We start from the raw sequence: 72,089 nt of genomic DNA, 5'->3' as shown, positions 1-72,089 counted from the left end.
CGAATATGTTTTAGGTGAGTTAAAAACTAAAAGGTGAAGAAAGGAAAAATAAACTATGAGCTTTTACAAGATAAGATAGGATAATATTTTCTTAAGTTATGAACACATTGCTTAAGACACAAAAGGAACTAATATAAACTAAAATATTGGTAATTCAATTTACAAACAAACAATTTAAACACTTGGATAGGTCACAAACTAGCAGATGTGTAACAAAACTGAAAACAAAATATCGAGCACATGTATAAAAAAATTCTTATGTGTCTATAACAAAAGGCCAAAATTTGATAGCAAATGGGAAAAATACTCAAATAGATACAAATGTATATGTCTCAACTTATTGAAGATACCATTCAACAGAATTTCAAAGTTATTTTTGAAATTAAAAATTATTTTGAAATTCAAAAGAATTAAAATCATGAACTCAGAAAATTGGGCAACAGTGTTCATGGCTCCATTATTTACAATAGCCAAAAGGTTGCGTCCATCAATAGACAAATACAGAAGCAAAATGTGATCTATACAAACAATGTGATACTATTCCACCTTCAAAAGGAATGAAACTCTGGCATTTTCTGCCACATGAATGAACCTTGAAAATGTTATGTGAAGTGAAATGAGCATAAAGGCAAACATTGTATGATTCCATTCCTATGAGATACCCTGTTGGAGGCCGAAAGAGTGAGGATCATCATCGGCTCAGGATACCACCGGAGGCTGAGTAAGCCGCAAAACTGCTTCTCATAAATGCAGAATGTTGGCAAACAGACAAACTGCGTTTGCTGCACAGGTTATGCTGAGGGCAGTCACGCCCCAGGCACAAGTGTTTGTTATTAGGTACGTCGGAAAGTCTGATGGCAATAATGTGAACCTGTGATCCATCACGTGGCTGACCAGTCGTGACGTCCTCCTCCCTGCTCTTTCTACTCAATAAATGCGGAGGGTTGTAGACGCTCGGGTGGCTGCCCTTGCTCACTGGAAGCTGGAATCTCTCTTCTTCCCTTTAAGCTGAGCCTTTCCTTCAGACGGTTTTCTTTTTGTCTGTTACCATTTCTACGTTCATTTCTGCTTTCAGTCCTGTAATGACGGTCTCAAGCGGTAACAGTAACTGCTGTAGTGACGGTCTCAAGCAGTAATAGTACAAGTTTGTCACAAGTGGTGCCTGAGCAGGGACATCCAGGGACGAGCAGAGACCTGAAGGGACCTGAAGAGGCCTGGGGGACAAATAGAGATAAGTAGGGATAAAGAGATAAAGATAATGGGTAGGAAGAGACAGGAACTAGCAGGGACCATGGGGACAGATAAGGATAATGACTAGCAGAGACTAGCAGAAACTTGCAGGGACAGACAGGGTCCTATAGGGACTTGAACGAGGAAGGTCGGCTGGAACTTTTCTGTTTCTAAAACCCACCAGATGAATGAGAAACCCCATTACAAGTCTGCCAGCAGCAACATAAGGCCAGTGCTCTAACAAGGTACTGGTCAGTGCCCCAGAGGTATGAAGAACGGGAAGTTCTTGAATCGGGGCAACATGGGGAAGAATTTATTTTTTTCCTTTTGTTTGGAGTTTGGTGTATGCCATCTTATTTCAGGGCCTGAGAATTTTTTGCCCCACTTACAGCACCTATCAAAAGTGGTAGACGAGAGAGGGAGAATGAAAATTGGCTTGTGCCATCTTCTGTGGCTACAGAAAGGCCCACTTTGACTATGGCTTATGAGAATACAAATGTGGGTTGTGAACGTGCAGTGGCACCTGTGAGGTGTGTGGGAAGTTTAGGAGGTTTTCTTAGAACTTGTCAAGATGTGGGAACTGAGCCTCATTGCTTTATAATGTTGACTCGCAACGGCTAATTCTGGTAGTTGACGGATGTAAAAGGAGCCAAGGGTTGAGCCCTGGAGTGGGAAAGTGTTGTAAGTGTAGAAAAATCGGAAGTTTCAGAAGAGAATGCCGACTGACCTCTAGGCAGAAAGTCTCTCAACAGTTCTCACTACAGAAAAAGCACCAGGATGTTGCCCTCGTTGCCATTAGGGAAATCATTGGGCTAATCAGTCCCACTGAAGATTTCATCAAAACGGCACCCCCTGTTGGGAAACAAGCAGGCCTGGACCTGGGCACCTTGAACAAGGGGGCGTCCCCAGGCCAGGCCACGACTCCATTTCAGGGGGCGGTTCCCGAGGTGCCTTGACTCCCCCCTCAAACACCTTAGAAGCACAGGATTGATCACCCAAAGAATGAGTTAAGTTAGAGAAAACAAACTTGACACTGGCATTTGGGGACCTTTGCCGACAGGATAGATGGGATTAATTTTAGGCAAAAGTCATGTGAACTCCCAGGGCATTCCTGAAGTCCCAGGAGTTCTTGCTCCGGGTTATGGAGAAATTCGGGTAGTGGTAATGTCACAAGATCTCTGGGTTTTGAACCAGGAGAATATATTACACAACTGTTGCTTATTCCCTGTAAATCGTGCCCTTCTCTACGTAAGAAGTGAGGTGCTCAGGGATTTAGAAGCACACGTAGGAGAAAGATTTGTCTATCACAACCCACAGCGTCTAATAGACCCGCCTGTGTAAGTGCCAATTGAAGGTTTCAGGACGGCTTTTTTGCTGTACTGTTGCATGAGAAGGATGTCGCAATTTGTTTTCTGTGCCTTCTGTTAATCAGAAAAAGCTTGTCTTTCATTTATCAACATAGTTTTACCCCCCAGCAATTCTGCAAAGAGGCAGAAGCTGAGTTGCACCTCGTGGAGCGGATGCTTCAGCAACGGTGTTGCCTCCCAGCTGCAGCCACAGAAACCTTTGTTTCTGTAGATTTACTAACGTGGGGATGAGGGTGTGCCTGTGGCTTTACAGGAGATGAACAAACCGTGTGGGTGCCCTGGGGACTGAGGACTGACCGGAGTCACGCTGACATCAACTCCCATGATACAGGGGACAGATCTTATTCAATTGAAAAAACGGAAAAGGTTGGAGGCCAAAAGAGGGTCGTGATCAAGTCAGTAACTCGGTATACCCCGGAGGCTGAGTAAGCAGCAAAACTGCTTCTCATAAAGGCAGAATGTTGGCAAACTGACAAACCGCGATTGCCACACAGGTTATGCTGAGGGCAGTCACGCCTCAGGCCACAAGTGTTATTACTACATCTGAAAGTCTGACAGCAATAATGTGAAGCTGTGATCAATCACACAGCTGACCAGTGGTGACGGCATCCTCCCTGCTATTGCTACTCCATAGAGGCCTGAGAGGCTGGGGCGGCTGCCCTTGCTCACTCAAAGCTGGGATCTCTCTTCCCTCAAGCTAGCCTTTCCTTGGAAGTCTTTTTTTTTTTTCTCCTTTTACCATTTCTACATTCATTTCTTCAGTCCTGTAATGCTGGTCTCAAGCGGTAACAGTAACTGCTGTAGTGATGGTCTCAAGCAGTAATAGTACAAGTCTGTCACAAGTGGTGCCTGAGCAGGGACATCCAGGGAGAAGCAGAGGCCTGGAGGGAAAAAGATAAGTAGGGATAGAGACAGATAGAGTATGCATAGGGAAAGGCAGGAAACTAGCCAGGGACCATGGGGGACAGATAGGGGATAAGACCAGCAGAGACTAGTAGAAACTTGCAGGGACAGACAGGGTCCTACAGGGACTTGAACGAGGAAGGTCGGCTGGAACAGAAAACTAAAACCCACCAGACGAACGAGAAACCCCATTACAAGTCTGCCAGCAGCAACATAAGGCCAGTGCTCTAACAAGGTACTGGTCGGTGCCCCAACAAGGTACTGGTCAGTGCCCCAGAGGTATGAAGAATGTGGGAGGTTTTTGAATCAGGGTAACGTGGGGAATTTTTCCCCTTTTGTTTGGAATTTGGTGCATACCATCTCTTTATTTCAGGGCCTGAGAACTTTTTGCTCCAGTCACGGCACCTATCAAAAGTGGTAGACGAGAGAGGGAGAATGAAAATTGGCTTGTACCATCTTCTGTGGCTACAGAAAGGCTCACTTTGACTATGGCTTATGAGAATACAAATGTGGGTTGTGAACGTGCACTGGCACCTGTGAGGTGTGCGGGAAGTTTAAGAGGTTTTCTTAGAACTTGTCAAGATGTGGGAACTGAGCCTCATTGCTTTACAGTGTTGACTCGGGCAATGGCTAATTTTGGTAGTTGACGGATCTGAAAGGAGCCAAGGGTTGAGCCCTGGAGTGGGAAAATGTTAAGTGTAGAAAAATCGAACGTTTCAGAAGAGAATGCCGACAGACCTCTGGGCCGAAGGAATCTCACAACAGTTCTCGCTACAGAAAAAGCGCCAGGATGTTGCCCTTGTTGCCATGAGGGAAATCATTGGGCTAATCAGTCCCACTCAAAATTTCATCAAAATGGCACCCCCTGTTGGAAACAGGCCTGGACCTGGGCACCTGGAACAAGGGGGCGTCCCCAGGCCAGGCCATAGCTCCGTTTTGTTAGGGGGGGGGGTCTCTGGAGGTGCCTTGACTCCCCCTCAAACACCTGGAAGCACAGGATTAGGTCCCCCAAAGAACGGGTTATGTTTAGAGGAAACAAACTTGATTGACACGGGCATTTGGGGACCTTTTGCCAACAGGAACAGGGGATTAATTTTAGGCAAAAGTCATCTGAACTTGCGGGGGCATTCCTGAAGTCCCAGGAGTTCTTGCTCCGGGTTATGGAAAAATTCAGGTAGTGGTGGTAGGCCAGGGATTTAAAAGCACGACTAGGAGAAAGATTTATTACAACCCATAGCGTCTAATAGACCCGCCTGTGTAAGCGCGAATTGAAGGTTTCCAGGACGGCTTATCTGCTGTACTGTTGCGTGAGAAGAATAAGCCTCCATTTGTTTTGTTTTCTCTGCCTTCTGTTCATCAGAAAAAGCTTCTTTCATTATCAATAGAAAGTTTTACCCCCAGCAATTCTGCAGAGACAGAAGGCTGAGTTGCAGCTCGTGGAGCGGATGCTTCATCCAGGGTGTTGCCTCCCGGCTGCAGCCACAGAAACCTTTGGTTCTGTAGATTTACTACTAACATGGGGACAGGCTGCCTGTGTCTTTACAGGAGACGAACAAACCATGTGGGTGTCCTCGCGCCCGAGGACTGACCGGAGTCACGCTGACATCAACCCCCGTAACACAGGGACAGATGTTGTTCAATTCAAAAAAACGGAAAGTTTGGAGGCTGAAAAGAGGGTTGTGATCAACTCAGTTATACCCTTGGAGGCTGAGTAAGCAGCAAAACTGCTTCTCACAAATGCAGAATGTTGGCAAACGGACAAACTGCAGTTGCTGTGCAGAGGTTATGCTGAGGGCAGTCACGCCCCAGGCGCCAGTGTTTGTTATTAGGTACGTCTGAAAGTCTGATGGCAATGATGTGAACCTGTGATCAATCACGTGGCTGACCAGTCGTGACGGCCACCTCCCTGCTATTGCTACTCAATAAATAGAGGCCTGAGAACCTCAGGTGGCTGCCCTTGTCCACTCGAAGCTGGGAGCTCTCTTCTTCCCCAAGCTGACCTTGCCTTAGAAGTTCTATTTTTTTTTCTCACCATTTCTATGTTCATCCCTTGTTCAGTCCTATAATGACAGTCTGGAGCAGTAACAGTAACTGCTGTAGTGATAGTCTCGAGTAGTAGTTGGACAAGTTTGCTACAGTACCTAGAATAGGAAAATCCATAGAAACAAAATAGAATTAGATGTTGCCAGAGACTGAGAAAAGGAGAAAGTCAATGTTTAAATTGGGTACAGAGGATTTGTTTGGGATGAGGAGAAAGTTCTGGAGATGGATAGTGTGGTGATGGTTGTCAACCTAAAGGAAAAAACTGAGGCAAAAGCAACATAAGTAGGGTTTTTTGGGCCAAGATTGAGAAATGCAATCTGAGAGACAGATTCTAGTAGCCCTAAACAAATGCTCCAACTAATAGCAGTTATAATGGGGCATTTAAGGGAGGAAGGGAAGTTCTAAAGCTGACATGAGCTATTGATCAGCTAGACCTTGTTCTTTGTATCCTCAAATTCCAGGAACATGAAGATAACTGGTAAAGGTCATATTGTACAACTTGTAAATATTTTAGGCAATTTATCAGCTAGTCTGGAAACTTACAGGGGGGTAAAAGTATAAAATTCCTTTAAAAACAACCCCAGGCATGTGTGTTTGAGCCGGGCTGGGTAGGGAAGTTATTGAATTTTCATGCTCGTGTGTCTGAGCCTAAATCGTTTTGCAAACCTTATTCGTCAGACTGCTCAGAATCATTTTTCTTAGTTTCAAATATTTTCTAAGGTCAACTCTTTGCGGGGGGGAAGCTAAGGCAGGTCATGTAAACATTAATTTAACAGTGGTTTTCTCAGATTGGACCTCAATCGTAAAAGTGGAAGACAAAATTTTCTAAAGTATCAAATTTTAAAAATTTTCAACCGAACATACTAGGATTGAACCATCTCTTGCTATAGAAAATATTATCTTAGAGTATAGTATGTAGCCATTTGTTGGGGGGAAAAATGGTAAGTGGTAGGTCAACCAGTTAAATAGTATCCTTATGTATTTGTGGTATTCATCAGCTTTTTAAAGGTGTAATTTGTTTTTTCACTGAAAGTATTATACTCATGCAATCATGTGTGTAGCCTTTTAAGAAGCCCCAGATTGCATAAGCTTCAGTCTCAGAAAACCTGAATTCCAACTGCCACTAATTTTTAAACACCAGTGAGGTAAAAATGAATTACATGAAAGAGCCAAGATCATGCAGGTGTAGATCGCAGCACAGCAAGACTGCAGGGTCTAGGATTTTTCCCACCAGGAATCGGTGTGGGCCCTTCATTGAGAAGACTGGAATGAGAAAAGGTCTTGATACTCGGAAGTAACTCAGATCAGCTTCTCTTATTTTACTAATCTCAGTGTATATATTTTTAAATGCTTGCAATGCTGAAAGCTTTCTTACGTGTATTACAAGTCACAAGAAAGGATGATTACATATTACTTGAGAATGGGGAATGGCCCAAAATGCAAGACTACTAAATACTTTCTTAGAAATGTTGGATTTCCATTTCAAGAGAAATGCCTCAAAGTTGGAAGTGTTGAAAAAGAAACTTTCAAAACAATGTCATGAAGTAAAAGCAACTGCTTGCAACTTTTATTTGGGTGTTTAATTTGTAAATTGAGAGGTTATGTTTTTAAGGTTGAAGAAGTTTTGTCACATTTGCATGAACAGTGTAAATTGCAGGCTAGAGACAATTGCAGCTGCCTGCAACATAACTTTATCTGGGTGTTTAATTTGTAAATTGAGAGGTTACATTTTTCTTAAGGTGAAGGAGTTTGTCACATTTACATGAACTATGTAATTGTAGGCTAGAGACAAGGACCCCAGAGACATACTGATGTCAATTACCTCCTGAATGGGAGTACTAGCCATCACCATGATGCAAGCTCTCCTGTGTAAGGCACTGGATCTCTATCTTAGCAGCCTGCATATGTTAGCTGCTGTAAACTTTGCATTAGTATTAGGCATTTGCAGATTCAGGCTGGTCTGTTTCTAAATCTTCAAAGTATTCACCTATCACTGTATTCTAAAATCTTACAATAGTTAGGGACTGACCCTTATCTTTCTGCCAACAAGACATATAATTCCGTGCCTAATCCACTGTACCTTGTTTGAATTCAGACACTCCCTGCCTGCACTCTTCTGTTTCAGGTCAGAAAACAAGTTTGAAATGCAGAAGATAGAATACCTCCAGTTTAGAAAGTCTGATGTATGCCTCTTAGTTCCCCACACTTACTACATAAAAGGAAATAGTGAACAACTGTGTTTACTACCTTAGTTCTGTAAAGTTTTTCTCTAAATATTCAGATCATTGTGTTTGGAGAAGATACTGTGTAAGGTAAGTTTGCAGTCTTGATGCTGATCAATCGCAGGATGCTTTTTAAATAGATTCTGGACTTACTAGAAAGTTGGTTCAAACCAGAAATACTGGAGAATGCTGAAGCTGATAGGTCTGACTTTGAACTGTAGATATTTGTGGATGGTGTTACTCATATCTTAAATAATTCGATCTCGTTTCTTCTGTTACAGACTCAGTTACCTTTTGTGTGTACATCAGAACGTAGCAGGTTACTTGGGAATTTTATACAGATTTGTAATGATTCCAACAAAGTTTATTGCAACACATATTCACCTATACAATTTCAACAATCTCTATAAAGAGCTTATCTAATTTGTACTATGCCACCTTAGGTACCTCATAAATATCTCAAAATGGTTTAGGAAGACCCTCCCTATCCTGCTCCAAGAAACCATTGCACCATACTTTCTTAATATTTAGAAATTCCCAGAGGCTGATAGAACAGAGTGTGAGTGCTTGCCAGACATCCAGAAGCTTAATGATGAAGATAGGATTATAAACCCAGCTTTCTGATTAAAAACTGTGTTTAATGTTCACAGTGCTACATAACAAATGCCAAGAATAAAGTTCCAAGGGTAGGAATAGACAGAGGGAGAACTCGGTCCGACTTCTCTAGAGACCGAGAGTGATCATGCCCTTGGTCTGCTTCAAGACAATCTCTCGGCCTTAAAACTTCTCTGCCGTTCTAAAGATTCCCCAAATGATCCTAATTTAGAAATTTTTTTCCACAACTAGAAGTGACACTTCATGTGAAGATATTTCTGGGGAGGCAAACATAATGAATCTCATTATATAGAGAATTTAATGTCTTACAGTCAGGGTCACCATTAGCCCTGTTTTCTCAAGATGCTCTATTTTTATGCCTGTTCTAATCTCTTGTCTAGCTTAGCCTTTCAGCACTCAAACATTCTGAGTTAGATGGTCACCAAGAATTGTTGCCAATCTTTGATGCAGAGCAAGAGTCTGACAAGAGTGACAACATTAAAAATGAGAAGAAAATTAGCTACCTGCTCTTGGATCTGCTGTTGAAGAGAAACATATGGACAGCAGAAGGTGAGATTCCCAAAGTTGTCACTGCTATTACTATCTTAAGGCTCACCTGGCGCTCACTGGTTTAGTTCCCACTTCTACCAGAATTTACACATGCACCAGGGTGGGAACTAACTTGACCCATGACGGTGTTCCCACATCCACAAGGAGAATTGTTGGAACTTAGGTCATTCCTGCTCATCACACTTGGATTCGTGCTTATTTGAAGAACTACAATTAGATAAACTCACTGGCATGATCTTAAAGTACAAATTCATTATGGTTGACCTCATAAACCAATAGTTGCATAATTTGTAATGTCTCAACCAAAGATTTTAAATGCATAAATAGCATTTTAAACATTCAAGTAAAATTGTACACATCACATACCTGGATGGAAAATATTTTTCAAAAATTCGGCATACAGAATGATAAATGTCTTAAATATTTCAAAACTTTTTGGCCTAAACATCAAAGTTACAATTATAATTAACCTTGAGGGCAAAATAGCTGCACCTAAATAGTACATCAGTACACCAATACTACTAAATGTTAAAAAAAAAAAATCAATGTTCTTGTTCTGTAGAAGACACCAATTTTAACAAATCACCTACATTGATATTTTATGACCTTTTCTATGACAATATACATAATGTTCAATTTTATTACTAATCAAAGAAATCCATATTAACAAGTTTGGATACTAGTGCTAAACACTGGGGCAAGCACAATGCGGCCGTAAGTGTGCTCTGTTATTGTTAAGCATCTAACGATCTGGTGATGGGCTTAAGCATCGTACACCATTCTCCATGAACTATGCCATAATCAACTTCAATATTGTATATTATAAGCGAACTTGGTTTACATTCATGTTTGAGTGTCACATCAATCATGGCAATAGTCTGTAGAGAGACTACGTGGGAAAGGTGCTAAATATTAAGTATATATAACAGGAGTTCACTAAAGCTTGAAATTATGCATAGACATAAATATTACATGTGGGCATGGAGTAACCCAGCTGATTACTTCTTTTCCAAGTATTAAACGTTGCTATATTGGGTAGTTTTTAAAATACAGGGAATGAATCAACACTGACAGTGGAAGATGGTTTTAAAACCTGAGTGGTTACAGAGCCACTCGCATCTCCCCTTTCCCTTTGTGAGGAAAGCTGGGGACATCCCTGGGGTCTCATTAACAAGTTTCAGGGCCAGGAGTATTCATGGTCAGGATTTGGGACACAGCTGCCCTGATCAAGCATATTTTTGGACCCATTTTTCCTCTTGGGCTGTCATATTCCCAGTGGACCAATTTGTGGACAACCAGGTCTGGGTGAACATTTACCTCTCTCCATCATACGAGTTGCTGCTAAATATTTGCCTTTAATTTCCCCAATGGTTTAACATGGTTTAAAAAAATCATAAAACAGCTGGTGGGAAGCTCTGGCATAAAGCTGGTAACATTTCAAGAATGAGAACTGAAATGCATAAGAATATAATGTGGGTTTCATCAGTAAAAATCTGGCTGAGAATTTAATTTTCATCATTTTCCATCCGTCCATTGTGGCCTGGTTGTGGTGGAATGTACCCAGGGGCCCTGGTGTGAGTTTCCTGTCTACCAGCCAGTGGGCTGCAGCTTCCATCATTATTGTCCTTTCTTCACATACCAAAGAAGTCAAAACTGCAGAGGTCTTCAAACCATTCTGAAAGTGCACCTGTGGTCACACATACTACATACATTCATGTGCCTTGATTCTAGGCTCCCTGAAGACAGATGTCTTACATTCTTTCAGGTCCTTTTGGAATATCAAACTTTGGCTTACCCAGTGTGCCTCTCAGGAAACATTTGTGGGATGAATTGATATCTACTTTCTCCTGTTGGAGAACAGCATAGAACAATTATACTGTCACTGTTTGAAGAGAACCAGGTTCCTCTGGGGAAGTTTTCTTAAGCCTCGTTTTCAACTGTAGAATGGTCTAGTATCTTACAAGATTGTTCAGAAATGTAAAACTTATGAATCAGTTATTACTATTTGCAGGTGAATGCATATACAAGTAGACATTTTTCTAATTTGGTATCACACCTAAATTTCTTGGCTCAATTCTAATTTGGGTTAATTCTGGAGGACTTGTTTGGATGAAGGTATTTGGAGCTGTCATTCTCAGAAAGGGATACCTCTAGACCAGTGCTGTCTAATAGAAATCCTAGGGGAGCCACAGAGATAATTCTAAATTTTCTAGTAACCACATCAAAAATGTAAAATAAGTGAAACTAAATCTATATCATCCAAATGTATCTAAAATATTTACCATATAAGATAAAGTTTTAAGGAGCTGTGTTACATATATTTTAACAAGATTTGGAATTCTTAATGTAACTTGTACTGACGGCACATCTCGACTTAGAGCATCATGTCTCGGGCTCCACAGCTTCCTGAGACTCATGGCTGCCACACTGGACAGTGCAGCTCTGTATGATGTAAAGAAGCTATCCACATAAGTGATGTGTTCCTAAACGTGGTAAGATATTAACTGATATGGATATACATGCATAATCTAACTTCATTTGAGAGAGCCCTCTTGGGATAGTCTCGAATATTTAGTTTATTCATAAAATGTTATGCTCCCATTTAACTTAATTGTTAATGAGTCGTATGTTAACCAGTAGTTTTCTGCTGCAAGAAGGAGGAAAGCAAACACGGCTTGACCCTAAACATTTTCTCCCGTGATTTCCTATGGATTCTCGGATGACTTCTCAGAACTCAGCTCTTTTTATTCCACACAGGTTCATTTTCAAACATGCCACCTGATAGAAGTTGAGCACTCGCATTTGACAATGTACAAACGTGTTCAGAATGGTAGAAATTAGGTCAGATCAATGCAGTTATTCAATAGGCAACATATACACTGTTGGTGATATTCAAACGGCTGAGTGTGAGAACTTGAATCTAGTATAAGGAGAGTAGTCTAGGACGGGGCCAATCCTCCCTTCCTCCCACCACCCTCTCCTATTCGATCAGGCTGGTTCCTTATGTGCATCCTCCCCGATGTAAGGTGGTACTCGAAAGTCAGAAGTGAATGTGGTCATGAACAAAAATTGGTTTCATCATGAACTCTAAACAGTAGTCACCAAATCAAGAAAATCATCCTTAACTATGATATGGAAATGTAGCACAATCCTGCTCAGGCAGCTCTCAGGAAATTATGAGCGTCAAGAAGATGACTTTACCTTGGTTGGTTCATGACTGCTTCATAATGTTTTAGGTAAATCAGATACCTTTCCAACCTTACCGATATGTCTCTCTTGTGTACCCTACAGAGCTATGGAGCGGGGCAATTATTCCGTGTATGCCGACTTTATCCTCTTGGGTTTGTTCAGCAACGCCCGTTTCCCCTGGCTTCTCTTTGCCCTCATTCTCCTGGTCTTTGTGATCTCTGTAGCCAGCAACATGGCCATGATCATTCTCATCCACATAGACTCCCGCCTCCACACCCCCATGTACTTCCTGCTCAGCCAGCTCTCCCTCATGGACATCCTGTACATTTCCACCATTGTGCCCAAAATGCTGGTGGACCAGGTGATGAGCCAGAGAGCCATTTCCTTTGCAGGATGCACTGCCCAACACTTCCTCTACTTGACCTTAGCAGGGGCTGAGTTCTTCCTCCTAGGACTCATGTCCTATGATCGCTACATAGCCATCTGCAACCCTCTCCGCTACCCTGTCCTCATGAGCCACAGGATCTGCTGGTTGATTGTGGCGGCAGCCTGGCTGGTAGGCTCTATGGACGGTTTCCTGCTCACCCCCGTCACCATGCAGTTCCCCTTCTGTGCCTCTCGGGAGATCAACCACTTCTTCTGTGAGGTCCCTGCCCTTCTGAAGCTCTCCTGCACGGACACATCAGCCTACGAGACAGCCGTGTATGTCTGCTGTATTATGATGCTCCTCATCCCTTTCTCTGTCATCTCAGCCTCGTCCACAAGAATTCTCATTACTGTTTATAGGATGAGTGAGGCAGAGGGGAGGGGAAAGGCTGTGGCCACCTACTCCTCTCACATGGTGGTTGTCGGCCTCTTCTATGGGGCTGCCATGTACACATATGTGCTGCCTCACTCTTATCACACCCCTGAGCAGGACAAAGCTGTATCTGCCTTCTACACCATCCTCACTCCCATGCTCAACCCGCTCATTTATAGCCTTAGGAACAAGGATGTCACAGGGGCCCTACAGAAGGTGGTGGGGAGGTGTGTGTTCTCAGGAAAGGTAACCACTTTCTAAAGAAACTGCATATGCTGCTAGAAATTTGAAATGAAGGATACAAGACTTTGTCGTTGCCCTTGAATTTAAATATTCTCTGCCTGGAAACAAGTCACCCCCATGCCAGCAACTGTGGACCATGTGAGATTTGGAAAGCTGCCTGGAATTTTAAGGATTTCATTTTTGAAAGGAATGAAGGTTCTGAACAATGAACAGTCTGGGATGGCGTAGGCATAATGGGGTTTAGTAGTCACCCATCAGCTTTTAACAAGGTTGTGCACTCCACTAAAAATCCATGGAGTAGCCTGTTTGTGGTGCCACTCAGTTATGACAAAAGAAACGGTCATCTTCAGCTGCTTCCCTGACTTCTCCAGACTTCTCCCCTTTAGACACTGTCCATTGACCATTATAGAGAATCAACTCGTCAAATACCATATTTCAAACATAGCAGTCAGCATCTTATCCTCAGAGGCTGTGTTCTAAGACTCCCGGGGGAAGCCTGAAACTGTAGTATAGAACCTGATGTCAGTCACAACACACATTTGCGTGTCTTCTACCATAAATGTAATGCGTTTTTTTCTTACCTAAGCACTTACCGCACACAGTGGCTATAAGTTTTGCAGTTTGAGGTGCAACAGCAGAATTGCCACATGTTTTCCTTCTACAGAATTTCAAAGATAGAAGATTTATTCTTACTGTAGATCTTAACCTCAGCATATAACTTTTTCTTGCCAGAACTTCCAGTTAAGAACTTACTGGAATGTGTCTCTATGGGTTGGCTGTGTCCCTACCCAAATATCTTGAATTCTAGCTGCTATAAACCGCATATAGTGCGAGGAGCCTCATGGGAGGTAATTGAATCCTGGGGTTGGGGGAAGGGGGGCTCTTCCATGCTGTTCTCATGATGAATAAGTCTCATAAGATCTGATGGTTTTACTAAGGGTGGTTCCCCTGCACATGCCTCTTGCCTGCCACCATGTAAGACATGCCTTTGCTGCTGCTTCACCTTCCAGCATGGTTGTGAGGCCTCCACAGCCATGTGGAACTGAGCCCATTTAACCTTTTTCTTTATAAATGACCCAGTCTTGGGTATTTTATAGCAGTGTGAAAATGGATTAAGTCTGTTTTTCAGAGACATGAGCAGAGGGCCAATATCTTTAGAAATTTAGAAAGAACACTTAAAAATTCTTAAGGTAACTAGCAGGGTTTTTCCAAATAGATTCACCCTAAATGTCAAGTGGCACTTTGGAATGGAGTGAGAGTGAGCAGGCAGAATTATTTGCAATTAAAACCCTGAGAACCTAAACTCCAAACTTGTGGGAGTCATTCTCAGCTCGTAGCAATGAAATCTATACCTACTAATATAAAAGGATGACTTCTTAAAGGGAAGGAAGAGAAGTGAAAAATGAATAAGAACCTTGAAAAGGAACATTGAGATGCCACAAAATACCTTTTATAGAAATAATGTAGACTTCTATTTTCACAAGATAACTAAATTCAACACTAGACAAAATATTGTGACATGTGAGTTAGAAACTAGTACCAATGCATACATTGTTCACAGGTCTTATTTTTCCTTAGGAAAGTTAATACAAGCCCAACCTAATTGATACAGCAGCACTTCTCAAACACTTTCATGACAACTATAAAAATAGTTTTATGGCACATTGAGGAAAACTGGTTGTTGACAGCAAAATCAACTTCCCTGTGGCTGTAGCCAAATCAGGCACTGAGACCAATCCAGGGTTGTAGAGGATCAATATTGATTGTAACCCATTTGTGGCTCTGTAGAAAGACACATCACACCAAAGGCAAGAGTCTATCCAATCAATCCAATAGCTAGTTGGTGAACTTTATGGATGACATATAAAATTTTTTAGGAAGAATTATTGAATCACATTCTAAAGGCTGAAGAGGTAGTTTTCTGTTCATCTGTAATATTAGGAGGACATAAGGAACAAGATATGTGTCTAATGGATTTGTGATGACTAGAAATGATCATGTGCCCATTAGCTGACTTAAATCATGAAAAGCACTCAATGTTATTACTCCTATGGAAGTTGTTCTGCTCCCCAAAGACCACCTTTTCCCCATTAGAGAAATAAATGTGAGGAAGTTCAATTTTCCTAATGTTTAAATATCTTAACATACTCTTGTGAAAAATTTTTAGAAAACGTATAACTTGTGTTACCCTCATTTTTCTCTACCCATTGCATCCTTTCCCTCATTCTTCTAGTTTCTCATGTCTCCTTTATTCCTACTGAATTCAACATTCTTCTGTACTATGCATAAGACAAATAATTCTGAAGAACACTTAACCTGAGTGACAAATACCACTTTTGTGAAAAGAGAAGGTAGGAGAAAGTAGAAGGAAAATAACTCTTGGGATCCAAACTTGGCCAAAGGGAAAAGTCAAGCTTTGGGAATTGTCATGCAAAAAACTGTTTCATATTGTTCCTGACTGGATAGCTACAGATTCCATACTGTTCCCGAATGGATAGGTACACAGGTAGGTTACATCCCTCCCCAAGGGACCTCCCTCACAATTTGCTCCCAAGGAAGTTCCTTGCCGGCCCAAAGATCTTGACCCTAAAACCATTCTGTTGAATGTTGTGCTGACAATGTAAATGAGTGGCTTATCTTCAGAGGCAGTGGACAGACAGGCCTGGGGGTCATCCCTCCACTTCCCTGAAAGAAATGCGTATTTGATTTTTCCTCTGTGTACCTTTATATACAAATCCAGATTGAGCAGGAGATGAATGCCCAGTTGACTGTCCCTCTAAACCCTCTCCTTTCACATCTAAAGTGCAAATTCAGTGAACACGGATCAAAGCCTTGAATAGAAGGCAACCACTTACTCCACTTACCCACACTCACTTTTTCCTTTTTTTTTTTTTTCCCCTCAAATGCCCACTGTTTCCCTTTTAAATATTGAAGTCTCCCAACCCTCTTTGGAAGAAGCACAAATCTCGGATGCTCCTGTCATTTTGTGTTCCTTTTTCCCAGGTGCCTCCTCAACCTTGGCACCAGAAACCTCTACACTGAGACTTGGCTCCAGTGCTCTTTGGTTCACACTTATATTTACAACTTTAAATATTTCTCCCCAAACAAAATAGGCCAGTGACTTTTGAGAGTTTTTTTAGTTTGTCATAGCTTCTATATTTCTAAAGATTTAAAATATAATTTTCAATTTAGAGCAAGGCTCTTATCCCCATATTACTTCTCAATCTCTGGAGAGATGCCAAGATTCAGTAAGACATTTTCATGATGAAATAGCAAGAAACAATTCCAGTCCTTCACTTGGGAAAACAATGCACCCTCTGCAAGAAAGGATGGGCTGCTTCTAAAATCCATAGTGAACCCAGTCAACCTGGCTTAATTGCTAACCCAGGAATCCTTCCTGGGGGATGTGGGAAATCGATCAGTGAAAAGACTTTCTGACCTAGCCTCACCCCCACACACATGTATTTAAGAAGTCTGACTTTCCACTGCTGCTTTAGAAAGACTTGGACCCAGATTCTTTGAGGTAGGATCTTAGATTTCCCAAATATTGGGATGTTTTCTTTAGTTGTTACTCTGTAACTGTTAGAAGGCCACCTTACTGTGAACTTATCTGCTGATAGCTGAGGCACTGGTCCTTCTCAGGATTAAGAAGCAGAAATGCATGTATTCACTAATCGGCAAGCAGATGACTGAAATAAAGGCATTTAGCATGAAACGTGGGAAGCTAAGGGAAATCGAATAGTTTAGAAGAGTATGAAGAGTTACTGGAGGAAAATGGCGTGTAAGAGCTGACAGCTGGAAGAAAGTTTCAGACTTTCACTGGTAGCATGGGTGCATATTATTGGATAAGCATAGATTGCCCTCTGAATATTTTGTTAAAATTTTAATGTACATTTTAAGTTAAATGACAATTGCTCCCTTTCATATGCATTTAGGTGTGACTGAAGACTTTCTGCATGCTTGGAGGAAAATTTGATTTTTTTCCCTTTTTTTTTCCCCCTAACCTCCTTCCTCTTCTATTTATCCCATAAGGCATCCACATGTGCCTTAAGATAAAATCCTTAAAAATATGCAGGTAGAGTGGGGGATATCTAAAGGCAATATGTAACTAGAACTGGAGATGTAAGGTAAAGGAAAAGAAACTCACATCCTTGGCTACTAGGTTGCTGTGGAGAGACTAAAACTGCCAGATCTTTTGTACAAACCTATTTCAGCATGTAACTTTCTTACCGAAACAATTCACATTTACACCTTATTTCTCAACACTGAGTTCTGGTCTCTCCGCCTTCACTTTCCAGCCGCACTCCACCCCACACACCTCAGCTCTCCATGGGCTCTTCAGCTGTGGTTAGACTGGACTTTCCCCTTTATTTCACTCCAGGTGCCTAATTCCTGCTTTCGAGCCTTTTCTGACATTAATTACACTCTTTGATCATGTCCTTTCAGTCTCGAGTTTTGGAATCAGACCAGTTTCCCTCTCCGGTGTTGCACGGTTTAACTGGACTGACTCCTGTCTTCTGGTTCTTGCAATATACTGTCTTCAAAGCAGTGATCACTTAGATTCTCTTTAAAAGTTTCGTGCTTTAAGATCATTTCAGTCTCTCGAGCCCTTGGGCGAACCTTTTGACATAAGAGGAAAACTGTCAATTCTTTAACACTTTCATTTCCAGTTTTAGTTACCTGCAATCTGCCAGGTTCCTGTTATCTAGCATGTTTAAAGATTTAAAAATTTAAGCTGAGATTTTTCATTTAAATTGCACACCATCTTGAGTATGATCTCTTGTCCTGCAGAGGACATGGATCGTCCTTTTGTCTAGCTTATTCATGCTGTGTGTGCTACCCCGAGTCATTAAGTAGCTGTCTAGGTCATCGACTGTGGCGGGCTTGCAGTGCTTGCATTCAAGTAACTCAGTAATTTTTCTTAATGGCCCCGAAGAGATGGAGCAGTGAAGCTGGCAATTTAGATGTGCCAAAGAGAGGCTATAAGGTGCTTTAAGTAAAAAAGTGAAAGTTCTTGACTTAAACCTCATAAGCTGAGTTTGCCAAGATCTACATTAAGAAAAACTTTCTTTGAAATCACGAAGGAAGAAAACAAGTTTTGCTGTCACACATCAAACTAAGTTACAGCCACAGTATATTGTCTTCGGTGTTGTTTTATTGTCAATCCCTTCCTTACTGTGCCTAATCTATAAATTCAACTTGATCATAGGTATGTATGCATGGGATAGAATATAGTGTATGTATAGGTCTCAGTGCTGTCTGCAGTTCCAGACATCCACGGGGAGGGGGGCGGGTCTTAAACTGTCTCCCACAGATAAGGGGAATCTGTACCTCTGTCCACTACTCAAGCTGATGTGTAGCATCTTCTGGTTTGCTGTGACTTCATGTATGTAAAGCTTCTAAAGTACCCGGCACATGTAAAGCCCTGTTCTTTATGGTTGGGGGAATATCACAACTTCCTGTGTCTCTTCCTCTATCTCTTGGTGATTTTTCACACCATTATCTTCTCTTTACAAGCTTTAATCAAAGCAGAAAGACCCCACTATACTATCCTTGGCCCCCTTTTTCTCATCCAGTGACAAATGACTTAGAGCTATGTGGCACTTTGGCGTGTCACCAACATGTTACCAATCCATTCTGTTACTGAACACTGAGGTCTGGAGAAGTAACTATGCATGTCATCCCCAAAGCGATTTTGACAGCTGAGTTAAAGCACAACGGCATTAGCTGTTACTTGTGGTTAAACACCTCTTAAAATAGTCCCCAACATACTTTCATTTTTAGAAATCCCCACTTTAGACTTAAAATGATTTGCTTTTATGAAGATTTTTGATATGATACATTAATCGATCTTAGCTATATACCCCTTAAGAATATTGTCAGTTGCTATTAATCTTCTTAGCTCTCACAGTACTAGGTGAGAGTCTTGAATACAGAATGTGTTTGCGCTTGAGGCGTTCTGTCTCCAAGGATGGAATGGAAAACCCCTCCCTTGAAAGCTGTGCCAGGTACATTGTGTCAAGTGGAGAAGGTCAGTTCTGGTTGGCAGCTGGATTGCCACAGAAGGGACACTGGCTGATTCTTCTCATAGCTCTAGTCATGCTGAATTCCCGGAAAGGGGTGTCAGAATGAATTGCTCGAAGCTCTTCCTGGTAGACTAACATCGGATCTCTCGGAGATCTCTTCATACCATTTTCAGTGAGTCACCAATGGTGCTTGATTTCTGTGGCTTCTCCCAGAACAACCCCAGGACTGTTGTCCTGAAACATCCTGCTTAGATCACCTGGCACCCTGCAGAGAGATTCTTCTCATTCTCTTTCCCGCTTCTCGCCATGTGGCAGGTAGAATAAATGCCTCTTGGTGAGCTCACTCATCCCTTACCCATCAGCCCCAAGTGTGCAGATAACGGATGCAGAGCTCCCGTGCACGGTGTCCTCCACCTCTGGGCTTGATCTTCCCGCCCTCCCGTTCCTGCCAGATAATTATGCGGCAACACTGGGTGATGTTACAACTGGTCCTGGGGTCAGGGTTTCTGGGTTATGTTCTAACCTGCACTGGGGACAAAGTATTCCCCGCCTTGAACAGCAGAAAGGCCTGAAGCTTCGATCATGGAAATAAAAGCTTTTTTTTTTGTCTTCCTCCTTTTTCAAAAGCGTTGTTTTTTTTTTGTTTGTTTTTTTGTTTTTTGGTTTTTTTTGGAAAGACTAGTTGATGAGGGGAATAGGAAAAATCCTAAGGGTCTTAGAGTGGAGAATGATAATAGTGGAGGAAAGATGACCTGATGGGGAATGGAATCTAGGATCTTGAGTGTGAGAATAAGCCAAACCACACATCATGTTAAATAGCATCAACTCGAATGTTAACATTTAGATGCCTGGAACTGACGTAAACAGAAGTAACTGATAACAATTTTTTTCATAATGCAGATACTTTCTCTGCCTACTTGCAATGCCCAGTATCCTCTGGAACAATATCAGGCTCGCATTTGAACATGTCACATTTGGTTCTCAATACTGGCTTCATTGAAATGGGTGAATTGCTCGTTTGTGCCGAGCAGTGTAGTGTTCCGCTCTTCAGCGGGGCCTGCTCCCTACACACATCCCACCCATACCATGCGCACTCACATATGAACACTCTACACACATGTACACACAACACACAAGCAATCTCTAATCTTTTTTAAACAGTCTTGGTTGTATAAAAATAAGAGAGGTGGCTAAAATCATTTCGCCTATTTTAGCTTTTTTACTCTCCTCTTCTGGGATCTACAATGAGATAAGATCTGGGAGTTGAAAATGGTTTTACTCCTATCATAGCCATTTGAGGCAATAGTTTTGCCTCCCCTTTGAATACCTTGTGAAGTGTAGTCTGATTATTCACATGAAACAAAATGCTTTGATTTGTGTTCTGATCCAAAAGGAATTATTTTAAGTCACTTTCATTTATCTCATTCTTGCGTATTTCAGTTTCTCAAAGTATATTTTTAAAGGATGATTGTAAGCTAACAACACTATAGTAACTCATGTGTAATATCCATAATGCATTTAAGTGAAACAATAGATATGGGTCAAGATAAACTTATTGTCTGCCAGATAAATACTTTTCATTTCCAACAAGCTGTTGCAAAAGCCACTGTAAATGGAATTTTATATTTAAGTAGTCTCTTGACCCATGACTCAAAGCTGTGGCTGTCACAAGAAAATCTTCCACCTATTGGAGAAGGCAAAAGTAGCTGACTTATCAAGCTTGACAGGAGTTAATATTTGATGCTCATGTATTTTTTTTCTCCTCAACCAAGGTGTGATTTTTTTTTTTTTTTTTTTTTTTGAGACGGAGTCTTGCTCTGTCACCCAGGCTGGAGTGCAATGGCACGATCTCAGCTCACTGCAACCTCCGCCTCCCCTGCCTCCCAGGTGCAAGCGATTCTCCTTCCTCAGCCTCCCGAGTAGCTGGGATTTTACAGGCACCTGCCACCAAGCCCGACTAACTTTTGTATTAGTAGAGATGAGCTTTCACCATGTTGGCCAGGCTGATCTCGAAGTCCTGACCTCAGGTGATCTGCCTGCTTCGGCCACCCGAAGTGCTGGGGACTACAGGTGTAAGCCACTGCAACTGATTGTAGTTATTTTTAGAGACATGAAGGATCAGCAAAATGGTAGAGAAATTTGAGGGAAAACCCAACTAGCAGTGGATGCCTAGGATGACATAACAGTAGGGCAGGTTCAGAATGCCACTCTGTCAGAGAAACGCGAGCGTTTTGGCTAAACAATAAGAGAAGATTAAGTCATCGAGTGATATGATGCAGTATCTAGTCATAAAATTTCAGCAGAATTCATTGTCAACCAGAAAGACCACCATGATAAGGAAACCAAAGCCTTGCTCTGAAGCAGTTTGTGGTGGTTCTTCCAGATTTGTGACCCCAAATTAGTCTGTGAGAACAGACACAAGGTGTCGCCGCAATCCATGACGAAAACACGGACTCCCTTTGCAGGGCAAAAGCCTAACCGCAAGACAGTGGCTCCCGACCTCAAATGAGGTCATCTGTACTGCTTTGAGGTTGCAGACTTTCGTAAAGCTGTTGAGTAACAGCAGCCAAAAAAGTCAGTTATTTAGATATTTTCTACCAATTTCATAAGTCACAAGTAGATGTCTGTGTATGATCTTAATACAATCTTAATGGAGATAGAGAGCAATTTACACCCAAACCATGTATTGCAAGGTGAAATGGGAAATAAGGCACAGTAACCACCCTCAGAAAACTTTCAATCTAAAGTGGTAAGATTATAAAATGTATTCAGAAGATAGTTCAAAGTAAAAAGCCGATTCTAAACCAGGTACTGTATGAATTATTACATTTACATCTCACATCCAGCCTGTATAGAACTAGGATGACTTTTCACAGATGATGAAACTGAGTTGAGACTTTCTGTCCAATATCATACAGATCATTAACACTGAAACGGGGATTTCAAATGATCCCTGAAGTAGGCGATCTGTTTTATCACACGCTGCTGACATACTATTCCTGGTGGGTTCTTCCTACATGTCAGGTCATTAAATAAGCTGCCAGATTTCTGCCTTGACAGCCCAAGGAGCTCTCATGGACCATGGGCATGGAGGGTCTTCTCCAGAACTCCACTAACTTCGTCCTCATAGGCCTCATCACCCATCCTGCCTTCCCCGGGCTTCTCTTTGCAATAGTCTTCTCCATCTTTGTGGTGGCGATAACAGCCAACGTGGTCATGATTCTGCTCATCCATGTGGACTCCCGCCTCCACACTCCCATGTACTTCTTGCTCAGCCAGCTCTCCATCATGGATACCATTTACATCTGTATCACAGTCCCCAAGATGCTCCAGGACCTCCTGTCCAAGGACAAGACCATTTCCTTCCTGGGCTGTGCACTTCAGATCTTCCTCTACCTGACCCTGATTGGAGGGGAATTCTTCCTGCTGGGTCTCATGGCCTATGACCGGTACGTGGCTGTGTGCAACCCTCTACGGTACCCTCTCCTCATGAACCGCAGGGTCTGCTTATTCATGGTGCTCGGCTCCTGGGTGGGTGGCTCCTTGGATGGGTTCATGCTGACTCCTGTCACTATGAGTTTCCCCTTCTGTAGCTCCCGAGAGATCAATCACTTTTTCTGTGAGATCCCAGCCGTGCTGAAGTTGTCGTGCATAGACACGTCGCTCTACGAGACCCTGATGTATGCCTGCTGCGTGCTGATGCTGCTGCTCCCTCTGTCCGTCATCTCAGTGTCCTACACGCGCATCCTCCTGACTGTCCACCGGATGAACTCTGCTGAGGGCTGGCGCAAAGCCTTTGCTACGTGTTCCTCCCACGTCATGGTGGTGAGCATTTTCTATGGGGCAGCCTTCTACACCAACGTGCTGCCCCATTCCTACCACACCCCAGAGAAGGATAAAGTAGTGTCTGCTTTCTACACCATCCTCACCCCCATGCTCAACCCACTCATCTACAGCTTGAGGAATAAAGAGGTGGCAGCAGCTCTGAGGAAAGTGCTGGGGAGATGTGGCTCCTCCCAGGGCATCAGGGTGGGGACTGTGATGAGGAAGGACTAGCGGGGACTCGGCCAACATCTGCGGTGCTGCGGCCAATGACGCAGCTATTCCAGAAAATACGGTATTGCTTCTGACGCTCAGGGTGGTGGCTGTGATCAGGGAGGACTAGCGGGGACTCTCAGGGCATCAGGGTGACGACTGTGGCCAGGAAAGACTACCGGGGACTCCCAGGGCATCAGGGTGGCAACTGTGATCAGGGAGGACTAGTGGGGACACTGCAAACATCCGCGGTGCTGCGGCCAATAACGCAGCTATTCCAGAACATACGGTATTGCTTCTGAAGACTGTTCAGTGTCACTTTTAGCTAATGCAAAATTAACAGGCAAAATCATCCTGTTGCAAGGATTACTTGGCAACAAGAGCAAAGCTGGGGAGCATCTCTGCATTAGCAAACTTGTTCAACTGGATTCACCAAGAAACCTTTCCAGAGGGCATTCTCAGGCAGGCAGCCCTAGAAACCATTCCTGGCGAGCCCAGCAGCCCTCTGGAGTGCCCGTGTTAACCTGTGATCATGATCCTTCCTGTCTGTATTGCTGACCATCCTCTGAATGGAAATCGGAGCATTTGCCACCTCCTTGATTTACTTTCAAACATTCAATACAAGTAAAATATTTTCCAGTGCTAAACATGTAGCAGTTTTATTTAGAAAACTTTTAGGAAGGTGATACTATCGTATTTTGGTTCTGTATTCTTACATGTTATGAATGTTCTTATTTCAGAGCTAAGTGATAAAACATTATAAATACTTGCCCTGTCTTGATTCCCATGGAGTCCAGTATATTTCTGGAAATAAATATTGATTCATTGATTGAAAATTGACTCTGCCATTAAGATTGTTACATGGCCAAAAATCTACAAAACTGCCATTTACGCTTAAATGGTAACAGATAAAATGTCTTGGTTTATTCATTCTACATTTATTAGCTAACTAAGTTCCCTTGGAAATAAGTGGCTCAATTTTCTTATTCTCAACATCTTCACTGATATGCTAAAGTATTTCTGTAACGAGTTGGAGGTAGGTGTGGTGCTTTGATAGACGTGTGACTTTGGTGGAATACTAAGCCAAGACTGCACTCACCCCACCATTTAACTTTAGCTGCTTCTGTGTGTAAGGTCCTGAAATAGAAATAAACACCAGGTCCCTCAATGTTTTTTATTTTATCGATACAAGGTTTAGAAAACACGGGACAAAGTGGTTACACAGTTGAAGACTAAGCAAAGGTTCCTCAGCCTTATGTTCCAGTGTCAACACAGAAGGAACAATGTTTCCTCCATTGTTGCTGATGTAGATAAAGAATATTCCCTTCAATATGCTAATCCCTAGGTTTTTTATTCAGAACGTTCCTAATAATTTGATCTTTACCCTGAAATCAAACACATGGAAAAGAGATGGAAGAATGTCCTGGAGGGCTTAAGTGGAGAAACTAGACCAGGATTCATCTATGAAATATCCTCAGTGGTATTTCAGTTCAGCTCCATTCACATTTAATTCCTTTGTATCTGCACTAATGTCCTCCCCCTTCCCCATTCTCCTGCCTTAGCACCCCCTTGATCTTTCTTCCCTCTACAAAACTCCAGTTCACACTGCCTCTGTGCTCTGTCCTGGGACATCTGTGTTTTCTTTCCCATTTCCTCAGTTGCTATCTATTAAAAAAATAGGACTTTTGTTCTTATATTTCCAAGATTAATTCTCTGCACATTTAATTAGAATATTTAACTCTAACACTGACAGACATTTCAAAAGTATACCTGAAGCAATAAGTGAGGTGCATCTTGACAAGTTTCTAGGGATATCATGGACTTGAGTGATCAGGACATGGAAGGAGGTGACTTATTCAATGTTTAATTATTCAATGTCTATTCAAGCAATTCCGTGGTGGTTACATCAACATGTTCTTTTCCTGGCGATTTATCAGTCTTTCCACTGTTGACGTGTGCACTTTTCTGTTGTAGGCTCTACTTTAATACAACTTAAAAAAAAAAAATCTCATTTTACACATGGTGGGTACCCACTCTCTTCGCACATAAAACTAGTCCCACTGTAAATGGGAGTGACCAAGGATTTTTCCCCAGTCATCTCACCAAATTCTTTATAAGGTAACTTGTGGTCACCAGATTTGCTTATTAAAATATATGAATTATTTTAATATTGAGTAATATACATAATTTAGTAACTTAGTTAATATTGTCAGTAGTATACCTGTAACATGGCATGCACTAATCCAAGTAATGAGGAAAACATAGACTGCCCCAGGACTGTCCCTAGTTTTGAAAACATTTAACTACATTATCTGATTTTGATTCTGATCTTCACAAAATAGTCAAGAATCAGCCCCATGGGAGATGAAGGAAGCTGGTGGTCACAGCAAATTATTTCCTCATTCAAGCGACAGGCAGGTGCGGCTTCAGAACCACGTCTTCTAACCTCTAGTCTGGTGTTTTGTGCCAAACCATGATACTGATAATTTACAAAGGGGAGAAGCGACCGGCATGGTGGCTCACGCCTGTGATCCCAGCGTTTTAGGTGGCTGAGGCAGGTGGATCACTTGAAGCCAGGAGTTTGAGACCAGCCTGGCCAACATGGCGAAACCCTGTCTCTACTAAAAATACAAAAAATTGGCGTGATGGCACATGCCTGTAATCCCAGCTACTTGGCTGAGGCAGGAGAATCGCTCGAACTCAGAGTGAGGTTACAATGGGCCAAGATCGTGCCACTGCACTCCAGCCTTGGCAACAGCAAGGCTGTCTCCAGAACACAAAGGGAAGAGGCACGTGGCACGATGTGCAGCTGCCGGCTTAACCCTCATAATGACCTGGGGACAAAGGTCCCTTCAGAGCAACATGCTGATGAAAGCCATGTTCATTTGCTGTTGGAGGCCAGTTAGGCTGGTCTAGCGAGGACCTGACGACCCACGTTGAGGGGTAATCGGATTCCCTGTGGGGTCTTTCTGCAGGTGAGGGATATGGATATAAAGTTAACTGAACACTTGCTTCTACAGACTTGTTTTATTTATACAGCAAGCGTCTATTTAGGCAATATAAAATTGTAATAGAAGAAAGCATAAAGTCTACTTATTAAATACCTTATTTAACTGCCTTATTCAATACTCAGGAAGATACAGGCAAAAAGGAATGATCAGAGAAACTGAAGAAAATTAGATAACTAATATGCTAAATAATTAGTATAAAGAAAAGAATGCAGACCTCTGTATCCACAAAAATTAAAAACTGAAAATTGAAAAAATTAAAGTGACAGAACATCCCTGTCAAGTTAAACTGACTTGAAATGAAATCTGAGAATTCTGACAATTATGTGAAAGCAAAATGACCAAAACGTCAGGTCCTGACTCGACAAAGTTCCATACATGAAACAATTGTATTAATAGATAATCGTATGGCATTGATAGGTTATTTAGTTAAAACAATAGGCTGATTCTTACACAAATGACAAAAATCAGATGCATTTTTAAGCTTTTTTCCGGTTGGATTGTATTGAGGGTAGATTTCTTAAACCTGGGTGACTCCCTTGACCATGCACACACTTTCCAGCATTTCACTGTATGCTTCCTTCTAAATCTCAGGTCATCAAAGGCCAAGTAAATATGTAGTTTGTTTTGACTACATTCCTTTGGTTTATACAACTGGTTAAGAATATAAAATGGTAAATAAATACCTGTAGCTTCAACTCTGGTTATTTCACATTGTATTTTTATGAGCACTTTAAGCTTCTTTGGTTTTATTAAATCATCACAAACCTAAAAACAAAGATCTTTATCTTGAGGCATCCCAAGGACCTAAAAACTTCCCTGATGGAGAATCTGCCCTTAATAAATGAGTGTAAGAAACGAATGAAAACTATTTCATGAATTTGCCCTTAATAAATACGAGTGTAAGAAATGAATGAAAACTATTTCATGAATTTGCCCTTAATAAATACGAGTGTAAGAAATGAATGAAAACTATTTCACTTTAGAAGGCGTAGTTACCCCAAAGTACAAACTCTAGTTTCTAAAAATCCTTAAAAAAAAAAAAAAACAAAAACAAAACAAAAAACTTGGCATCTCAGATTTGAAGAGATGTCGTGGAAACTGGAGATTAACAAAGTTAGATGACTTGTACAGGCTCACACGTAGAACTGCATGTCGGGGTGATGCTAGAAGCAAAAAAAAAACCCCAAAAACTGTACTTAAATTGTTTCCAGCTTCACTAAGTGATTTCTAACTATTTTAAAATTGCAGCTTATGTAAAAAAGTCATTGGCTTTTGCTAGATTCTTCATATATTCTTTCTTCGAAGCAAACAGGAGGTAAGTTCCATTAGGGGCGTTTGCTCAAGGGTAGAAGCAGAACCCTCATGACTGAATTTAATTGCAAGGTTTAGGATTGCATATGTCAGTTGATGTCATCAAAATTCTTTCCCTGGAATTCCAAAGTGCTTAATTGAAATTAGTGATGTGTTAAGTATTCTATAAACTTGGAAAAATTAAAATCAGAAAACATGTTTGAACATAGTTAAAACCATATCTTTGGGCCTCAGCTTCTGAATATGAAGGTTTAATGAAGAGAACTGCTTTGCTGTCTCCCTGGGTCAACTGTGGGGAAACGACTTCAAAGGGAGAAAGGATAATAGAATTTTGGTCCAAGGCAGGGATGTTTGCGAGTAATGGCTTTGTGTAATTTGAGAGACTAAAAATCTTCCTTTTGATTGTTTCTAAGGACAAGATTATAATACACGCTGTGGATGTATTAAGGGATTTCAGTTCAAAGGCAGAGTATAGTTGTAAGGAGATTACACATATATATACACACACACATATTATATACACACACATACATGCATATGTATATATATTATAGAGGTTGAAAATATGCCACCTTTTCACTTCAGAATACAATGAACCTGCTATATGGTGATGAATGTAGATCACCTTACATTCCAGTGGTCACTTAGAACTCTATTATGTACTAACACCTAAATTATCTAGTATGTGTCCAGTTGGCAGATGCTTAGGTTACTTCCACTTTCTTATTGCAAAATAACACCAGAATGGGTTTTTTAATAAGTTGCCCACTCATCTGATTATTTCCATACTACACTTTCCTAGGAGTGGAAGCTTGTACATATTTTTTAAACTCCTGGCATTGACTTCGTGCTCTCTCAAACCCAGAAAACCCATTCTAACTCCCACCAGCAGTTTGAGGTTCCCCCTTTATCAATGTTGATACAACCCAGCTCTCATGTAGAAGTTCAAGTTGAATAAGATTGACAAACTATTTCTGCACTGTGGCCCTTCTACATTGCTGTTTGAGGAAGCTTCATGGGTACATGCTCTAGGAAAGAATAAAATTAAGTTCAAGACCCTGCCTCTGGCAAGCCAGTGCCCAGCTGAGTGTATTCACGTTTCACTATGTTTCATCACCTTACAAGAGTAAGAAGAATGTGACCCTAACTGCACAGTGATAGACACGTATTAGGAGGGAGTGATGAGTTTTTACGACTCCACCTGAGAGAGGCCTGAAAAGACCACTTGATTGGCAAAAGAGGCCAAAAACACCTTTAATTTTCCAAAGATGTTTAGTTCAGTAACTAAGTCTAGATAACCTGATCTGGCTGAAGTCGTGAATAATATGAAAAATGGTCCCATGACTGTCCTCGATCCATAGTAAGGAGACTGTCCTGTAACTTGAGTTCCCCATGCCCTCCTTTAGGGGACTTCTGAGAAAGTGATCTAGTGTGTTACAACAAAATTAAACATAACCGTAAGAACAGCAAAGTCTCACTACAGCGTTGGCCCTTTAAATCGTCTTTTAAAACTTTTAAAAATCTCTCTCCTGCCCATTGGGGGTCTTCAGTACCTAGGAAAACATCGTGTACAAGGGCAATTACGTTGAAAAAATGTTTCATAAATCATTGATAGGATCGCTCTAGTACCATTTCAATGTATTGCACAAGTATTCAGTTCACACTTCTGTAATTTTTTTGAAATGAATTTATTTCAATTGTAACATTCAAGGGTCATTCTGTTTTTTTGTAAGATACGTATGATAATACATTCATATGATTTGTAAAGATCAAATCAATGTAATTGAGATATCCATTACCTTAAATATATATTTGTCTTGTCTTTATGCTAGAAACATCGGAATTGTTCTCTCCTTAGGTGAACTCTGCCACATTAGAGATCTTCAAATCTGAAATCCCAACAGGGCATAGAACGTACAGGGCTGTGTGTTAACAGTGGCAATGCTGTGTGGGACTGGAGACGTGCCTGTCGAGTGGGGCATTGCAATGTCTGCTGCAAGATGGGTCATCGCCCTCTGTAGTCTCACAACAGAGACATGTGTGAGGGGCACTGGCAAGACCTTTCTCGGGGTACATTTGAGATTTTTTTCATGGACCCCAATATAAAACCAGACACCTGCAGGCAGGCGTGTAATGACTGAGAATTTCCCAGGAGTTAGGGAAAATTTTGAGTTTCTGGAAAATTAACTTCATTTTGTCACTTGATTACTTTGACAACTTGTGATCAGAAATTCAAATTTTCCTTGAGTGTGTTTATGGCCTTTTACCCTGTATTCATTTAACTTCTCTTTTGCTGGCTGTAAACGTAAGTGATGCTCAAAGGGATATTGTCTTTGGGGAGTAGCTAAGGCAGAGAGCGTGAAAAACAAAAGCTGAGTCCTTGAGCCTGGGTGCAGCTCTCCCACCTGACTTCCGAGCCTCAGTTTTACCAGCTGTGAGATGGGGATAAGTCCAGTGATGGACCCGTGGAGGTGCTGTGAGGAGCAGGTGGAAACATTGGCACCCGTGCCATGGTGCCTGGGACCCAGCAAGCACTACACAAGTGCTGGCCCATTTATTATTGCAACACGTCCCAATTTTGTCTAAAAATGAAGAAAATCATTTATTGGCACAGAAGTTCCCTATGACTGTGGTACCAAATGACCACCAGGTTTTATAATATCACAGCCTGGAGGTCAGAAGTTGGAAGCTGGTCTCGCTGCATTGAAATCACGATGTTGGGAAGACTACCTTCTTCTCTACGAGGTTGTAAGAGTCTATTTCTTAGCCCTCTCCAGTTTCTAGAGACCACCTACATACCTTGGCTTGGGGTCCCCTCTATCGTCAAACCCAGAGACCGACTGAGTCCCCCCGACCTGACCTGTTTTCATATCACATCTGACTCTCCTGCCGCCTCTCTCCCATGTGAGGCCTTGGCATTTACCTTCAGTCTGACAGCATAATTCAGAAGAATCTCCTCATCTCAGAATTCTTAATCATACCAGCAAAGTCTTTGCCACTTAAGAGAGCATATTCATTGGTTCCAGGCGTTAGCACATGAGGACCTTTGCTGAAGGTGGAAGATTATTCTGCCATATGGTTATATTTACCATTAAACTAAGTATTACAGCATCATTCGATTTAAGTAGCAAATTAAGCCCTATGGCATTATTTAAGACAACTATTCTAATCATAAAAGGCAGATGGAATTCTGCAACAAATCATACACAATTTTCTTTTTGTTTAACGTAAGGTGAATTCTAACTATTAACATCTACAGTACAATCTCTGGATGTGTAATAACACTTGAAGCTAAAGTTATTTCAACCTATTGGTACCTACCTGAGTGAAGGCCTGTCATAGCAAGGACAGGTTCAGACGGCAGAGGAAGTGGCAAGTCCCTCCTTTTTTGTGAATTATGCTGACATCTTAGTTACTCTAGGTATATTTATTTTAAACTGCAGCATCATTCTCAAATTTGTACTGTATATAAACTAATGATTTAGAAGTAAAAGTTATATTGCTGTCTGATCTTAGAAACTTGTGTTTTTTTGTTTCCTAGAATGAAGTTTCTTATCAAATGTGGGCGGATCCCATTTTTTGGTCAATTTTGTTTTGCATTGAAGACAAACACAAGTGCCTGGCGTGAAAATTATTTTAGTACATTTTATAAAATCAGGAGGTGTTTTGAAGGAATTCTAGAGATATATCTTAAAAAGCATAAAAATAATTTGCATTTTTTGCTGGCTGCATGGGTTTAAAAACGATTTATTCAACCAAGATTTACCATGTGCCAGTTGTTTTGGATGGTGAGAGTTCAGTTAACAAAATCGGCAAAACCCCTTATTCACATGAAGCTTTACTTTCCAGCTTGAAGAGATAAAGACAAAACACAGCATAGTGTGTCAGACGGTGTGAAGAAAAGTGAAGAAAAAGTCATAGGACCAGAACAGGCCCCTCTGAGCAGGTGGCTTTTGAGCAAAGCCCGGAAGGACATGAGGGGATGGCCTTGTATGGCTGGAGGAGGAGCCCAGCCAAGGGGAGCAGCAGACGCAAAGACCCCAGGGCTCAGGGCTCTTGCAAAGTAGGGACAGAGAACAAGCAAGGAAGCCACCGTCGCTGCAGCCCAGGGACAAGCAGGCTGGAGTCGGCAGGAGATGATTTCAGAGGATGAAACGTTCAGAACGTGACGGGCCTTAACGCATGACGTAAAGCACAACAGCAGGGTTTCGAGCGGAAAGCGGCGTGGGGTGATGCGGGGGTCCCACTGTGACTTGGATGGTTGTGCTGAGACTGGACGGGAGGGATTCCCGGGACAGCAGGGAGATCGTGGGAAAGTTCGTGGAACAACCAGGTTAAAATGTCACGATGGATTAAGCCAGGCACCTACCAACTGTGGACACGAGAAATGCTCTAGATGTTTAATTGTTATAAATATTTTACTTATTCATTTTTTTTAGAGACAGGGTCTTGCTCTGTCACCCAGGCTGGAGTGCAGTGGCACAGTCCTAGCTCTCTGTAACCTCAAACTCCTAGCCTCAAGCAATTCTCCCAGCTCAGCCTCCTGAGTTGCTGGGACGACAACAGACATGCACCACCATGCCTGGCTAGTTCATGTTTTTATAAAGACGAGCTCTGCTATGTTGCCCAGGCTCATCTCAAACTCCTGGTTTCAAGTGATCCTTGGCCTCCCTAAGTGCTGGGGTCACAGGCGTATGAACCACCACACCCGGCCTGTTTTTAGTGTTTTGTACATTTTGGATAAAATGTTTGAATTTGTTTAATATGACAGAGATGTGCTCTTTTCTCCTTAGTGTGGGTTAATTCTAGGAAGTTTTTGGAGTCTAAAATAGAATATTTTATATTTTTGGACTTTGAATTAGCAGAATATATTTTTAGACAATATTTGTGTTCAGTTATCCTTGGGAAATGGAATAGAATTTAAAAGATCAAGAGGCTAAGACTCACTGACATAGAGTTTTGACCACGGAGTATTTCTGGGAGGCCTGACAGAGGAGGCCACAGTCCTTAGCCCCTTTCACAGTAATCTGAATGTATCGATCACAGGGAAATTGGGAGTGAGCCAGTTTAATTTTGATGTTGGTATATAACGTGTTTTAGACTCTATTTGTACAGATTCTACTGGTCACTTTTCAAGGTCATTACAATTCTGGCACCTTTGTGAAGCCAGGTGTGACCTCAGCGTGGTAAAGGACAACCAGCTAAACTTGATTTTCAGATAAACGGTGAACCCTTTTTTGGTTGTAAGTACATTACGAACTTAAACAGATTTTTTGATTATCTGAAAGTCAAGCATAGCTGAGTATCCTGTACCTTTATTTGCTAAATCTGGCAACACTAGATAGCGGAGCCAACGTGTCCAGCAACATGTGAAAGGGGGAAAACGCCCTGCAGCAAGCATGCACCTAGGCTCCCCCTTTGATAAATGTTTGAGACTCGCCACTGAGGCCTGCCGTGCGGGGGATGGGGGGCTGGTGGGCAGAGGGTGGTAATTTTTACTACATGTATGGTTCTTTTCGTCTAACATTTGAATCTTCCACCTGATATGTTAAAGATAAAATCCCTCCTTAAACTGGCCTGTTGCTGTCACATTCCCATACATCTCCATAGCTTTCTAAGCCTGAGTTTAGCTCTGGCCTCAGTTCTGGTTAACGCTGGCAGACATGTAGCTCGGTGAACCCTGCTCCTGTGTCTTCTGGTGACATAGCTTCAACCTGCCAACACTTTCCTTGTAATTTCCCTGCCCATTTCCCAAACCTACAGTAGCAATGGAGAGCAATGTAAGGAGTCAGCTTAGTGTCATAAACCGCTTTTTAAAAATTTAGCTTATTTGCAAAAAGCTCCAGAATTAGAGGGTGAAGAAAACTATCTGAAGAAAGATCTGCAAAAAGGTTAGCAAAACAGCACAGAGAACAGGGAGGAGTCCCAACTTTAGACCTACAGTGGCATAATAGGCATCGAAGACTTGGAGTAGGGAGTGAAAGGGGGACCGAGGGGTGAGAAATTAATACGAGCACAACCTACGCTGTTTGAATTACGGTTACACTAAAGGACAAGACTCCACTATGCAACACATCCATGTCATGACACTGCACTCGTCCTTAAACTTATACAAATAATGAAACAGGGAACATTTTATTCATGAAACCTCAAAAGTTATCCTAACCCTTCATTTCCTCAGTGATTTACTTCACTGCCCTTTTCCATTCTGCCAATCAACGAATCGAGCACCCCGCTTTTCCAACTAGCAGTTACTTAACCCTACTGAGGGCTAGATAACGTCCTGGAGACGAGAAATGCAGCATGGACGGAACAGACACGGTTAAAACCCCGTTCTCGGTGTAGCGCAGCAATTTATCATGCGGTTCCCGTAACCTCCAGCAGCATGATGGACACAGACACAATACAGAAGCAGCAGTTCTGACAGGGAAATGCAGCCACGGTTTCTGCTTTATGATGCACATGTTGGTCTGCTTGTTCTTTTCTAGCCTCTACCCTGGAAGCTTCGTCCTGACAGTACCCTCAGAAGTGTCACCTCCACTGCAGACCTTTCCCATCTTGAACACGTTCTTGCCTCCTCCCTGGGCCTTGTCCTCCCGCTGCCCTGCGACGCTCGTGGGGCCACATCAATGACGAACACGTCATCCTCTGACTTCACCCTCCTGGGGCTTCTGGTGAAGGGGGAGGCTACGGGGATCGTAGTCGGTGATCTTGGCTATTTTCGCAGTGGCTGCAACTGCAAAGTTGGTCATGATATTCTTGATTCGGGTGGACTGTCGCCTCCACACCCCCATGTGCTTTCCGCTCAGCCAGCTGCCCCTCGTGGACACCCTTTTCATCGGCGCCACTGCCCCAGAGCTCCTGGTGGACATGGTTCCTAGAGACAGGACCATTTCCTTTGTGGCCTGTGGCATCCAGATCTTCCGCTACGTGACCATGATCGGTTCTGAGTTCTTCCTACTGGGCCTCACGGCCTATGACCGCTACGTGGCTGGCTGTAGCCCTCTGAGATACCCAGTCCTGATGGACCGCAAGATGTGTCTGTCGCTGGCTGCTGGTGCCTGGTTTGGTGGCTCCCTCGCTGGCTTTCTGCTCACTCCCATCACCGTGACTGTCCCTTACTATGGCTCCTGCAGTATCAACCATTTTTTGTGAGATCCCGGCTGTTCTCAAACTGGCCTGTGCGGACATGTCCTTGTATGAAACTCGGATGCGCATCTGCTGTGTCCTCATGTTGCTCATCCCCATTTCGATCGTCTCCACCTCCTACTCCCTCGTCTTGTTAACCGTCCACCGCATGCGCTCTGCTGAAGGTCACAGAAAGGCCTTCACCACCCGTTCCTCGCACTTGACTGTGGTCAGCATCTTCTGTGGAGCTGCCTTCTACACACACGTGCTGCCCCCGTCGTTCCACACCCCCGAGCAGGACGAGGTAGTGTCAGCCTCGATTCCATTGTCACCCCCGTGCTCAACCCTCTCACCTACAGCCTCAAACAAGGACGCCACGGGGCATTTAAAAAGGTGCTTGCAGGTTCCTCATCTGCTCAGAAAGTCACCACAAGTGATGCTTAGAGAGTCACTGCCAGGAGGGTGAGGCTCCGAAGACCTTCCTCCGTGTGCCCTGTTTCCCTGGAGATGATTTGGTCAGCTGTCAACGTCTACTTACTATTGGCAATTAGGATGATTCACCCTGTCTGGATTCATGGTCCTCAGGGGAGCAAGGGAAAGATGTTCTGTTCTGCAGAGACCTTTCAGTGAAGTATCAAGAATGGTTTATTCAGTTAAATAATTGTTTGTTTTCTCTAGGGAAGAAAAACTCCAGATAGAGTTCACAGCAACCGTTCACTCTGAACTAGATCCTCCTTCACAATATTTGTTCATGTTTAAACAACACAAAATGAAAGAAAAACCTACAAAAGCTATCAAATGTCTACAGTCAAATTCTGTGATTAGTTTTGTAGCAATAGAGTAAAAGAATGCCAATACACAAGTGGCAAAGAAGATAAAGCACACACTTCAGTCGTGTTTCTTATTATAGTATTGACACCAAGTAACTGTAAGCTCTAATGTCTTTGGATCTCTGACCCTCTTGAGTACAGACAGCAGCTGTCAAATACTAGGCCACAAAAAATGCTGGTGAATTGCACAGAACTGAGTATGAATGGGTGGAGGCTCAACATGACACAGCTACGCACAGGGAATAGACTCTAGTCTTAGCATCAAAGAACACGGCTGCCACTTTCCTTGAGAGTATTAACAGGACACCAGGTTCGTTAACATCCATGGCCAGAAACTGCACTTTTCCAAGTTGTATGTGATTCAACAACAACCCTTAAGGCAGTTTGAATTAGGCTGAGTGGGGTGGGAAGTCCTTGGAGTCTTCCATGTGGGTGTCATATGATAACAAACACACATCTTAAAAGCATCACTGTGCCTGTGGTGTAGGAAAATTAGAACAAAGGGAAACATGGATACAGGAAGACAATTCAGGAGGTTTCAAAGATGAGAAACAAGGATGGCTTGGGTAGGGTGGACACCAGAAAGGATTTAGCTCATGGATTTGGGGTATGTCAGCAACAGATGTAGAGTGAAAGATAACTTATTGGTTTGGGCCCAAGTGACTAAAAAATTGAATTTCTGAGATTTGGAAAACTACAGTGGCCTGTAGCAGAAGTCAAGAATTCACTTGTCAAGATAATTTGGAAAACTCTATGAGGTATTTAAGCTAGGCCGGGTGCACTGACTCACACCTGTAATCCCAGCACTGTAGGGAGGCCAAGGAGGTGAATTGCTTGAGCTCAGGAGTTTCGAGACCAGCCTGCCAACATTAGCAAAACCCCATCTTGACCAAAAATACAAGTATTAGTTGGGTGTGGTGGCACCCACCTGTAGTCCCAGCTACTTGGGAGGCTGAGGTGGGAGGATCACTGGAGGCTGAGAAGTTGAGGCTGCAGTGAGCCGTGATGGCACCACTGTGCTCCAGCCTGAGTGGCAGTGAGACCTTGTCTCAAAATAAATACATAAATAAAAATATTGAAGCTATATATAAAGTCAATTGTAGTTCAGATCAGAGCTCTGAACATAGGTATACATTTAATAATCCTCAGAGTACGAAGTGTTTAAACACATAGGTTTTTAAAGAATTTTCTTAAAGCTTGAGACGGATCTGAGGCAGCTGGTGTCACATGAAAAATTAGAAAAGAGGGTTTTATGAGGTAAGAAATAAAATCTAAGACAAAGTGTTTAAAAGATAGTGTCGGCAACTGCAACAAGTACCGTTTATGGTTGAGATGAGATTTGGTTATGGTATTTAGCAACATGAAGATTATTTGTAACTTGGACAATTTGTAATGGGGAGATGCTTAGAGATGATTCGGGGTAAAATAAAGGGAGAGGAAGTAGATAAAGTAAGTTGAGTATAAAGTTTTAGATTTTTTTGTAAAGGAAGTGGATTATAACTAGAAGAACATGTGATACCAATGTGTTCATGTTGCTGTCACTGTGATACTGAGTATAAAGTTCAAAGGAATAATTCAGTACAGAAAGAAAATTGACATGAGAAATGGAGGAAACTTTCAGAAAGATGGCCTTCGAGAGTGGCCGAAAGCACAGAAACAGACTGACCTTTTGTAAGAGCATGGCCAAGTCATTGACAGCAGCAGGAGGTCAGGCAGAGCACATGTGTTACAACTCAGCTCCCTTCAGATGGCTTGTGTCTTCTCAGTGCAGTTAGAATCAATGAGAGCTTCTGAGGAAAGCTCAGGGTGGCCCTTTCACAAGTGTGAGAGGAGAAGAGAATCCTCTTGGAGAACAGCTAAGTAGTTAACAAGCTAGTAGAGCTATCTGGATGGTAGGACAACCTTTAGGACTCCCCCTCGTTTGCACTGAATTTATGAATTTAGCACAACATGTTTGTCAGATAATTCGTGATGTGTCCAGCATGGTGCCCAGAAAATAGTACACACTCAATATGTTAACTAGAACTGTGTGAAAAACAGGGACAAAATACCATCAATTGCTGTCGTTACTACAAACTTATTCCTTTGTGAACAAAGTGTGTCATATTTATGCTTTTCCAATGCATATAACTTGTAGCATGTAATAGATGTTCAGTAGCTGTTTATTTCATTAACTTTGTCTCTGGACAGTTAAAAGTTGTAGTGAGAATTCCTCACGGTGTGGAGTTCCTTGTATAACGTGGCATGATTTACAAAATCATTTGTCATTCTGTCACTTCATTTCAAAGTGCAAATGATTTATGTTTAGAAGTTAGTCCACCTTACTCCTAAAACATTCCCTCTGTAATTTTGGCTTTGTGGTGGCTTCTCTGGTGATGGCTTCCCGTTTAGTGTGGAAAAATGTCCCTCCTCTGAGTGTACTAGTTGTAGTTTGTGCATCTCCTCTTGGTGCCCACAGATTTCACTGCTGTGTGATACGGGCGTGTGTATGTCCAGTTACAGATTGTTCAGGTGTTGAATAGCTTTTTACAAGGTTTTTTCCACATGAATATTGAACTTTTTAAAACATGATTTCCACCCCATCTCCCAATTTCAAAGGCAATTTCAGGGTGATAAGGCCATATGCTTGGAGCTGAACCCATTGGAGTCTGAATATTGGCCTGTTTATCTCTGGGCTGTGTGCCCTGAGCGTGTTACCTAACCTCTCTGTGCCATAGTTGACTATCTTGCTTAGAGTCGATCATAGCTGAAGAATGAGAGGCTTCTTAGGGCAGACGTTTTCTAAGCCTGTAGCTGTTGCTCCTTCAGACAATGGGGGCTCTGCCTTAGTGATCCAGCCAGGCCGTCTTCTGTGGGTTCTCTGGGCAAAGCTGTCATCAGGAGTCTGATTCGTTGAATAGATTCTACCTCAGGCACTGCACTCACACATTTGCGATTGCATCTAGGTTAGATATCGCCCCACTTTCCCTTGGCTGATCTATCCGTACAGGAAGGAGACATCGAGACATGAAGACACAGTCCCAAGTGATGATCTGTAGATTCCATTAGGCATCCTGCAGGTGCGACTATGGGACACCGTGACCTCGTCCTCCTGCCACCTGGTGGCCGGTTAGTAACATGACATCCTCCTGAAACAACACCATGCGTTCTTGATTCTTGAAAACTGCATGCATCATTAGGAGAAGACAAAATACAAAACAAAAATGAAAAATGTATTATAGGTACCTCGGATGCACTGATGGTGACATTTTTCTATTTGCTATTAAACATTTTCTGCATTTTAGCAGCTATTTCGTTGTCTTGGTGCTTTACATGCTATGCCTCATTTTTACTCTGCAGTCCCTCCAGAATCAATTGGAAAAAAAATGAATTGTATAAAAACCTTGAATCTAGGATCATTTATTGCCAAACAATTTGCCAAAAAGTTTTTTCTTCATGTATATTTCTGTAATTATAGATATAATAGAAGTTAACAGCTTTAAATATTGTAGTTAACATCCCTCATTTGATTTGGTAAAACATAAAGGGAGACGTTATTGAAAGGCCTACAACACAGGGGGAAGAAGTCTCTGCTTGGGGATATTTAATTCCAGCTACATTGTAATTTTAGGGAGTAAAATGAATCAGCACTTAATGACACAGGCAACAGCAGGGCTTCTAAGAAAATCACATTATAAATCAGTGTTAATCTCTTCTTATGAAATACATAACCCTAGAAATGCCAACGCAAAACTCATTCTTAATCCTCTCAAGAAAAGAGTTGTGAAACCATTCATGAAATAATCCCCACACCCCGTCAGGAAACAGAACAGAACCAGCACTCCAGAACCCTCTTGTGCTTTGATCACCACACATGCCCCAGGGCAAAGACAGGCATTATTCTAGATGTCTCTTTCGTTTGAACTACTTTAGACAAGCAAAAATGTGGCAATATTAACACGATGAGTTTCCAACATAGCCCTCACTCAATTTCTCGTAATGCTGACATTTCTTTTGAGACAGTTTTGCCCCTGCTGCCCAGGGTGGAGTGCAATGGCATGATCTCGGCTCACTGCAACCTCCGTCTCTCAGGTTTAAGTGATTCTCCTGCCACAGCCTCCCAAGTAGCTGGGATTACAGGCACCCCCCACCACACCTGGCTATTTTCTTGTATTTTTAGAGATGGGATTTCACCATATTGGCCAGGCTGGCCTTGAACTCCTAACCTCAGGGTGACGATCCACCCACCTCGGCCTCCCAAAGTGCTGGGACTGCAGGTGTGAGCCATCATGCCTGGCCTAATCTTGACATTTCAATCATCATAAAACAATGATCAGAATGAGCAAATTTACATTTCACCAGTTTTTCTACTCATGACAATTCCTTTTTCCAAGATCTCATTCAGGATCCCCACACTGAATTTAGTTTTATATTTTTGCCTAGTCTCCTGCAATTTGTCAAGGAAATTTCAAACTCTCAAGACCCCTAAACTTCTATGCAAAAGTAAAGGTTAAGCTTGGAGGCTCAGTCACTCAAACACCCTCTTCCCAATACAGAGCTGCTACTATTCAATAGCATTATCCATCAGCCAGATCCCGGGGAAAGGTAAGAGTCTCAGGCATCTGTGAAGGGACTGCCCCCACAGCTCACTCAGAAGTAAATTTTTTCTTGGCCTCCTGTAAAAACATGCCTACTGTAACTTTAGGTCTGTGATCTACTTCTACCTCCTAAAATTAGTCTGCTCTATTCCACACTGATAATGTTGATGACAAGCTGCTTTCCAGGAGCAGAACAAAGACCAGATGAGACAAATCATTCCTTCACCTACCCAGGGACTTCGACAGAGTTGAGTCTTCCTTGGCTCCTTCTTTCTTTTCAAACATTCACCTTATCTTGTGTCAAATGTACATTGACTGGGCACTAACTGAAGTCGCACAGAAATGCAACCAGTGACCTTACCACCAACCTGCCCGTCTTCCTATATGCCTTCCCCCACCTTGAGAAAATGGATACATGCTTGAATGTTCCAGAAACCTCTTTGGAAAAACGACCACAGGTGTGCCTGTGGCTTCTTATCTTTTTAGGCATACTCTAATGTTGGCTTAATAAACCTTGACTGAGAAATTCTCAGTCACAACATTTCAGTTAAGTTGATAACATTTCTTTTTTCGGGCCTTGACAGTGAAGAATATTGATCAGTTATTTTGCCAAATGAATTTCATGGTAATTATTCCCTGGACTTTTTCTTGCATTACTGGATAAATATTCCTAAATACGACAGTTTAATTTTTACTATTCATTGAAAATTATGTAAATAAAATTGTATACTTTAACCTGTCGATGAAAAGAGTCAAACCCTGTAAAATATTTTAAGAGATTTATTCTGAGTCAATATGAGTGACCAATGGCCCACAGAACTGCCCTCAGGAGATGCTGAGAACATGGGCCCAAGGTGGCTGGGCCACAACTTGGTGTAACATATTTTAGGGAGACATAAGACATCAGTCAGTATGTGTAAAAATATACAGTGGTTTGACGTGGAAACACAGAACAATTGGAAGTGGGCGTTTCTAAGTCAGGCAGATTCAAAGATTTTCTGATTGGCAATTAGCTGAAAGAGTTGTTATCAGTAGAAAGCAATGTCTGGATATGCTAAGGGTTTGTTGTGGAGACCAAGGCTTTATCTTGCAGATGAGGTCTCCAGCAAGCAGGCTTCAGAGAGAACAGATTGTAAATGTTTATCAGACTTAAAGAATCTGTTCTATCGGTAATTCCACAAAGGACCAAGGGACGGGAGGGTATCGTGAGGCACGTCGATCTCTTCCTTCCCATCATGGCCTGAACTAGTTTTTCAGGTTAACTTTGGAATGCCCTTGCTGAGAGGAGGGCCCTATTCAGATGGTTAAGGGAGCCTTAGAATTTTATTTTTGGTTTAAAACCCTTGAGTATCTAGCTGGAATTTTAGGAAGGGGACCCTGATTTTTGTAGTGAGAAGAACCCATATTAGTGCACAAGGACATAAACATGCACAAACAACAAATACACAAGCAATTCAAGATCCGATAAAAAGATAAAGGACATTGAAAGATGCTCCTGAACCCTGTGTCTGAGGCCACCAAACAGTCCAAGCAAAATCATTCTTGTGCCCTGGTTACAAAGATGTGTATTTCAAATACCGATATATCCCAGATTACTCAAGAGAAAAGACACAAACATGGGAAGATTAAAAGAATTTTTAAAAAGAACAGAAAACGGATTCCTTATCAGCCTTTCCATCAGAATGAGCTTATTTCCAGAGTCCCAGCCGTTAATGGAAGAGCATAGAGGGTTACGAACAAAACTTGACTTCACCTCACAAAACCTGACTTGGTGAACAAGGTCCCCAAACGAGTTACCATCAGTGATGTGCAGAAGAGCAAATGCAGAGGGCAAGCTGGGGCACAAGCGGACTGAGGGGCACAAGCAGCCTGTGTGGTGCAGTCTCCTCTGAGCATGCTCTGAGAGGCAGGTAGGTCTAAAGAACATAGATGGAAGACCGACACTGATAGAACACCATGTCGGAAGTCAGAGTTGTGATCGCTTTGGCGTGGGGACAGGACAGGAGTTTTGAGGGTTGGTAATCTTTGACAAGCTGGGTCAAGAAAGAGATTGAGCTCCTGGTCTCAAGCAATCCTCCCACCTTGGCCTCCCCAGTAGCTTGGAGATACATATATCTGTGTGTATATATACCTGTGTGTGTGTTTGTGTGTGTGTGTGTGTGTGTGTGTACATGTATATGTGTATATATGAAAGAAAACTGACTAATCTGTCTATACATATATATATATATCTCCTTCTGATAAATATCCTGTTAAAATTGTGACTGCTTCTAGAATTCTCGCTGTCATCGTCGCAGGCCCTCCCTTCTACCGCCCCTGCTCTGCTGCTTCCATCCAGACTGTTTGGCCCAGGGCTGCACCAGGTCCTCCTGGGATGCTGCCTCTTCACCAGGACCCTCTGGATTCTTGACTGTCTGTACCACGTCTTCTACTTGAGAACTTCCCCATTGCGGAGCAAATCTTTCAATAGGTTTATAAACAAAATACGTGGGAGGAATTTTGAGGCCTTGTATGTTTGAAAATGATTTTCTTTTATCCTCCCACTTGACAGTAGACTTGGCGAGGTTTCAATGTGTAGGTTGAGAAAAGCTTTCCCTCATGAATATGAGGATGTCCCTCCATTGTCTTCTAATGTTCAGTATTTCTACTGGGAGTTCCGTGCTCTTAATTTTAGATGTGTTGCCCCATTGGATTAAGTATTCCTGAATATATTTTTTGCTATTTTAAATGGGATTGCTTTATTTTCCTTCCAAATAACTCATTGTTTGCAGAAATGTCACTGATTTTTGTGTGCTATTTTATGTTCTACAACTTTACTGAATTTGTTTATTCAAATAGTTTTTTGTGTAATCTTGTATATAAAAACCCTAAGGCCATATCATCTGCAAATAGAAATGATTTTAATATTTTTCTAATTTTGATGCTTTTTTGTCTAATTGCTTTGGTTAGGACTTTCAGTACCATGTTAAACAGAAGTGGTGACAATGGACATCCTTGCTTTGTACCAGATCACAGGAGAAACATTTTCATTTTTTATTACGTTAACTGTGGGCTTTTCATATATGATATGTTGTGTTGAAGTAAGTTCCTTCTATACCTGTTTTCAGAGTTTTGACATGAATTGTCAAATGCTTTTGCTGCAATTTTTTTATTCTCTTAATGTGTGATATCACACTGATTGATTTGCCTATGTTGAAGCATTGTTGCATCCCAGAGGTACGTTTCAGTTGGCCATGGTTTATTATCTTTTTAATGGGCTATTGAATTTGGTTTGTTAGTATTGTTGAAGATTTTTACACTTATGTTTATCAGTGATATTGACCAGTAGTTTTATTTTCTTGTGATTATCTTTGGCTTTGATATAAGTGTATCACGGCCTCATAAAATGAGTTTGGGTCGTTCTTTCTTCTGGGTTTTGAAAGAGTTTAAGAAGGATTGCTGTTCTTCTTTGAATGTTTAGAATTCATCCATGAAGCCATTTGGTTCTGGTCTTTGGGAAGTTTTTGTTTACTAATTTAATCTTATTTGTTATTGGTCTGCTCAGGCTTCCTGTTTCCTCTTGATTTAGTTTTCGTAGGTTGTATAAATCAAGTTTGATTTCTTGTAGGTTATCTAATTTATAAGTGCATAATTTTCACAAGTCTCTTATAATCCTTTTCATTTTGAGGCATTTGTTCTAATGTCTCCTTATTTCTTCTTTTAGCTATTTGAGAGTTATTTGAGGATACTCTTTTTCTTAGGCTAAGTTTTATCACCTTTTAGTTGAAAAAAAAATTTAGTTTTGCTGATTTTTCTAGTTTTTCTAGTCTCATTTCTACTTTAATATTTTCTTCTGTATAATAACTTTGGACTTAGGCTTTTCTGCTTCTAGTTTCTTGAGGTATGAAGTTGGCTAATTTGAATTCTTTAAGTTTTAGTCATTGTATTTTTTGTTTGTCTTGAGATTTTCTTTTGATTTTTCCTTTTGCCCAGTCGTTGCTCAATTTAATGGTATATATGTTAACACAGCAATATGTGATAGAGTACATACACCTCCAAATTACTAAAGTTATAGAAGATTTATATAACATAATGGCCACAAAACTTGTACATATGGAACAATGCTTGCAACAATAATAAAGGTCATGTTCTTTTCTAGTGCACATGGGATTCTCACCAAAATTAAATACAGGTGGGCCTTTGACAGAACAATAATATAAACATGATATAAAATGTGTAGGATGGACCGGGTGCAGTGGCTCATGCCTGTAATCCCAGCACTTTGGGAGGCCGAGGCGGATGGATCATGAGGTCAGGAGATCGAGGCCATCCTGGCTAACACTGTGAAACCCTGTCTCTACTAAAAAATACAAAACAAAATTAGCTGGGTGTGTTGGCAGGCGTCTGTAGTCCCAGCTACCAGGGAGGCTGAGGCAGAAGAATGCCATGAACCCAGGAGGCGGAGCTTGCAGTGAGCCGAGATGGCGCCACTGCACTCAAACCTGGGCGACTGAGCGAGACTCCATCTCAAAAGAAAAAAAAGTGGTTACAGAAAAATTTATCCCTGTAGATCATTAAGAAAGAAGAAAGGCTAAATATTGACGAATCTCCTATTTCAAGAAGACAGAATTTTAAAATCTCAAATTACGTCTACAAAATGTTGAAAGAGTCAAGAATGAAGTAGACACCATCTATTTATAAATGTATGTAGAAATCATAGGTTAATATCCGTGTTTGATTTCAGTTCCACATCAAAAGGTCTATAATCATTTTTCCACTTCTGTGTTCTTATTGCATTATTTTCAAAAATATTTTTAATTGAAATATTAAAATACATATTTTATGGTGTACAATGTGATATTTGGATATATGTATATTTGTAATGATTAAGCTAATGAACATTTTACCAATTTTTGTGGTGAGACATTTAAAACGTACCCACTTAGCCATTTTGATATATACGACACATATATAGTACATGTGTAACTATAATTTTGTATTATATATAATATACATTATACACATGTACATATGTATATATTATATATACAATTATATTTTGATCTATACAACACAATATACAACATTGACACAAAGGAACAAGATTTTCTTCTATTTAAAGGCTGAATTACATTTCTCTGTGGATATGTCTTGTTTTCTGTATCTCTTCATCCATTGATGGATACTTAGGTTGAGTCCATATCTTGGCTATTGTGAATAATTTTGCAATGAACATGGGAGTGCAGATATCTCTTTGACATACCCATTTAAATTGGATACATCCTTAGTAATGGAATTCCTGAATCACACGGGGTTCATACTATTAATGCCTACATCAAAAAGTCTGAAAGAGCAGACAATCTAAAGTCACACTTCAAGGAACTAGAGAAACAAGAACAAACTAAACCCAAACCCAGCAGAAGAAAAGAAATAACAAAGATCAGTGGAGAACTAAACGAAATTGAAACAAAATATACAAAAGATACATGAAACAATAAGTTGGTTCTTTGAAAAAATAAGTAAAATAGACTGTTAGCAAGATTAATCAAGAAAAGAGAATACCCAAGTGAGCTCAATGAGAAATGAAACAGGTGATATTACAACCGATACCACAGAAATACACAAGATTATTCGTGACTACTATGATCACCTTTATGTGTGTAAAGTAGAAAACCTACAGGAGATGAATTAATTTCTGGAAATATACAGTGCTCCTAGATTAAACTAAAGAAATAGAAACTCTGAAGAGAGACCAATACCAAGCAGCAAGATGGAAACGGTGCCAACACAAGTCTGGGACCAGATGGATTCACAGTTGAATTAATTGGCATCGATCCGATGGACACTATTCCACAAGAGAGAGGGAAACCTTCCTAAATCATTCTATGAATCCAGTATCACCCTGATACCAAACCCAGGAAAGGATATAGCAAGCAGAACTGTAGACCAATATCACTGATGAACATGCATGCAAAAACTCGAAGCAAAATACTAGCTAACAGAATCTAACAGCATATCAAAAAGATAAGTCATGATCAAGTGGGTTTCATAACAGGGATGCAGGGACGGTTGAACATATACAAGTCAATACATATGATACATCACATAAACAGAATTACAAGCAAAAGTCACATGGTTATCTCAATAGTTGCAGAAAAAAGCATTTGACAAAAATCCATTCCTTTGTGATTAAAACCCTTAGCGAAATCAGCATACAAGGGACAATACTGTAAGGTAATAACAGCTACCTATGACAAACCCACAGCAAACATTCTGAATGGGGAAAAGTTGAAAGCATTCCCTCTGAGAACTGGAACAAGACAAGGATGCCCATTTTTACCACTTCTATTCAATATAGTTCTGGAAGTCCTAGCCAGAGCAATCGGACAAGAGAAAGTAAAGGGCATCCAAATCAGTAAAGAGGAAGGTTCGCTGTCGCTGTCTGCTGATAGTATGATCGTCTACCTAGAAAACCCTAAAGACTCATCCAAAAACCTCCTAGAACTGGTAAATTCAGCAAAGTTTCAGAATACAAAATTAATGTACACAACTCAGTAGCTCTGTTAATACAGCAATAGCTACCAAACTGAGATTCAAATCAAGAGCTCAACCCAATTTACAATAGCTGCAAAATAAAAATACTTAGGAATACCTAACGAAGGAGGTGAAAGACCTCTATGAGGAAAACTACAAAACACTGCTGAAAGAGATCATAGATGACACAAACAAATTGAAACGCATCCCATGCTCATGGGTGGGTAGAATCAACAGTTGAAAATGACCATATTGCCAAAAGCAATGGACAAATTCAGTGCAATTCCCATCAAAACACCACCATCATTCTTCACAGAACAACAATCCTAAACAATCCTAAAATGCATATGGAACCAAAAAAGAGCCCACATAGCCAAAGCAAGACTAGGAAAAAAAGAACGAAACCAGAAGCATCACATTGCTAGACTTCAAACTATACTATAAGGCCATAGTCACCAAAATAGCTTGGTACTGTCATAACTATCAGTCTCTAGACCAATGGAACAGAATAGAGAACCCAGAAATAAAATGAAACACTACAGCCAACTGATCTTCAACAAAGCAAACAAAAACACAAAGGTGGGGAAATGATACCTCTTCAACAAATGGTGCTGAGAAAATTGGCAAGCCACATGTAGAAGAATGCAACTGGAACCTCATCTCGAACCTTATAGGAAAAGCAACTCAAGATGGATCAAAGACTTAAACCTAAGACCTGAAATTATTATAATTCTGGAAGATAATGTGAGAAAATGTGATCTTGTAGACATTGGCTTAGGCAAAGCCTTCATGACCAAGAACCCAAAAGCAAATGCAACAACAACAACAAAAAATAAATGGGACTTAAACTAAAAAGCTTCTGCACAGCAAAAGACATCATCAGAGTAGACAGACAACCCATGGAGTGAGAGAAGGTCTTCAGTCTATACATCCAACAAAGGACTGATATCCAGAATCTACAAGAACCTCAAATCGGCAAGAACAAAACAAGCCCATCAAAAAGTGGGCTAAGGACACAAATAGACAATTCTCAAGATAAAATATACAATGGCCAACCAACATGAAAACAATGCTCAACATCACTAATTATCAGGGAAACGAAATTCAAAACCATAATGCAATGCCATCTCCTGCAAGAAGGGCCATAATCAAAAATTTTTAAAAAATAGACATTGGTGTGGATGTGCTGAAAAGGGAACACTTACAGTGTTGGTGCAAATGTAAACTCGTACAACCACTATGGAAAACATGTGGAGATTCCTTAAAGATCTAAAAGTAGATCTACCATTTGATCCAGCAATCCCACTACTGGGTACCTACCCAGAGGAAAATAAGTCATTACACGAAAAAGATACTTGCACGTACATGTTTACAGCACCACACTTCACATTTGCAAAAATATGGAAGCAGCCCAAATGATCATCAATGAGTGGATAAAGAAAAATATATATTATATATATATATATATATGAATTCATATATATATATATGAATACTACTTAGCCATGTAAAGGATGAAATAATGGCATTTGCAGCAAACTGGATGGAATTAGAGACCATTATTCTAAGTGAAGCAACTCAGGAATGAAAAACCAAACATTTGTATGTTCTCACTCATAAGTGGGAGCTAAGCTATGAGGATGCAAAGGGATAAGAATGATACAACAGACTTTGTGGACTTTGGGGGAAAGGGGTGGGAGCAGGTGAGGGATAAAAGAATACGCATTGAGTACAGTGTACACTACTTGGGTGATGAGTGCACCAAATTCTCAGAAATTGCCACTAAACAACTTATTAATGTAACCAAACACCACCTGTTCCCCAAAACCTATTGAAATTATATATATACACACACATACATACATACATATACATACACACACACACACACACACACATACATACATATAGGTACATCATCCAGGGGCAGTGGCTTATGCCTATAATCCCTTTGGAAGGCTGAGGTGGGAGGATTGCTTGAGGCTAGGTATTTGAGACCAGCCTGGGTAACATAGACCTCATCCCTACAAAAATTAAATTAAAACAATTAGGGAGGCATAGTGGCACGTGTCTGTAATCCTAGGTACTCAGGAGGCTGAAGTGAGAGGATCACTTGAACCTGGGAGATTGAAGCTGCAGTGAGCCATGACTGCACCGCTGCACTCCAGCCTGGGTGACAGAGCAAGATCCTAACTCAAAAACAGGAGGGTATCTATTTTACAGATACATCGAAGTCTTATCTGTGCTCTTGAATTCCCTGTCTGTGTCCTCAGACCAATGTTTTAGACAGTAGGTGTGTAACTTCCCTATCAATTTTTAATATTTTGATTGCAGATATGTGTCCAAATGTAATATTTTAGCAGGATATATTTAAATGGTAGCACACTGATCATTCTGCAACATATATTTTTCTTCAACTTTAGTTATTGAAGTGTTCACAATAAATTGGTATTAATATTGATCATATGTGCATTTTCTTGATATGAATACTTAGGTTTACCACTTTTTCATGCTTTATAAAGTACCAGAGTGTCTATCCTTGTATAATCTCCTTGGAAGTCTTAGGTAGTGAAGAAAGAACATCTTCAATGTTATGAGATATTACTAAATTCATCTCTAAAGGACTTGCACTAATCTTTCTAACCATTTTCCCTGCTTCCTTTATTTAACAATCAATTTTTACTGTTAGGTTGGTGCAAAAGTAATATATGCCAGGCACAGTGCTAATGTTAGAAAACAACAGAGAAGAAAATAAATATATTTTGGTCTCCTCGCGCGATAACAAAGCCCCAATGAATAGGTAAAACATATGATATTGTCTTGCCAGATGATATGTTATGAACATAAAATAGGGAACACTGTTGCAACTTTAAATATAATTATGGATTAGACTGGACAAGGTAAGGCCCATAGTAACATCTCAAGCTGCACAAAAACATTGTTTATGTGATGTGCATACTGTAAATCTGTCAGATGGTACTCGGGGTCCACTCATCAAAAGTCCCTCAAGGACCTAAGATGATGGATAAATTTGTTGACCATTTTGTCATTTTATGCTCTTGAATATGTTTATATTTGTGGCTATACATGAAGCTTATACAACTATTGAAGTATATCCATAAAAAATCATAAGTGTACAGCTCATTAAGAATTTCATAACAGTACCTAAAAGGTATCTAGAGAGAATGTTGCAATTTTACGTATTAACCCTCCACCTGCGATTTTTAAACACTTAGTTTTTTAACTTTCATACCTATGCAGCATATAGATGGCCAATTAAAGTAATTCTTAATTATATATATTAATCATGTGGAATTTTCATTGAAACTTAGAAATAAAATACAAGAGTGAGTTGAGGCTCGTGTGAAGAGTATAAAAGGATTGTGACGTCTCAGGTGTGAGTTCTCACTGATTAAGAGTGGAGCAAGCCTTCATACAGAAATTGTCATATTATCTGAGCATTTGTGACTGGTAGAGTTTATACAGAAATGCATTTGGTAAATTCACAGCAAGGAAGCAGGATACCAGAAGTTATGAAGGAATATGAAAGTGTGTGGTTTAAAGATACTCAGAGATATTGGAAGGCAGGGTGGTTACCAGCCAAGGAGAGAATATGCTCATTGTTTCCTGGTGTCAGTATCTGCTTCTACAGTTGGGCTTATGTGTTGGGTTCTACATCTGAGGATTCAACCAATCATGGACTTAACCAATGATGGATTGAAAATATAATTAGGCTTATGATGGTCACATTGGTACAGACTTTTCTAAAAATTTTATTTTTTTGTTATGTAGTAGGTGTATACATTTATGGGGTACATGAGATGTTTTGACATGGGAATGCAATGCATAATGCATGATGGAAAATGGAGTATCCTCTCAAGCATTTATCTTTTGTTACAGTTTTATTATACCCTTTTAATTATTTTTAAATGTACAATTGTTACTGATGTCACTCTATTATGCTAGTACTTATTCAAACAACTTTGTTGTATCCGTTAACCATCCCCACCTACCCTTTCATCCCCCCAGTGCCCTTCCCTGTATCGGCTAAGCATATTTCTAATTTATATCTCCAGGAGTCCAGTTGTTTTGACTTTTAGGTGCCACAAATAACTGAGAACATGCAATCTTTGTTTTTCTGTGCCTGGCTTATTTCACTTAGCATAATGACCTCCAATTCCATCTATGTTGTTGCAAATGACAGGATCTCATTATGTTTTGTGGCTGTACAGTACTTCATCATGTGTAAGTACCACATTTTCTTTACCCGTTCATCTGTTGGACACATAGATTGCTTCCAAATTGTAGCCATCATGAACAGAGCTGCAACAAACATGGGTGTGTAGGTATCTCTTCAGTATATTTCTTTTCTTTTGGGTGTATACCCAGCAGTGGGATTGCTGGATAATATGTTAGCTCTATTCTTAGTTTTTTGAGGAACCTCCGAAGTGTTCTCTGTTGCACCTTTAAATACAACTTTAAAAGCAACTTTACATTCTCACAAAGAGTTTATGAGGGTTCCCTCTTCTCCATGTCCTCACCAGCATTTGTTATTGTGTATCTTTTGTATAAGAGCCAATTTAATTGGGTGATATCTCATTGCAGCTTTGATCGGCATTTCTCTGATCAATGTTGAGCACCTTTTTATGTGCCTGTTTTTGACTTTTGTCTGTCTTCTTTTGAGAAATGTCTATTCAATCTTTTACCAATATTTAAATCGGATTATTAGATTTTTTTCCTATAGATTTGTTTGAGCTCCCTGTGTATTGTGGTTATTAATTCCTTGTGAGGTGGGTAGTTTGCAAACATTTTCTTCCATTCTGTGGGTTGTCTCTGTTGATTATTTCCTTCACTGTGCAGAAGCTTTCTAACATAATGTGCTCACATTTGTCCATGTTTGCTTGGGTTGCCTGTGTTATAGAGTATTACTCAAGAAATATTTGCCCAGACAAATACCCTGCAGATTTTCTCCAATGTTTTCTTGTGGTAGTTTCATAATTTGAGGTCTTAAAGTCTTTAGTCCATTTTGACTTTATTTTTGTATATGGTGAGAAGATGGGACTAGTTTCATTTTTCTTCATATAGATATCCACTTTTCCCAGTACTGCTTATTGAAGAGTCGATCTTTTCCCCAGCGTCTGTTCCTTGCAACTTTGTAGAAAATGAGTTCACTGTAGGTGTGTGGATTTCTTTCTGAGTTTTCTATTCTGTGTCATTGGTCTATGTATCTGTTTTTATGCCAGAACCATGCTGTTTTGGTTATGGTAGCTCTGTAGTATAATTTGAAGTCAAGCAATGGGATTCCTCTAGTTTTGGTGGGTTGGTTGGTTGATGGTTTTGCTTAGAATAACTTTAGCTATTCTGGGTGTTTTGTGCTTTCATATAAATGTTAGGATAGTGTCTTCTAGATCTGTAAGAAATGTCATTGGTATTTTGATAAGGATAACATTGAATCTATAGATTGCTTTGAGTACTATGGATATTTTAACAATATTGATTCTTTTGGTTCATGAACCTGGAATACCTTTTCATTTTTTAGTGTCCTCTTCAATTATTAATGTTTTATAGTTATCATTATAGAACTCTTTCACTTCTTTGTTTAATTCCTGTTTAATTTTATTTGTGGCTGTCCTAAATGCGATTACTTTTTCAATTTCTGTTTTAATCTATTTGCTATTGACATATAGAAATCTACTGCCTTTTGTATGTTGATTTTGTATCCTGCAACTTTCTTGAATTTATTAGTTCTAATAGGTTTTTGGGGAGACTTCAGGTTTTTCCAAGTATAAGGTCCTATCATTTGTGAACAAAGATAATTTTACTTACCTTTCAAGTTTGATGCCATATATGTGTGTGTGTATATACATACATATGTATACATGTGTACATATAAGACCAAGTCTCCTTTAATTTCCTTTAATTTTCTGTCCACTTTTCTCAAGCAGAAGGAGTCTTGCTCCATAAGCCACCATATCTGGTAATATGCTGAGTCTCACCTGAAGCCAGCATGTCTCAGAGTCTCACCCAAGGCCCTTGAATGTAGTACCTGGGTGTCACTACTGGTTATCTGGAGCCTAAGAGCTCTTCAGTTAGGAGGTGATGAATCCTATCAGGACTGAGTCCCTCCCTTTAAGGCAGCAGATTTCCTTCTGACCCAGTGTGTGTCTAGAAATGTAGTCTGAGAGTGAGGACCTGGAAAGGGGGCCTCATGACTCTGGCTGGTATCCAACCCTGATGTGGCTGAGCTGGTATCCAAGATGCAAGACAAAGTCCTACACTTCCCTCTCCTCTCCTCTCCTCTCCTCAAGCAGAAGAAAGAGGCCTCTTTTGGAGTCACAGACTGTGGAGCCTGAGGTTAGGGGATGAGGTTAGCTGCCCTGGCTGGTGTTTTAACAAGTCATGTGTCCCCCCAGTCCACTGGCTCTGGGCCCAGTTCAGCACTAGGACTTGCCACTCTTGTGGCGTAGACTCCCCTTCAGGTTTGTCTGTGGCTCTGGAGCACTTTAGCCTTTCATGGTGAGGTTTGGGTAACTCAAGTAAGTTCCAAACACTGGGATTGGCAATTCCCCTCTAGCAATGGCTGGTTTAAATGCTCCCTCCATGGTGGGTGTCAGCTGAATTTGGTCTGGGTCTTTCTGCTATAACAAGGGCATCGCTGAGTTCAGTGTCTTAAAATTGCTGGCTGTCCCTCTCCTCAGTGCACAGAGAAGCTCTCCCTCTCCCCAGTGCACAGAGAAGCTCTCCCTCTCCCCAGTGCACAGAGAAGCTCTCCATCCCACACCACCACTGCTGGGGGATGGAGTGCTGGTGTCAGTGATGCGATACTGTTTTTCTGACTTCTTCAGGGCCTCATTCAGAAATACGAATTTAACTCCATGTACTGTGAGTGCTCACCTGATTTTTGGTTCTTGTAAAGGTATTTTTTGTGTAGTTTTAAAATTTGTGTTCTTGCAGGGGGATGATCTGTGGAACCTTCTATTCTGCCCTCTTGCTCCATCCTCCAGACCTTTTTTCTTGTCATTATTTCCTAAAAAAAATAGTATAACAACTATTTTACATAGTGTTCATATTACATTAGTTGTTATAAGTTATCTAGACATGATTTCAAGCATATGGGAAGATTTGTGTAGGTTATATAGAAACAGTCTTCCATTTTATATTAAGGGCTTTAGCATCACGGATTTTGGTATTTTCAGGATATCCCGGATACTGCGGACAGATCCTGAGGGATGACTGTACACTGGGGTGACTGTACACAGGGATGAATACACTACTCAGTACTTGTACATTTGACGTGCTGAGAAAGACTCAGCACAGCCTTGGCACTTTGTAGACACTGAGAAAAGTGGCTCCCTTTCCCGTTCTTTTTCATTCCCAAATTATATAATGTAAATTCGATGCGACTAATATTTCAAGGGAAGTCTCTGAGCCTTTAAGGATAGCGGTGATGTGGAAGGTCACCCTGTCATGGAGAAATCTTAGACCACATCTGGTCATCAGTCATAGATATTAAGATTCACAGAAGCATGGCAAGTACATAATACTCCTCCTTTTATTTGATTCTGACAAAGTGACACTCAGCTTTCAGTGTCTTCACTAAGATTACACAATTAATTGGAAGCCAATATAATCAATGGTCAATGTTTTCTTAGAACCTCGAAGGTTGTCAGACTCGGATATTTTCTTCTGAATCTGGGAAAGCCTCAGCTGTGTTAATGGAGAGTCTCGATAGATGCAAATTTTCCCCACAAAAGATGGCTTTGCAGGGCCATTTCAAAATCTGTCAGAGACATACTTTGGGGTGGAATATTTTGACTTCCCTCGGGTCTGCTATCTGTCATGTGATGCTATAGCAGAGTCAGGTTGGAATTTGGTATCTTGTTGCCACTAAGAGTCTGTTTTGTCCGTCTTAGGATCTCTCTTTCAATGTTAATGCTGGTCAGTGGCGCCTAAACTCCAAAAGAGGGGGGTGTAATGAAGTGTGTCTCCCTTCTTATGTCCTGGAATTAAGCTTTTCAGGTTTCCTGAGGTCCTATTGGCCTAGAGGGGTCTGTTCAGTTGATTAAGGGTCTTAGGATTTTATATTTAGTTTACAGACTTCTGACACTGGTTTTGCATGATCCTCCCTTTGTGAAATTTAGATTTGCTTTTACAAAGAGCTGATTTTAAATGTCCGATATGAAAATAGAATTTTAAACTAGAAAAATGAAGTTGTTTTAAAAATGTGCAATGTCATGAAAAAGATGGATTTGCTTTTGGATAGACGCACCGCATAAATGGAAAACATGTTTAATTCCCACAGGGACCGTGAGTGGAAAGTTAGAATCTATCAATTAAAAATAGCAAAACAAAACAAAAATACCAAAATGATGGATTCTGAGATGGTCTTAAAGAAAGTAGAAGCTCCAGGGAAGAGACGATGCCAAGTACAGGGAAGATGAATAAGCAGAAAAAAATAAATGCAAATGAGTAAGCAATAAACACTCACCTCAATTCCCTAAAGTGAAGAAACTGATGATGTGATTTTCTCATTTTGCATTCTGAATTTAAAGCCCTTGCTTTGGCCTTAGCATGGTGAAAGCAGCTTCACTGAGCTAGCGTGGCTTAGATTTATTCTCTGATGGAGCAGAACAGGTGGAGCAAAAGGTTTGTGCTGTATGTGCCGTGTCTGTCTCTTTGTTGAAAGGTGTCTTGGTAACCTGTCTCTTCAGTGCTTTATAAACGGGGTAAGTAAGGAACAAAGATACCTGACTCTCGTTGCTGTCTCTTCGTAATTCTGACTTTAGGTTTCCTGAAGTCCCAGGTTTGTTTATTTTTTTTTTCGGCCCTAGGGACAGGGCATTATATTTCACTTTGCATTTCCACGTGCCTCAGTCACTATTAGTGTTTTCCTCAGCATTGTTTCTCTAACCTGCAGTACAGCAACCCTGAGGATGACCAGACCTCAGTCATGGGTCTCCTGACTCTTCATTAGTGTAGACGTTACTGGGCTTCTTAACTTTGAGACAATTGTATCAAGCGTGATTGAAACAATTCAACTGGAAAATTAAAAACGGAAATATTCAGACAAAGCAGTTCCTGAGCAAAGCTCTGAATTTATGGGAGGGGTGGCGATTTAGTTTATTATGCAAAGGAGACGCAGGACTAGGCTTGGTTGCAGGGCTGCGGTTTTATGAAAGATTCGACACAACTGCCTCATGTGCTGTCTTTAACTTCATTTTTCAATCACTACGCATGGAATTGTGGACATTTTAGGCAAGATTTTGGGGGATAAATGGTATCAGCAAAATAAAATAAATATTTTTTATATTTCAACTAAATACTTGATATTTAGGGCATCTGCCCCGTTTACTGCTGTGATTTCTTGTAAAAATATTTCTCTGCATGACGGCTAATAAATTAAATGCCTTAGATGTCACTGGGGACTGGGAGAGGGCTCACTGTCCCTCCTGCTGCTCTCTTGTTCGGCACTAGTTCTACACCCCGAGCTACTCTCCGCAGGCAGGCGGGATTCTCCCTCTGCTCCTCTGCCCCAGGCAGTGCTGCTTCTGGAACTCAATCTTGTGAGGAACAACAAAGTTGAAAAGTTTTCATGAGGAAAGTGGACTTTAATGGAGATGTATCATGGTAGAGAAATTGAAGGAGATTTCAAAGTTTCAGCTTATTTCATGGTATCAGTTATGATATTTGTACCATTAAAAATACTAACATCAGCTATGATTTCCATCACTGAGTCCTGGATGAGCTACTGTATCGAAAAGTTCATGAAAATCTCAACCCAACACTAACACTTTGTTACAGACCTAATGTGCATTCCCTACTTAGGTCTCTAGCCATCCCACAAGGCCAGTGTACGTGTGTTCTTAATTCTGAGGGGACACAAATAAGACGTAAAGAGTGCACGTCTTCACTCTTGACTTGGCTCATGAAGAGTCACCTCCCCAGATCTGTTTCCTATTTCACTTTAGCTTGTGGCCAATATGTGACTTGACCTCTCTAAGATTTGAACTTAGGATTTTACATCCGTTTAACTCAATTTTTAGAAAAATAACTCAAAGCCCATGTCTTACCAGAAGAAGGTTAGGAAAGCCATGTACATAGGAAAGATTTAAAACTAATGACTCTTTTTTTCCCTCAAGTGGAAACTGTGAGCCAGTCCTGTGCTCAGGGAATCCAGCTTCTCAGAATCAAACTGCAAGGAAGGATTTCATTCTCAGGGGACTCTTTGCTGAAAGCGAGCATGCTGCCCTCCTCTGCACCGTGACCTTCGTGCTTTTCTGGATGGCCCTGGCTGGGAATGCCCTCCTCATCCTCCTCATCCGCTCAGATCCCCGCCTCCACACCCCCATGCACTTCATCAGCCAGCTCGCGCTCATGGATCTCATGTACATCCGCGTGACTGTGCCCAAGATGCTTGTGGGCCAGGTCACTGGCGATCATACCGTTTCCCCGGCAGGCTGTGGGACCCACATGTTCTTCTACCTGCCCCTGGCTGGAGCTGAGGTTTTCCTCCTGGCTGCCATGGCCTGTGACTGCTGTGCTGCTGTTTGCAGACCCTCCATTACCCGCTGCTGATGAACGGAGGCGGTGCCAGCTCCTGGTGCCAGCTTCTGCTGGGTTGGGGAATGGCTGATGGTGTGTTGCTCACCCCCATGACCATGTTGCTTCCCCTTTGGCCAGTCTGGGAAACTCCTGAGTTTCTTCTGGGAGACTCCTGCCCTGCTGAAGCTCTCCCGCTCTGACGTCTCCCTCTATAAGACACTCGTGTACCTGTGCTGCATCCTCGTGCTTCTCGCCCCATCACGACCATCTCCAGCTCATCCACCCGCACCCTGCACCTCACCCACAGGAGGAATTCTGCCGCGGCCGCAGGAAGGCCTTGGCCACCTGCTCCTCCCACATGATCACAGCCTGCTCTTCTTTGGTGCCTCCTCCTGCACCTACGTGCTCCCGAGTTCCTACCGCACAGCGGAGCAGGACGTGGCGATGTCCGCCTTTGACACCATCTTCCCTCCTGTGCTCCACCCCCTCGTGTACAGTCTCCGCAGCACAGATGTCACCGGGCTCTGAGGAGCTTGATGCAGCCAAGAATGAACCAGGAGAAGCTGCAAATAGCGAGCATCGCCCCCTTCCTCTTTCTAGAATTCCTTTATAATCTGTCTCTCCTCTCTTTTGCCCTCAGGTTCCAGGGTCCCCAGCACAAAGCCACTCATATTTTCCCTCTGGCTTGTACCCGGCTTTTCCCTCCGCGCTACCTCTTGCTCCTATTTATCTCCTTAGATTTCATATCTTTTTTTTTTTTTAACTGTGTTGCAACAGCTGACCTATGAAAGACCTTACAGGTGCCTTTTATCTCCTCTCCCATCCCGGGTTCACGGATCATTTTAGTCTGAGGCTTGGTCGTGAACCCTTGACCCCTGGAGGAGTCTCGGTGCAAAGACTCAGGATCCTCGCGGAGCCTGGAGGAGCGTTGGCTGCTCCTCACTGTGCAGCACGTTGTCAACCTCGGGTCACGTTGGCAGCCTCGGGCTTTCGGTGTTTCTGCTATTGTATCTCAGTAAGTGAAAGAAACAGTTTTTCCAAAGGCTGAAGGGAGCTTTATCGTGTAAACGCCAATAGGGTTAACATTGTTCGACTATCACAACCTCCTAAAGGAAAAATGAATCCATTTTAAAATTCAAAGAGATAATAGGTTCATCTATTCTGTTGTATGTAAATAAAAGCATTTCCACATGTAGTTTCTTTAGGATTGAGTCTATTCCAGACAATGGTCTACTACGTTTAGAGTAAATGTCGTAACAGTCTCGTGGGATAATGGGATTTAGGAAAGCTTAACCCCTCAGCGTGTTTCTTCCGAAACTGGGAAAACCAGCAAAATGGTTGTAAACCTGTCACCAGCCTTCAGTTTGCCAGACGTCTATCACGCTACAGACATAACTTCTGTCGATCCGTGAGCATCAGCTCACTATCATTTCCTTAAAATAACATGTACATTTTATAATATACATGAAATAATTCTGGTACTTCTGGAATGTGAGCAATTAGGAGAGAAATACACTTGCTCTAACTAATATGCAAGAAGCCGAATCTCGAGCTGAATCTCGAAGCTGTTAATTTACTTCCCCTTGGCACAGCCCTGACCTTGCCCGATTCACAGTGAATGGAAGCCGGGTGTTCCACGCCTGCTGCACCTTGGAGAGAACTGACAAGTACTCGCTTTACATGACACATCAACTGAACACTTTTGCTTCTCACTGGAAATTATTCCTGCAGGGCACGAAAGCAGTTTGTCTGCTTTGTGTACAGAGATCTGAATGTGGAAGTGAATGCCACCAAGTGGTGCAGAAATCTCACTCATAAAGTAAGAGGGGATTGTTAGAGGTCGGTAAAATTTGGTTTCAGAAATCGCTGTAATTAAACAAATGGGCAAAACTGCTCGAATGGACACCAGAGACGACAGACTAACGATGATAGTAGTTATGTTGTCATTACGTTATTGATATAATTATATTATTGACCTCAGGAAAGTGTACAGAGTGGGATGGCTGAATTATATAGTCGCTCTAGTTTTAGTCTTTATAGAACTATCATACAGTTTTCAACACAGGCTGTTGCAACTTACATTTCTCCCAACAATGTACATGTACAAGGGTTCCCTTTTCTCCACACACGTGACAGCACGTGTTATGCATTGTTGGTCTGGTAACAGCCATCCTAGCAGGCGTGAGCTGACACCTCATTGTGGTTTTGATTTGCATGGCCCTGATGATTAGTGATGTTGGATATTTTTTCATTTGCCTGTTGGCTATTTGCCCTCTTTGGAAAAATGTCTATTCACACTGTTTACCATTTTTTAAGTTAGGTAATTGGAATTTTTGCTATTGATTCATGTCAGTTTATTTTATATTTTGGATGCTAACTCCTTATCCAAAATATGGTTTGCAAATATGTTCTCCCATTGCAGAGGTTACCTTTTCATGTTGTTGTTTCCTTTTCTGTGCAGAAGTTTTTGGAGGTTGATGCAGTCCTACTTGTTTGTTTTGCTTTTGTTGCCTTAGTTTTTGTGTCATATCAAAAATATCATAGCCGAGATCAATGTCAAAGAGCTGTTTCCCCCATGTCACCATCTAGGACTTTTGCAATCTTGGTCTTACACTTATGTCCTCAGTCCATTTAGATTTGGTTTTGGGGGAATATAGTGTAGGATAAGAGTCCAGTTTCATTCCTCTGCATGTATATATCCTGTTTTCCCAATGCCATTTATTGAACAGATGACCCTTTCTTCATGCTGCATTTTTGGCACCCTCATCAAAGACTAATTGACTGTATAAACATGGGTTTATTTCTATAATTTGTAATATAGCTTGAAATCAGTCTGAAGCCTCTGACTTTGTTCTTTTTTTTTTTTTTTTTTTTTTTTTTACCAATATTGCTTTGGCTATTCAATATTTTTGTGTATTCGCAAAATTTCTAGAATTGGTTTATTCTATTTATGTAAAAAGTGTCTGTGGAATTTTAGTTGGGGTTACACTGAATCAGACATCTTCTGGAGTAATATGGACATTTAAAGAATAGTAGTTATTCTAACCCCATTAACATGAGAGATCTTTTCATTATTTATCTCCTCTTTAGTGATCAGATCTTTCACCCCCTCAGCTGTATTTATTCCTATGTATTTTATTCTATTCGATGGTATTGGGAATGGTATTCTTTTCTTAATTACATTTTTGGATGGTTCCTTTTTGGTGTATAGAAATACTACTGATTTATATATGTTGATTTTTGTATCCTGCAACTTCCTTGAATTCTTTAATTCTGAAGGGATTTTGGTGGAGTCTTTAGAGTTTTTTATATGTAAAATCATGTCATCTGCAAACAGATGGTAAGATAATTTAACTTCGTCTGATTTGAAAGCCCTTTTTCTTTTTATTGCCTAATTGCTCTGGCTAGAGTTTCCAGTATTATGTTGGATAGAAGCAGTGAGAGTGAGTACTCTTGTCTTGTTCCTGATCTTAGTGGAAAATCTTTGTTTTTAGCATTGAGTATGATTAGCTGTGAGATTTCTTATGTAAAGGTACATTCCTTCTATAACAAATCTGCTGAGTTTTTATCATGAAAAGATGTTGAATTTTATCCAATGCTTTTTCTATGTCTTTTGAGGTGAACAATTGTTTTTGTCATTTATTCTGTTAATGGGGTATATTTATTGACTGGTGTATGTTCAATCGTCTTGGCATCTGGGGGTGGGGGTGAACTTGGGACCCCAACTGACTATGCCAAAAGGAAAAAAGATATTAAGCTGAAAGCTGTTATGCAAGAAACTGCCTTTCCTTTGTTTTGTGTGTGTATGTGTGTGTGTGTGTGTTCCTAATCGGTTAGCTACAGATAAAAGGTTACAGTAACAGGTAGTAACTCCATGTTCTCCTTACCTCACGTAAAGGGAGGATCCTTCTCCTGAGTGTGAAAGGAATACATGTGACTCTTTACCTACCCGCTCCTTTCCTGCTTTTCTTCTTACAACCTGTGGATTATCATACTCTCCCTCTTTCCCCGCTAGCCTGCTTTCCCCTTTAAATATTAAAGTCCTCTAAATTATCTTTAAAGAAAAGCACAGACCACAGTCTGTTTCTGTAATTCTGTGTTCTTTTTTCTGAGCATGTCCTTAACCTTGGTGAAATGAACTTTCCAACTGATTGAGACCTGTCTCAGATACTTTTGGTTTATACATCCTAGGAATAAATCCCACTTGATTATGGTGAAGTATGCTTTTAATGCACTGCTTAATTTGGTTTGCTAGTATTTTGTTAATTTTTATCAAAAATTATGAAAGCTATTTGTCAGGAATATTGACCTATAATATTTTGGGGGTTAGTGTTCTTACCTGGCTTTGGTTTAAAGGGAATGCTGGCTTCAGTAATGAATTTGGAAGTGTTTTTCCTCTTCAAATTTTTGAAAAAATTAGAGAAGGATATGTGTTAATTCTTGAAGAGCTTGGACAAATTCACCATGTAGTTTTCTAGTCCTAGGCTTTTCTTGGGAGCTTTTTTTTCTTTTTTCTTTTTTTGGAGATGAAGTCTTGCTCTGTCACCGAGGCTGGAGTGCAGTGACGTGACCTCGGCTCACTGCAACCTCCGCCTCCTGGGTTCAAGTGATCATTTCATGTGCTGAGTACTTTTATACTTACTTTCTTAGCAATTTTCAAGTATATGATTTTTGAAACTGTAGTCGCCATAACATACGATAAACCTCCTGAACTTTTCTCCTGCTTAAATAACATTTTGTATCCTTTGACCCACGTCTTCTCTTTTCCTTCCTCACTCCAAACTCTGGTAACCAACATTTTACTCTGTTTCTATGTGTTTGACTCTTGGACACTTCACATATAAATGAAATTGTGCAATATTTGTCCTACATCAGGCTTATTTAAAATATTGTCCTCTGGCCTCATCCATATTTTTCCAAATTATAGAATTGTCTTTGACTTTTGACAAACTGATCATAATATGTCTCAGGTATAATGTTTTGGTTTGTTCTTGCTTGGGTTCCTTTGAACTTTATGAATCTGCATGTTCCTATCCCTCACAAAGTTAAATGTTGTCATTTTAGCTTTTTCTCTCCTCCTCCTGTGAATGTCATAATGCACATAAGTATTTGCTTGATGTTGTCCCATAGTTCCCAGACGTTTCTGCATTTTTATTTTTGTTCCTCTAAGTGTATGATCTAACTTCAAGTTCATTGCTTCTTTTCTCTGTACGATGAAACATGTTGTTAAAGTACTCTGTTGAACTTTTCACTTCTGTAATTGTATTCAGAATACTTCACAAGCTTTACACTGAAGTTAAATGATTTACACACCTCCATTACAGTACTAGAGTGTTGCAAATTTGACTACAAATCTTCTCAATGCAAGAATTTTTTCCTTTTGTGATTTCAATGTCTTTATTAAATTTCTCAAGTTGTTTATGCATTTTTTTCATTACTGTTAGATTTCTGTTATTTTGAAGCTCTTTGATCCTATTTAATATGATTTTAAAATAGTCAGGCAATTCATAGATTTCCATTTCTTTGGGGTTGGTTAATGGAGCTTTACTCGTTTGGTGGTATTTATTACTTTGGTGGTGTCACATTTGCCTGATTTTTTGTGACTCAAGTAGCTGTGCATTGATGTGTGCACATCTGAAGGTGGAAACAGCTCTTCTGGTCTGTGTAGACTGGTTTCAGTAGGTAAAGACATTGTCCTGTTGTTTCTCTAGGCTAATAAGAATTACCTCCAGGATTGCAGTTTAACAGGGTTAGAGCTATGTCATGGGGCTACTGCTGGGTCTACAGCAGAATTTTCAGTTGGCAAGCTTGTTACCAGAAGGCGAGGATAAATCCTGTCTGGTCCCTGGGTAGAGAGGACTGGCTCTAGTACCTTGGTCAATAAGGCTATCACTAGGACTCTGCTTCAGGGTTCACATTTGGTTCTGTAGATGGCAGGCCTGTTACCAGGTAGAGAGATGGGTGTGGACTCTATTGAGTCCCTCGAAGGACTCCCATTACACTGGTGGGAAAGTCTCTGGGCAGGAAGGATTGTCCCCAGACCACAGTTGAGAGGACCTGGAACTGAGTCTCAGGGCTGTCATGGACCACAGCTCAGTCTGAGGTCTTCTGTCCTGCATGGATGAGTGTACCTCCTGCATAGTCCCTGTAAATGTAAGACATCCCCAAGCTGTGGTTGAATGGAAGCTGGAGCTGGATACGAGGGCTGATTCAGGATCTCCAGCTGACTGATGTCAGAAGTCTTGTTTTTGGGGGCATCAATGAATGTGTCACCCAGGAGGTCACTGAGTGGGCAGGACTGCTCTTGAGCAATGGAAAAGGGTGCCAAGTAACAGCTGCTTCAAGGTTGGCATTGGACCTAGTGTTGTGGGCCCGCCTCTAGGCACATGAACAGGGTTGTCTCCTGGCAGGTCTCTGTGTGGGAAAGTCCGAGGGAGGCTGGAGCTGGGTCACGGGCTGCTTCAGGGTCCAGAGCTAGAACTAAGCTTAGCAGGCCTGTTACCTGAGGCACTCGTCAGTGTGACTGCCCCTGGGCCCCTTGGCAGATGGTTCAGGTGGCAGGACCAATGCCTAACAGGGCTCTAGCTGAGTCTGGAGGGATGTTGTTTCTGTGTCTGAAGCCAGGACCGCAGTCAGTGAGCCTGCCACCTGGGTGAGGTCCTGCCTTCTCAAAATAGCTCTTTTCAGTGCTGGGATTCACCACAGTTTTGACACTTCCTACCAAGATCCAGAAGTTCCCAGCAAGGGACTTTTGTGCCTGGTTGGCTGCTATATTATTGCTGCTTTGAGGGGATACAATTATAGGAGCTGCTCTTCTACCATCTTGCTAATGCTTTTAATCTGTTTGGATTAAGAATATTTCTCTAGCACATTATTCAACTTGGATTTTACTCAGTAAGTTAATTTAAAACTTGGGAAACCAGACAGCAAGTTATCTGCTGTTAAGATACAACAGCGACACTGACGTGTATAGGATGGACATTCCCATTCCAAAAAAGAGAAATTAGAAGTAATACAGAAATCTTGGAGCCAAAGCAAGCCTGAAACCTGTCAGGGCAAGTTTCACTGGATTTTAGGACCTGAGGTCCTCTTTAGCTTGATATCCTGAGCTCCAGTCCATAAAGGTGGTGGCCCCTCTTCCTTTGTCCTGGGCATGTATCTTTCCATTTCTTTATATCTCTGATGGTGTCTTCAGGATCATTGACAAAATTTTTGACATGTTTTATATGTTTATAGTTCTTAAAATTTGATTTTTGCTTTTATAAATATTTTCTCAGTTTACATTTAAAATGTAAAAAAGGTAGAACTTAAGCAGGGTTTCCACCATAAATATTATTATTGAAAAAATATATATCAATAGCTCTTCTGTCATTGTTAATGTTTTAAGTATTTTTAAATAAAAATATTCTCTTCAAAAAATTAAATATAAAAATATCTCAGAATAATCTGAATTATTGTAGAAGAATTGTATTAAAATTATTTTAAAATCCAGACTCGACCTCTAAGTGTTTGGATACCTGGGAGACCTGTCATGCTTGTTTATAAAAATCTGCAACATTTTAATATCAGCTCTTTCCAAATATATTTTATTGTATTCCAAATCAGTACAATTAGTTAGATCTTTTGAACCTAGCCAAATAGATCAACTGAAAGGAAAAAATAACTGTTAAAAGCTTGACTATTTTGAACACGAACACACAGGAAGACAAGAATTGTTTCACTAGTTGTTTAAAATTGTCATGAGGGAACACCCAATAAAACAAGGTATTTTAAAGGAATCCAGTGAAAGACCAATGGAAAAGAGTTCATGTGGAAACTTAGCCTCCCCTGCTCTGGCTTCTGGGATAGGATGTTGACCCTCCTTCCTTGTGCAATTCCATTGTTTCCTCCATACGCACTGGTTCTCACACCCATGATTTCAGGACTGCCTTCTCTTATGAACTCTGGATTCATGGATGCACTAGCCTTGCATAATCTTCATGGTAGATGTGTACTGGGCAACTGTAGTCCCAAATTGGTTTCGGCGTTCCATGCCAACCTGCCCAGCCCCAAAATTCCTGTGTGTATAAATAGCAACCCACCTTCACCTCCTCCACCACAAACCCCTTGCCCAGACACTGTGTCTCTCATCAGGACTAGCTCAAGTCGTTTCCTGCATTCTTGCTCAAGCCTTCTCATTGATACTCATAAAGCTGTCCCATATGTCTTTCCTCTTTGTCAGTCCTCCAGTGATATCTCAGAGTGGTGTTGGGGTCCGCGTGTTTCCTAAACAAAGGAATGAACACACAAGACAACACAAGACAAGACAAACATGGCGGCCGCCCCGAACGACACACTCCGCTTTCTTTTATACAGTCGTTTGTGGAATGTTACCAAGTCACAAGACACATTGTTGTTTTTCTGACCTTTCCCTGACTTTCTGGATTTTCAAGATGTTTACACAGAAGCCCCCAGGGTCTGCCGTTTGCAGCTGGCTCCTTTGTCCTCCCTGCACACAGGGAAGGAACACCCTGCTTCGTTTGCAAGAGCAGGACTTATCGGAACATCTCGTTTGTGAGCACGTAGTGGTCCTCTACAGAGTGGGATTTACCAAGAAGCAAGGAGAGTCACAGCTCTGGGGCCCTTCACTCTCCGGAGATTCTCTGAGTGCTGGCAGTTGCTGGGAGCCGTAGCATGGTGGAGTGGGGAGGGGAAGCCAGGCTGCAGTCAGAACAGACTAGGTGAGCATGCTTGGTAAACTTCCTGAAGAGTTCTTAGAAGACAGGGGCCAAACATTCATTGAGATTTCCTTTCTTTTTCTAAATGCACATTCACTCTCTTGAGTGTCATGTGCATGCTTTTGTTTTCCCTTTCTTACATATACCTCTGACTGTCCCTGGTCCTTGCAAGGACCATCATGGTTTTATAGGACCTGTTCCTTGGCTTCATTTCTGACCCCATTTTCTATGTTTTCCCAAGATTCTCACCTCAACCTGGAGCCACAGATTTTCTTGCTGCTGTTCAAATGTTGCAAGTTACTTTCAGTCTCACAGCCTTTACTTTTTCTGTTTCCTGTGCTTAAAGCATCTCTGCCGCATTGTTTGTGACAACTCCATTGTTTGATTTATGGATCTGATGAAATTTCACCTTCTAAATAAAGGGCTCCCAAGACGCCTGTGTAAAATGGAATCACTAATCATTCCTGTCTCATCTCTGCCTTTAACTTATTGCCTGCATTTACTACCAGTATGTCAATTCTGTGTGGGCAGAATCTTTGTTTTCACCATGAAAAACCTAGAATAGTGGTTGGAAAAAACTGTTACTGAGTAATTACTTTTGGAATGAATGAAGGACAATATTCAACATTAGAATTTTTTTACTTAAAAGCAATAATGATAGCAATTCACTGCATATGACACCCAAATTATTTCTGTATTATAACTCAAAGGTACCAAAAAACCCTCTGAAGCTCATTCGTTAAAAATGTAAAGGTAGATGCTTTAAATAATCCCCAAATGCATAAAGACTTTGTAAGCACAAAACAGTGAAAGATATTATGAAAGTTAATATGTTAAACAAAATACTTCAAAAATTCTGATGGAACAAAAGATCAGAACCAAAACTGAAATAAAAATATTTTAGTTGATATTATTCACAAAGAGTTACTGGTTTTTTTTCTTTTCTTTTTCCACTCTTTTTGCCCAGGCTGGAGTGCAATAGTGTGATCTCGGCTCACTGCAACTTTCGCCTCCTGGGTTCAAGTGATTCTCCTGTCTCAGCCTCCCAAGTAGCTTGGATTTATGCACCACCATGCCAGCTAATTTTGTATTTTTAGTAGAGATGGGGTTTCACCATGCTGACCAGGCTGGTCTCGAACTCCTGACCCCAGGTGATCCACCTGCCTCAGCCTCTCAACGTGCTGGGATTACAGGTGTGAGCCACCATGCCTGGCCAGTTACTATTTTCATACCAAAAACATGTTTATATTTATAAAAAACATGTTAATATTTATAAAGAAAATGTCTCAATAGAAAAAATGGGAAAAGGATAACACACATTTCACAAAAAAAAACATCAGTTACCTGGCTAAACATGAAAACTTATATAAACATTAGTAATCAAAAAAGGCAAGTTAAATAATGATACACCTGTGAAATTGACTAAGAAGGAAAAGAACACACAATTCAGAACTGGTGCAAGTTGAAGTTTAATTCTGCGCAAAATTTGAAGAGGCTGTTGGAAAAGTAATTCAATGTTGTGTATTAAATTTGAATCACTGCATATCAAATGGTAGATTGTCAAGGGAAAAACTTATTCAGAGAGTGCTTTTTGTATAATTAGTTTTATTTCTGCATAATTTATAATGTTAAAATTTTTAATACAATGTCACTATTCACTATTAGGAGAAGATGATAATTGTGATATAATTACTTTGATAGATACTAACTCCAGTAGATACTGTCCAGTCATCTACACAAACACTCCGTATTTCAAACGGAAGAGATGTAGCACAGAAGACTGGTTACAGAGGTGGCAAAGGGCTACAGGAAGGCTGGAGAAGTGGGCTGGGGAGTGTTGTCATCCAAGGACCAAGAGTCCTCACCACTGGAGCCCCATGTGCCCCTCCCTGCTGAGCTGATGGAGACTCTGCACTCCAGGGCTGCTGGGAGAGCCCTGCCCTGCTGATGTGCAGCTACCCAGATGCCTGCCTCTCGCCAACGGCTGAAACTGCCTCTCAGGCAGGGGCTGAAGCCTGAGACCCCCATGGTCCCTGTTGCTTATAGCTGCTGACGGGAACCCTCATCAGGAGCAGGGAAAAAAGCACGTTTACTTCTTCCTCTCACCCTGCAGTGTCCACCCACAAGGGCCTGCACTCTCAGAGCCTTACGAGAAGTGAAGTAGCAAAGGTGACAGGACAGACCCTGTGCAGGCTGGAGCACTGCGGGTCAGAGGAGCCTCCAGCCCTCAAATGTGCACCTGAAAGCGGGACACTGTCTAGATAAGGGTGGTCACGAACAGACCTCCATGACGCAGGAAAAGGATCAACCTGTTTCCAGAGCACGTCTGTAGAGGAAAGTTCAGAGGAATTTGGCTGCAAGATCCATGATGGCGGTGCAGTTTCTTCTGTCGTCTTCCCCGTTTTGTCCAAATGCCTAATACATGGTGTGCACTCAAGACATATTTGTAAGTTGAAGGCAAGATATATTAAAGCACAATTTTTTTCTGTTTATTACATTAGAAGTTTAAAATTTTTCATTCAACCAGTTTTTCTAGATGTTTCTATAACTTTAATGTCAGTATTTAAAACAAAAACAAACATAAAAATTAACTGCAACCCTAAAGCAATCTAGATTGCAAGTGAGTGATGGGAAAAAGAGTACAATCAGTCCTAATGAAGAGCGAGAAAGGTGAAGATGTGAAGGAGATGACTTCAATTTTAGTTTTGGTCAAGGTACTGATTTGTGGAGGTATCTTTGAGACATCAATTGACCTCTGAGTTTCAGATTCTATACCTGTGAAACGTTAGAAGAAAAATAACTATCTCATAAAATTTACTTGAAGATTAAATGAAGATGCACACATACATATAGAATATATTTTGTAAAGTGGAAAAGGCTAAGTCTATTAACTAACTCATGTTTCATAGATAAGATTTTGATGATGAGATCTGAGATTATTATAAATATTGGTTAAGAGTTTGCATTTAACAACAGAGGTAAAAATTTTAAAAGCCATTAGAAGAAAACCAGAATGGTTCAGGAGAGCTACCTACTGACTTCTTTAGCTTTCTTAATTGCATTCTTCTTCAAATCCCAGAGGTGATGTATCAACAGAAAGCTTTCATCCACTCCCCTAGTGGACGTGGTAAAACCAGGCATGACATCACCTTCTTCTCTTTGTGCTCTTAATCTGGCCACAGACCACTAGCTCGTCTAGGTGAGGTTCAAGACAGCATCTGATGGTGAGTTCTACCAGGCAGACAGGCAGTACTAGTAGAAACAAAAGGGTAAGCCCTGCTCTCGACTTGTTCTGCTTCTGAAACCTTCTATTAGGAACGAAAGGGTAATCACGGCTCTCCACTTGTGCTTCTGAAACGTTCTATTAGTTCTTCACAGCATTTCCTCATTTTGTCTTTATTTTTTAATGGAGAAAAATATATGTGATTCTTTCTTAAAACTTCTATATAACACTTATTTACTGTGACATAATTGTCAATGGATTTTTAATTTCCGTTTATGAAAAAATTTTTCTATATTTTTGTATTTTTATACAAAGATGCATTTATTTTCCTGTCACTAAACTTTTATAGAGGAAAAGTGACTGATTTTCTTTTGAGTGGGGATGATTTCTGAGGGTTACAAAACTCTAGAAACAATGTCTCAATCATTTTATGTTTCCCTGATGAACCCCACAGAGGGTGGCCTAAACCCAAGTGTAGACTGCGGAGGGAGGATGGTGTCCGTTAGAGAACTGAGGCAGAGTTACGTGCTCTGGGTCCCACTCTTGGGCTGAGACATGCGTTCTTTCTCAGGTTAGGTGTGTGATATTAGGCAGGTACCCTGAGAACCTGAATTTTTATAATATGTAAAAAGAGAAAATAATATGAAGTAACTCATAGGCTCTTGGGAAAGAAGAAATGGTAAAGTGTTAAACAATTTTAGTATTGGTATTAGAACCATTCCTGGGATGGTGTCTACTTCAAATAAAGATTTGATATGACTCCATTTATACATTTATACTTATAATAAATCCCCAAGTTAAACATGCATTAAGCAATTTCCATAAAATTCAAACAAGTGGATAGAGAAGAATAAGAATGAACATGGGGCCAGTCACTATGTGTGGACACAGTGTTTCCATATCTGTCCCGTGTCCTGGGTGAGCTTTCTGAGTGGCTTAATGATAGTGATCCCCATTTACCAAAGTGCAGCAGAGATTTGCTTAGCAAACCCCGCATCTCCCTGCCCTCCTGTTCCCCTGAATTTACTGAGCAAATACCTTTTTAGGTCTTCACATGTGCTGGTCACTCCTCTGGTCCTTGCTTCACTTTGGCCACAAATACAGACGAGATCAGCAGGTGTGTTTTGCAGTTTATTGGAATGTTTTAAAATTGTACACAGATCTCAGCCACCATTTGCCAGTGGGGACAGCATTTGACACAATCTACCCACCTACCCATCTATTCATATGTACAGAAATATATAGACACACAAATTGTCTCAGATTTGTTGGATATTTATATTAAAGCATCAAAGCATCCCAGAATATTGGAACTTTTGGTGAATTGAATGTCTTAACTAGTTTTTATAATTATTACATGAATACAAAATGTATTTGAAACTTGTAAATTCATTCCAAAATGTCCCTGCATCATAACCAAAGCTAAAGTCTTCCCAGAAAGAGGAGTTATTCTGTCCTTATTCTTGACAAGGGCTATCAAAATTTAACATCTAACATGTCAGAAGTTGAAAAGTTGGAAAGGTTTAATTTCTTCCAGAGAAAATGTGGAAGAAGCTGTTAGGGATTATTTCAGAAAGGCCGGATATATTTTGTGTCTATTGCCTTTATTTTGTAGCTATTTAAAAATTCCACTTTAAATCACATTTACAAAATAATTTTTCCCTGAATAGACTGACTGTGACCTCCTCCTTTGATTCATCTTCAGCATATAACACAGAGACAGGCTGTGAGTTCCACGGTCGAGAAGGAAACAGTGAGTTGAAGTCAGAGGCATCTCAGTGTTTGATTTTCCTCCCTGCTTCTCAGTTTGTATGAAAGACTGATTGTGGCAGGCAATAAAACATATGATGTTTGCAAAAACAACTAAAGCCTTGTCTGAGAAACAGCAGTGACCCTCCAAATTCTAGTTCTTCCTTGCTGAGATTTAATGAGCTTTAAAATGAGTGGAGCTATAAGGAGATGAGGTTGGAGGACCACATACTAGACAGGAAGGACATGGGATTCTCCAAAAAGCTCTGCATAACCAGGGTTAAAATAAGAAATGTAGAACATAGTTATATATTCACCTGTGTGTGTTTACATAAATATATGTTTATAAAACCAGAACATTTACACATAAACACACAAATATAAAATCCAAAGTTGTTTTTTTCAAGGGGATCATGCTTTATTTTGCAGACCTTCTGCCATTTTTATTTTGAAAATCAACTTCTTAAATGTATGAACAGGTACTGCATCTGGAGAATGGAAGTTAATGCATCTTATGTAATAATAATAGTAGCAACCATCTTAGGTAGGTTGTGCAGAATAGTATAGATATTAACTCTTTAAGAGTATATGTGTTTATTTATCGGAAACTGTACCATTCTAAGCACTTTCATTACATTTCCTCACTTTCCCCTCATCACACCTGAGCTCAAACATGATTTTTATCCTTTTTGATGTAGACTGGAGAAAGGAATGGCAGAGAAAAAGATGGACCTATGGCTGGAGTCTGTGTGTGTGCTCCTTACTCATGTCCCTCAATGTCTAAAGGGTCAGTTGTGTGTGAGGATCCTTCCCTGCTCACGAGAATGTGAGGCTCGCTCCACGCAATCATAGAACCTCACAGCATGGCCCGATCCTGTGGGGGAGGAGTTTCAAACATCTGGTATAACTTCTTTTCCAAGTTACGCTTTAGTTACTTGCTACTTCTTTCTTATATGAAATATACCTCTGAGTATTTTGAAGATGCTTATTTTCGTAAACCAGAGATGTTAATTCAGCCCTCCCTGACAAAAACTCTAGAAAAAACGAGTTTGAGTTATCTTTTTCAATGAGTCACATTTGTGTTAGCAGAGGAGGGTGGTTCTGCAAATTTCCAGTACTTGTTGATAAATGACGCTATCGGGAAAGTTTATGAATTTGAACCGTGACAACCTTACTATCAGTTACCAATTCTTTTGGCCTATAGTTGTGAATTCTTAGTTTGTTTTGTAAATTTGTTGTATTATGTCATTTATATACTCAACTCCCC

At 40.9% G+C, this 72,089-nt stretch overlaps 3 protein-coding genes and 1 pseudogene across 3 annotated transcripts; all 4 read left to right on the top strand.

The window, feature by feature from the left end:
- The first annotated feature begins 12,224 nt into the window (after positions 1-12,224).
- Positions 12,225-13,178, top strand: LOC117075881 (olfactory receptor 2T27). Its single transcript, XM_033198661.1, has one exon. It carries the CDS (start codon positions 12,225-12,227, stop codon positions 13,176-13,178), a length of 954 nt encoding a protein of 317 aa, XP_033054552.1.
- Positions 13,179-22,173: 8,995 nt separating this feature from the next.
- LOC117074943 (olfactory receptor 2T2) lies at positions 22,174-23,717 on the top strand. Its single transcript, XM_033196894.1, has one exon. The coding sequence runs from the start codon at positions 22,268-22,270 to the stop codon at positions 23,240-23,242; it is 975 nt and encodes a 324-aa protein (XP_033052785.1). The 5' UTR covers positions 22,174-22,267; the 3' UTR covers positions 23,243-23,717.
- Positions 23,718-34,172: 10,455 nt separating this feature from the next.
- LOC117076378 (olfactory receptor 2T11-like) lies at positions 34,173-35,115 on the top strand. The gene is given in 4 exon segments (XM_033199804.1): positions 34,173-34,243; positions 34,245-34,688; positions 34,690-34,988; positions 34,991-35,115. Coding segments are annotated over 4 exon segments (939 nt in total).
- Positions 35,116-42,034: 6,919 nt separating this feature from the next.
- On the top strand, positions 42,035-68,115 carry LOC117076091 (annotated as a pseudogene).
- The last annotated feature ends 3,974 nt before the right edge of the window (positions 68,116-72,089 follow it).

Source organism: Trachypithecus francoisi, unplaced genomic scaffold, assembly GCF_009764315.1.
Source record: "Trachypithecus francoisi isolate TF-2019V2 unplaced genomic scaffold, Tfra_2.0 Lachesis_group5, whole genome shotgun sequence".
Classification (NCBI taxonomy): Eukaryota; Metazoa; Chordata; class Mammalia; order Primates; family Cercopithecidae; genus Trachypithecus; species Trachypithecus francoisi.
Note: the sequence above shows the minus strand (reverse complement) of the source record. Positions and strands in the feature narration are given on the sequence as shown.

Bases quoted from the DNA above. Each gene is read 5' to 3' on its own strand.
- LOC117074943 (XM_033196894.1), top strand. From the start codon at position 22,268: ATGGGCATGGAGGGTCTTCTCCAGAACTCCACTAACTTCGTCCTCATA.
- LOC117075881 (XM_033198661.1), top strand. From the start codon at position 12,225: ATGGAGCGGGGCAATTATTCCGTGTATGCCGACTTTATCCTCTTGGGT.